This window comes from Amblyomma mixtum, chromosome 6 (assembly GCF_055824585.1).
Source record: "Amblyomma mixtum isolate Tamu chromosome 6, ASM5582458v1, whole genome shotgun sequence".
NCBI classification, from domain to species: Eukaryota; Metazoa; Arthropoda; class Arachnida; order Ixodida; family Ixodidae; genus Amblyomma; species Amblyomma mixtum.
The window spans coordinates 10,862,043-10,934,131 of NC_143017.1; the positions used below are offsets into that span (position 1 = coordinate 10,862,043).

At 47.3% G+C, this 72,089-nt stretch overlaps 1 protein-coding gene, 1 long non-coding RNA gene and 1 pseudogene across 2 annotated transcripts; 1 reads left to right on the top strand and 2 right to left on the bottom strand.

Annotated features, from left to right (window-relative positions):
* Positions 1 to 28,183: 28,183 nt before the first annotated feature.
* On the bottom strand, positions 28,184 to 40,315 carry LOC149338210 (uncharacterized). The gene is made up of 6 exons (XM_089550716.1): positions 40,123 to 40,315; positions 37,886 to 37,956; positions 37,646 to 37,742; positions 37,148 to 37,273; positions 32,681 to 32,731; positions 28,184 to 28,302 (listed from the first exon to the last, which is right to left on the bottom strand). The coding sequence occupies exons 1-6, from the start codon at positions 40,313 to 40,315 to the stop codon at positions 28,184 to 28,186; spliced, it is 657 nt and encodes a 218-aa protein (XP_089406842.1).
* Positions 40,316 to 41,322: 1,007 nt separating this feature from the next.
* Positions 41,323 to 45,831, top strand: LOC149338211 (uncharacterized; annotated as a pseudogene).
* Positions 45,832 to 58,341: 12,510 nt separating this feature from the next.
* LOC149338212 (uncharacterized) lies at positions 58,342 to 59,903 on the bottom strand. Its single transcript, XR_016283715.1, has 2 exons — positions 59,501 to 59,903; positions 58,342 to 58,583 (listed from the first exon to the last, which is right to left on the bottom strand). It is a non-coding gene; the product is annotated as an uncharacterized LOC149338212 (long non-coding RNA).
* Between the last annotated feature and the right edge of the window lie 12,186 nt (positions 59,904 to 72,089).

The window sequence follows — 72,089 nt, forward strand, 5'->3', positions numbered from 1 at the left end:
TAAGCTTACATGAAAATTTAACTGCCTAGATTTAGGTCTAAATACTACAGCTTTCGTCTTATTAACATTTATGCTTAAATGGTTCGCTATTGACCACGTTTTAAGCTTGGTAAGGAGAGAGTTCGCGTCCCTGTGTAAGATGTGGCAATCTGGAGCGGAAAGAAATATGCTAGCGTAGTCGGCATATAAAACATACTTAGGCTCAGTAGAGAGGTTAGTGAGATCATTGATGTAAATGTTAAAAAGAAGCGGACCAAGAATGCTGCCCTGAGGAACACCTTTGATTATGGATTTTAATTCAGAACGATACTGTTCAATTTGGACGAACTGCTGCCGAAGACTGAGATATGATTTAATAAGTTCGAGAAAATGCCCTCGGATTCCATAGATTTCCAGTTTCTTCAGCAAAGTTAAGTGATGAATACAATCGAATGCTTTAGAAAAGTCGACATAAATACCAAGTATAAAGTTCTTTTTTTCAAATTCGGACAAAATAAACTCTTTCTGTTCCAGCAAAGCTAATTCGGTCGATTTATTCTTCCTAAATCCATATTGAGCATCTGAAATTAGTTTGTGTACATCAAAGAACGAGCAGAGCTGATTATGGATAAGCTTCTCCAAGCCTTTCGAAAATATGGGTAAGACGGATATGGGTCGGTAATTATTCATATCATTGGGATCACCCTTTTTAAAGAGCATAGTTACTTTGGCGATTTGCATTCGTTTTGGAAAACATGCACTTGTCAAGCAAAGGTTAAAAATATGAGTTAAATATGGACATAAGACATCCAACACATATTTCACCGGACGTGTCTGAACTCCTTCAGCATCGCAACTTGAACTATTATTTAGAGAAGAAAAAACTGATGTAACTTGATCTTCTGTTACAGGGCTTAGGAAAGCAGAGGAATTATTTCTAACTGGCATAAAATTGTAAATATCTTCAAGTATACCATGATCAGAATAATGAAGTAAATGCTTATTGAAAGATTCTGCTAGGGCGCAACCAGACACTTCACAGTCATTTATTGACAACTTCTCGATCCTAGGTGACAGTTTCGTGCGTTTGAAAATAGTGTTAAACTTTTTCCATACGAGGTCACTTTTCTTTAGGCAACTCTGGAATTCAGAGTGAATGTAACTAGATCTGCTTATTTTAACCTCCTTGTTTAACTTATTTCGGTACGTCTTAAATTTCTTTAAGGTATCAGGATCTTTTGTTTTGATAAACTGGTGGTAAAGCCTATTTTTTTCGTTGATCTTTCGGCGCAGGGTGGGAGTTATCCAAGGCTTTCGGATTTTTTTACCTAGCTTAAAAGTTTTTATTGGAAAATGTCGCTTGTAAATTTCCAGGAATTGGTTCATAAACCTCTCGTACCCTTCATCGGCATTCTTTATCTCCATTACCCATGTAAAATCTGACTTCAGTACTTCAGTTTTGAAGCTGTCTAAATTTGACATAGTGATAGGCTGAAAAAAAAATGGGTGGTCGGCATTTGCACCCTTCTAAATTCTGCTTCTTTACCATAACAAATATCGGAAGATGGTCGCTAAGACTGCATGATATAGCTCCCGCTGTGATGTTTGTGTTGTCAAAATTTGTCACAAAAAGGTCTAGTAGTGTTTTATTGTCTTTCGTAATTCGAGTTGGTAATGTGATTGCATTATCGAAACCGTTTGATGTAATAAGCATTTGCATGTTTTTTTGTTCGTTAGTGTTAGCCAACATATCTATATTAAAGTCGCCGGCCGAGGTGACAAAGTAACTATTTGCAGAAATAAAATCGAGAAACTGCCCGTAAAATGAGAAAAAACTTGACACATTTCCATCTGGGGGCCGATAACAAACAGAAAACACATGCTTATTTACACGAACTGATAATATTTCAAAATCATCACATAGCACACAAAAAGAAAAAAGCAGTTCACAGTTTACATTCGGTTTCATCAACAGCATGACTCCACCACCACGATATACAGAACAAGTTGACCTAAACAGTGCAACTCCAAAGCATCCTTAAATCTGCCTGTGCATTCAAATCTAAGTGGGCACCCAGTATGTACTGCATAAAAGTCCACACATGCCATCCTCATTAATGCGATAATAATGAGATTTGGGAACCGGTAAACTATATTAAAGGTCGAGGAAATGCAAGGAATTATTTGGAAGGTTTACCTAGTGATGGCTCCTGGCTTTAGATGGTAAATAATACTGTGTATCATCGGCAAAACAGGATACGGTTATCTGGTTATCTGGTTATTTCTGGTTATCTCAAGCGAAACCCTATCATTTCAAGCAGAATTTGTAAAATTAGAGTTTTGTTATGAGACCTACAATGTTGTAGAATAAAATGAAATTATATTTTTAGCCATTAAGTGTGCGACAGCCTTACATATCTTGTTATCTGATACAACTTTAAAACAGCATTTAAGAGTTGTTTTCGCTGATCATTAAAACGTAGTACAGTGGTATATCTATGAAACAGTTCCCCTTGATTCAACTTGTTTGTCCACGGTTCACTTCGAGTGAATGTCCAATTCGCCACCTGACGTCAGGCTGGCTGACGGTAAGTTGCAAACCGTTTTGTGGATGTACCCCTAGTTGCCAAAGTAGCTAGCAAAAGTAAGCATTGCTAATTACCTTTAACTGGTGTTTGTACCACTTAATAATGTCACAGATGGGTCCTTAATCAAGAGGGCTAGGCACAGGCCGCAATCAGAGAAGCAGAGTCTCAGCTGCGAGAGCACGTGAGTCCCTCACTTCTTCGTCCTCTAGGCGCCGCCCGGGGACACCTGGCGGCGATATATACGTTAGGTCTTCGTGTTGCTAATTATCAACATCTTCAGCAAAATGCATCTATTTCACAGCTAGTCTCATTTTCAAGGAAAGAAATTAAGTCAGGCATCGATAGGTATGAGAAACTTGGAAAAGACAAAGTTGAAGTTAAGCCAAAGAATGCTGAAAAAAAAGAACAGAAACACAATGATGGTTCGTGCGTTTTACTGGCACCCCTTGCTGCAGATTGAAGTTGGCGAATTTGGGGTTTAAGGTGAACCAACAGCCCATTTAATAGTATCCTGAATTTCACATGCATAAGCCTGCAAGTACCATTCTCAACGAGCCATGTTTGAAAGTCTATGTCTTGCTTAGCAAAAGAGACAAGCACAAAGAAACGACTCACTCAGATAGGCATAATAATGCATTAATTTGTATTTCACCAATTCAGCTAGCTATACCTAGCTTGTGCACAGTGTGAAAATTAGCCTAAATGCAACTATTATGCAAATATGCTACAATATAACTGAACATAGATGTTCAGTTATATGATGGTTTCAGCTATGAGGAAAGATCTGGGTGAACACATTATGCATAGGAGAGCACTGTATCGGTTTGCTGGTGCGGCTGAGTGACTGCGGACTTCATAAGATCAGTTTATTTTAATATCTATTATACCTCACGGTCCTACATGACAACACTTTAGCGGTGAACTTTGCACGGTGTTGCAAATAGGAGATTTGATAAATTCGCTACTCACTAATACGGGAGTAATTACTGCATTAGGATTCAAGCGCAGCTATACAGCCACAAAGGCTAGTTTTTGCAGCTCTTTTTTTCGTAGCCGTATGTCTGCGCATGGGTGGATGCTAAACAGCAATTACTTTCTTATAACAAATAATTTCGACCTTGAAGATTTCCCGAAAAATTGAGCTAACACCGCTCCCACTTTAAGCTCACCCCGTCATATGCTAGCCGCCCTGGTTTCATTGGTCCGTAGCACGACTGCCTCAGTGAGGCACTGCTTGCGGGTTCAAGCCCCAGACCAGGGTGAATTTTCCTTTATCTACATAGTTTCATGTGGAACCTGTGCAGCTTTTCTTTATAGCTATATGACTGTGCTTGGGTGGACGCTTCCACCCAAGCATATTCCCCATTCCACCCATTCCCCACACTAGGTGATTCCCCTAAAACATAACAGCAACATTGGAATTTACTACGTGGATATGTGCAGTGACAAGTTCAAAAGAAAAGAGGCATAGTCTTGTGAGGTGAAAACCAACCCAGCCTTTCGTGACAAAAACAAAATGAATCTCGAAATTCTGTAGCAAGAGCTAACTGCAGAGGCACAGCAGTGCTTGTGCAGATATTGCAGAAGGAACCATGAGTCATAGCTGGTTATATGACAGTAAAGGGTTTACCCTTTACCGTCAAATATCTGCAGTTTCTGCATGAGACGAAGGAGTTTGAAGATTTACCTTTAGTACTGCTACACTGGAGCTTCAAAAATAGTCTAAGAGAATAAAACAAACTGGCCAGGTCTGAATTCATCGCATGATCTTATAAAAGTTAGATTTGTGCTATGTGTAATTAGAGTACCCTTCTGATGCTGCACAGGGGTTTTGAATGCAAGGAACATGTAAAACAGTGAAGCTAAGGGGATATTATGGTGAAAATATACTATATTGGGCAGTATTAATAGGCGAGACCACGTTACATTGTGAGTCATATTAATGGCTGATTATTTGAACCAGTATGCAGTGCATATGCCTTTCTCGGTAAGGCCTTATAAGTAGGCCAAATGTAGTTATCCTGACAGAAAAAAAAATATTAGGGCATTCTTAATAACATTAGCAAACCGGACATTCGAGAGCATCCGAAATTTTGGCCTGGTGGATTTTCGCCTGGCCCCGTCAGGCATGTCTATTCCCTTTTGTCGCGTCCCTCTAGGCATTTTGTCGCGTCCCAATAGGCAGCCATGACAAGCCAGCATGCACATCGCTCGTATCATTCTGCTGTTGCTTCAGGCCACTTGCAACGCAGCTGCACTAAGCGCCGGCGACTATCAAGCTTGAAGCCTGCGTGGCAACGAACGCTAGAAGCAAGCTGACCACCCTGGTGTTCCGGTAGCCGTCAACGTCGGCTCTGCTGTGACCTGCTGCATCGCCATGACGTGACTTCATTGCTTCTATAAAACAAGCATTGGAAACCCTTCGGCACCACTAGGCAGCGGCGACAAGCCAGCGTGCACATCGCCCGTATTTTTCTGCTGTTACTGCAGGTTAGTGAACAGACTGCACTAGCATTTCAAGTTTTCTAGTCGGGTCTGCCAGGTTCGCTGCAGTGTCTTAGTGACGTCCAGTGTTTCATTTTTCTGCTTTTTCGCGTGTGTTCGTTTCCCTATCAACAAAGCACCCACAATTTAGGATGTCAAAGGACTTAGCCAAAGTTAGAGAAGAAATGAAAGCTGAGCTGGCAAAGCTGAAAGATGAAATGAAACTCGAACAGACCACTTTTCGTGAGTCCATAGAAGAGGAAGTAAGAAATGAATTACGTGAGATTAAGACTGAACAGGCTTCCTTGCGGGAAAGCATTGAATTTGCTCATGGTGACATCAAAGACCTGTCAAATAAGGCAGATGGAGGAACTGCGAAAGCCAAAGAGCTTGCAAGTGAACATCAAGTGCTCCAGAAGAAGCACGAAGATCTGGAAACCAGAATTCTGGACGTTGAAAGGCGGCTTCTTCACTCTGAACAGTATTCGAGGCGAAACAATCTTGAAATTAGAGGAGTTCTGAAACATGGCAGTGAGTCTACTGCTGATTTTCTTTCAAAAACTGGTACGGCAATAAGCGAACGTATCCTGGAATCGGACCTCGAGGCATGTCATCGTGTACCGACAAGGAATTCGGACACGCACAACATTGTTTTACAGTTTCGGTCTGGGGCGAAGCGTGACACTGTACTCAGGAAGGCTATGAAAACGCGCCTGACCAACGATGACATCGAACTTAACGACCCAGCCCCTGTGTACCTGTGTATGTAATGAGCATCTCTGCCCCACACAAAAGAAACTACTTTCCATGGCTACCAAGAAAAAGTAAGAGCAAAATTTGAAATCCGCGAGGTCACAGAACGATGAGGCGCACTGAAAAATCTCCTATCGTACCGATAAGATGTGAAGCCGATTTCAGCAAGATTTTGGCAGTCTAAGACTGCTTGCCCTTTTTGGCTGCTACTTTAGCTGGAACAATGGACTATCACGAGTTTGCTTTGGCTCGCGCAATCTATCTAAGAAATCTCTCCTCTGATTCAGCACTTCATATTAACGCTCGCTCCGCTGGCAACAAAGAGGACGACATAGCTTTGTTTCTGAACCAGTTTTCTTTCAAGTTCACCGTCGTAATGTTGTCCGAGACCTGGTACCAAGATGGTTGCAAAATGCTGGAAGTGCCTGAATACGAAAATTTCATCCTAAACCGTACCAATAGGCGTGGTAGTGGCGTCGCTCTCTACATTGCTGCCCAAAAACAATGTGGTATTGTGACAGATTTCAGCATGATAACAGAAGAGTATGAAGTTCTGACGGTGCGAAGCAGAGATGAAATAATATGTGTTCTGTATCGTCCCCCTACTGGTAACTTTTTGCAATTTATGAGTTTTTTTGAAGAGTTATTAGAGTATTGTTCTGTACACAAGTGTCGTCTAATTTGCGGCGGTGATTTCAATATCAGTATTTTAGAACAAAGCGCTCTTGTCAGAGATTTTAATATGCTGCTACTCTCCTCCGGGTACGTCAATTTGATCAACACGCCAACTAGAGTAACATGTACCACCCATACTGCATTGGACTTTTTCATTACTAATGTTGAAGCCGATGTTGACAGTGCCGGCACGTTAGCGTCTGATGTAGGCGACCATTCTCTTATTTTTTTTACCTACCAAGGGGAGGTACAGTCTTTGTCAAAAGTTTAGAGCCCAGGGAGTTCACTTCCAAGCTTTCTACTAGGACTCCAGGAGCATTCATGGAAGTCCTACCTATTGCAGGAGGCAGTACCTGAAATCTTCTCATGTACAGGAAATTTGGAGCGCTAGAGATCCAATAGGAATGACACAGTGTGGCTCAAAAGAAAACCCCCTGGGCTCCTAACTTTTGACAAAGGCTGTACATAAGCAGAGTAATAAAAAAGAGCCTTTCATAGTGCAGCGTATTTCTGAAAGCGCATTAGAAACCTTCAAACGTGACATTTTTAAGCACGATTGGTCATCTGTTATGAGCCTAAAAAGTGCAGACGACTCGTATGATGCTTTTATTCAGCAGTTTTTACATATCTACAAGAAGCATTTTCCTTTTGAAACAGTAAAGCGCTCGAGAAAGATAAGAAAGCCGTGGATTACGCGTGAACATATACACATGATAAAAAATAAAAATCGACATTACCACTTATTTTTCCGCACGCTCTCGGAAGAGACACTAAAATTCTTCAAACAACTGAGGAATGAACTAAACTCTGAGCTTCGTAGGGCTAATGGGGCGTACTATGAACGACAGTTTGACAATGTTACCCGCCAGCACCCTAATATTGCCTGGAGAGTGATAAATGACGTCTTGGGCCGTCATAAGGGCAGCACCGTGCCCAAAGCAATAAACATAAATGATCATGAAATAACAGGTAAAGCTCTTGCGGATCACTTCAATAACCACTTTGCGAACAGCATCACTTCTTGCTTGAATGGAGCCAGTACAGACGTTAACGAGATCAGCCTTACACAAGCTGCTAATAGTGCATTTCTACAACCGACTGATGAAACAGAAGTTTGCAGTACATTCATGAGCTTAAGGAACAGTAAGGCTTTGGATATTGACAATTTACAAACAAAACCAATAAAGCACGTTATAGGCTTACTTTCCCCTGTACTAACGCACATTTTTAATTTGGTAATCGAGTCAGGTACTTGTCCTCTTGCCATGAAAAGAGCCAGCGTATCAGTCATTCATAAAGGAGGTGACCGCAACGTCGCTTCAAACGACAGGCCCATTTCTGTACTTCCAGTTTTTTCAAAGGGATTAGAAAAGTTAATTTTTTCGCGAATATTAAAGTTTTTCGATAAAAACAATGTTCTAACAGAATCACAATTTCGCTTCAGAACCGGAAGGTCTACTGAAAGTGCATCGCTAACACTGAAAGAAAACATTTTGCAGAATATAGAGAAAAATGTCTTTACGCTTGTCGTGTTTCTCTATTTCAGCAAAGCATTTGATTGCTAAGATCTAATCAAAAAGCTATATTCATGCGGCATCCGTGGGAAGCCATTATCAATAATTGAAGGCTATCTTTGCAGCAGAACTCAGTCTGTAGGTATACATAATGAAATTTCTAACTTTCTACCAATCCGCATTGGAGTACCAAAGGGTAGTGTACGGGGGCCCCTACTTTTTAATGTATTCATTAATGACATTGTTAACATAGACAACATCACTCAGTTTATTATATATGCCGATGACACTACTCTGCTTGTCTCTGGCCCTGAGGTTGAGTGTCTCATAGAGAAGTGCAATGTTGCTTTAGAAAAATTATCAACCTGGTGTCGCTTAAATCGACTTCAATTAAATACAGCAAAAACCAAAGCAATAATTTTTCGTGCTAAGAATAAGGATCTACAACACAGTGCAACACTAAAATTTGAAGGACCCGTTATTGATATTGTCAGCAAACACAAAACATTAGGAGTGTATTTTTCATCTCACTTGACTTGGGATGACCATATTGAACATCTTAGCAAAAAACTTTCCTCGGTTACAGGTGCGTTGTCGCGATGCCGTGACACTTTGCCTCTGAAATGTAAAATCAGAATTTATTATGCATTGTTCCAATCCCATTTAAATTATTGCAGTTTAGTATGGGCAACAACTACAAAGACTAACATGAACAAATTGTTCATAATAGAAAAGAGAATTCTGCGTCATGTTGCAAATCTCGAAAAATCGAGTCCAATAAACAACGCCTTCCAAGCAAATTCCATCATCCGCGTAGATAACCTATAATAGTTTCGACTTCTTCAACTAATAGATTTTTCCGCTACCCATGTCAAAAATCATTTATCTACTTTGGCCTGCTTAGAATTACGCCAGGCTTTAATGCACTAGCGAAATCAGGATGTATGGGTCGTACCATTTTTTCGCACCAACTATAAATTACAGTCTTTAGCTCATAACCTTCCATGTACCTTAAACGCATTTCAAAACACCACTGGCTATAAAAGAAAGGAACTACGGAACTACTTTGTAACATTGTAAATACTTGTGTACTATTAATACCATTGTTATTATTATTTGCTGTGTTGTTTAGCTCAGTGTGCTATTTGTGTTTGCTTCGTTGACTGAATATGTGCGATCTTCAGTTGTCTCTTTGTTCTTACGTTTTGTTTTTTTTCTCTGTACAGCTAGGAGTTTCATGACATTTTTACAATACTGCCTCTGTTCTATGCTTTGTGTTTTTACCATTTAATGTTATAATATCATTTATAGTTACTGATGGCTTATAACTAGTTATCACAGGCTGTGCGCTTTGCCTTGTATTGGTTTCCTGGACTTCGTCAAGCTGCGTCAGCAGCTTTTATCCAGGAAACCATCCAGAGATATCTGGTGAATAAAGTGAATTGAATTGAATTTCTGTAACGGAATGTCTTGAATAAAGAAAGAAAGAAAGAAGGAAAGAAAGAAAGGAAGAAAGAAAGAAAGAACGAAAGAAAGAAAGACAGAAAGAAAGAAAGAAAGAAAGAAGGAAAGAAAGAAAGAAAGAAAGAAAGAAAGAAAGAAAGAAAGAAAGAAAGAAAGAAAGAAAGAAAGAAAGATGCTAATATTGATTGCGAATGGCCGACTCTATAGTCACCAGTGAAGGCTTGTCAGGAAGGCCTTTGGTTCGCCCCAGGTTGCAAAAAAACAGCAGGATGCGTAAGACTTAGCATGGGAAATCTGCCGCCGGCTGGTTGTTAAAGCCTGGACCCAGTTATAGAACGAGAAAACCAAGTGAGGGATTTTGTCACATGCTGTTCAATGCCAGGAAAAAAAGCTTCAAGGAAATGTTGCAGTCAAGGTGCAAGTGCGTGTTGGAAACCGTGAGAGCAAGTTGGCTATAGCAGGAATGCTTCCTATAAAGCCTTGCTGGTTTGGATGACACAACCTAATGGGCCAAAATGCTCTAGCAGCGCAAGAATACAAAATGTGTTTTACAATATGGCGCACATATCAACGGCACAAACAGGATCATAGGTGCTGGGTGGTGACTGAGGGACACAAAAAGGGGACAAGATATGATGAGGCAGGCAGCTATCTTCACGGCATACACAACATATATGCATATATGCACTCACAGGTTCCTGTTCTGTTATTCCCTCCTCTTTGTATCACAGAGCTTGAGCTGAGTGTACTGTCGTGTGGTCAAAACGGCAAGTTGAAGCTGTGCTATGGGATGAGAATGACACAGCATGATTTTATTTATTTATTTATTCCATACTGTCAATCCCATCAGGGATCGTAACAGGGAGGGCATTCAAAAGTACTGAGGCACAAAAAATAGGAATGGTAATTAATCGAAGTACATAAAAAATATGACACGAGATTATACATTAGAAGATACGTATAACAAATAAACCAGAATGAGGAGCATGTCACAAGATTTTGGCGGACAAATAATACCACAAGTGAAAACACAAACGGAAAGAATAACTTCGTAATGACATATATGAACTCAATAAATACTGAGATATAAATAGTTGATTTTCCACACATGTGCTGAAGGAATTTAACGGTCGATTACTAACAATGGATGTGTTCAAGTTGTTCCATTCGCGCATAGCACGAGGGAAGTATGAATATTTGAAAGTGTCAGTCAGGAATGAAAACTCGTTCAGAGTGTGTATGTGATTATTACGTGTTTGTCGTGTTTGTGATTTCGATAAGTATCTTGAAGTGTCGACTTTTAATAGATTGTGTACGAGTTGGTACATGATTTTAAGGCGCGCTAGTATTGTTCTGTTTTGAAGGGTTAGTAGTCCTGCGTGTTTGGGTGGTTCTGTTGGTGAGTATGTCAACCTGTGTTTATTAAATACACATCTGACCACCTTCCTCTGCACTGCTTCTATTTGTTTAGTGAGCTTGTTAGTGAAAGGAAAGCAAACAACATTAGCATATTCTAGAATTGGTCTTCCCCGCAGGGGGGGGGGGGGGTGCGTCTGCAGCATGCAGACGTTGGTGAGTGGGGACACCACGGGGTTAACCTGAGCATCCGCAGGGACTTCCCTGCAGGGGGATGATGGTGAGCACTGCGTCACCACGGACCCGAGCATCCGCGCTTAGCCGTGCGTGGCATCGCCGCGTCCGGGGAAGAGGTGATCCTGCTGGTTGAGGCGATGCCGATCGTTTGGACCCTTAAGGCCCCTCAGCGGAGGCAACACACCACTTTGGCCCCAGCTTCCTGTAGACGGCACCTCCGGCCTGACCCGACCGGGGGAAATCGGCAGTCGCCTTTTCCTGTTCTCCTCTCCATCTTTCACTGTCCTATCTCCTTTCTTACAACTTTTCTGTATCATCCTGTCTTCTTGGTTCTCCTTTTTTCCTGGCGGCGAGGGTTAACCTTGTGTGCCCAACTAACCTGAGTTGCGTCATATTTGGTTCTATTTAAGGTGTGCAGCTGGCGTGGGCATGGCTTGCTTTCAAGTTCTTGTCGCGTCCCCTGGTTGGACTCCATGGTGGGTGGCTAGCACCATGACCGAAGAAACTAAATTTTTTATGGCTCCCCCCCTGTCCAAACCTGATCGCTCTCTCAAAAGAGGGCGGAACGATGCAGCAGACTTTTTCGCAAAAAAAGAAACCGTCTTTCACAAAGTTTCACGTAATACACAGCAACTGTGAAAAAAAAACTAGCACTAATCATATCCCCATTCATTGTCACCAAATGTTTAACAGATACCTTAGGGCCTGGCTATAAGGTACCAAAAATGGCCAGCGCCGACCTACTCCTTCAACTACGCGAGAGCATCCAGTGCTCAAAACTCTCGAACATCGATTCCATAGGGCACATTTCTGTCTCCGTGTCTCCCCACCGATCCCTCAGCACAGTCAAAGGCGTGATCTCAGAGGCTGACTTTATCCACCTAACAGAAACTGAAATGCTTCAAGGACTATCCGAACAAAATGTAATTGATGTCCACAGGATCAAAATCCGCAAGGATAACAAGGAAATAGACACCAAACACATGGTCCTCACATTTAACACCAGCAGCTTGCCGTAAACAATCGATGTCGGATACTTGAAAGTCAACGTCAGGCACTACATGCCCAATCCCCGTCGCTGTTTCAATTGTCAGAGGTTTGGTCATGGCTCACAGAGCTGCCGCGGCCGCAAAACCTGCGCGAAATGCGCTTCAAAGGACCACCAGTGAGGAATGTGACACAGCACTACGCTGTGCAAACTGCGAAGGAGACCACGCTGCATACTTCATTGCGTGTCCGTCCTGGAAAAAGGAGGAAGAAATTATTACCATAAAGACCAAACAAAACATTTCATTCAAAGAAGCGAGAGGGCATTTTGCGCATACCAATACATTCTCATTCACAGCAAAACCAAACTTCTCTGATGTGGTGCGCAGGGGCGTAGCTCCACAAAACACTCCGGCACCTGCTGAGGCCACTTCCATCGAGCCTTTGGCAGGGCCATCCACGCCCCAGGCAGGGACAGCGAAGGCTGCTCTGCCAACTCCAAAGCAGGGAATGCCGGCCCACGGGTCAGCATCCCGCAGGACTTCCCCCCGTCGGAGGAGGCCTGACACCCACACACCCGCGGCTTCTCCGTGGTCGTCCAGCATCTCTTGCGAGGTGATGGACGTAACTCCCAGCCCGCCTGCCTTACAGCGGCGCAACAGCTCTCTTGAGCGGAAAAAAGACAGGGTCGTCATAACGGCCCCAGAACATAAGCAAACCCCTTGTCGTTCCTACCCCAAAACATAAACATGGCTTTTATAGTTCAGTAGAACTGTAAAGTGATATTGAGAAATTACGAGGACATAAAAAATATTTTAGGGTCAATGTCACCAGTAGCCTTATGTCTCCAGGAAACCAATCTAGGTCCACAACATATGAACATCCTGAAACACTATAAAACTTTTAGACGCAATCGTGAGCAGGCAAATAGACTCTCTGGAGGCGTCGCGATTATCGTACAAAGCTGCATTCCTGCTCTGGAAATCAAACTCAGAACAAAACTTGAAGCCGTTGCGGTCAGTGTCGTATGCTATAAAACAATTTCTATCTGTTCTGTATACATTGCTCCACATCTTACACTAACAGTCCACGATCTATAAAGCCTCATTGATGAATTTCCAGAACCATATCTAGTAGTCGGGGATTTGAACGCTCACTCCCTTTTTTGGGGAAGTGAGCGCTGTGACTCTAGGGGTCAAATAATCGAAGATTTTATCCTCACAAATCGTGTATGCCTTTTAAATACAGAAAAAGCCACATACTGCTCCCCTGCCTCAGAGAAAATGACCTGTTTAGGTTTGTATTTTAGGTCACCTTCTGTTTTTAACGATTTTAACTGGGACGTCATTGCCAACGCATATGGCAGCGATCACCTCCATATACTAATCACTTTAACATCCCCACCGGAAATAATCCCCACAAGGCCACGGCGCTGGAAGCTTCACCTCGCCGAGCAAAGGCAACTTTAGAAAATGTAGTTTTAGAAAATCTCATCATCGACCAAATAAATGGAAAGTTCACTAATTTTATCACAACTGCCGCACACACAGCTATTCCTCAGTCGTCAGGAGTGATGCGAACAAACCATAGAGTATGGTGGACAAAAGACTGTAAGCAAGCAAAAAAACAACAAAACCGAGCTTGGGGTAAATTCCGAAGGTATCCGACACATGAAAACCTCTTAAATTTTAAAAAGACAAAAGCTAAAGCTCGGTACGTCCGTCGTAGTGTCGAGAAGAAATCATGGCAGACTTACGTCTCTTCTATAAATAGACACATCACATCTAAAAAAAATGTGGGAATATGTGCGAAAATTAAATGGCAACTTTTCACCATTCACAATCCCTTTATTGACAACACCTGGCACACAAACAAGCATAGGGGAACAGGCAGACATATTAGGGAAACATTTCGCTGTAGTTTCAAGTTCATCATAATGTGCGAAGTCTTTTTTAAAACACAAAAACACAGCCGAAAAACAAAGACTTCCAACTAGTGGAGGTGCAAACAGTGCGATTACCCTCTAAGAAATAAAAAATTCAGGGGGCACTTTGACTGTCTAAACTGCGTAGAGGCGAAAGCGTTTTCCGCCCCACTTTGGCTGCTTCTGTGGCACTGGTGGCGTCACATGTAATTGAGTACTAATTACTAAGTGATGACAAATGACTAATTAATGGATAATTACTGACTAATGCATGAATACTAATCAACTGCTAATTAGTGACGCTTAAGCTTCGCCTTTAGGAGTGGAACGCGACAGCGTGTTGTAGCGCTGCCACGGAACGCCACCACCCGTTCGGCGCGATGCCTTGCCGTCTGAACGCAACGCTTTTTGAGGAAAGGAAATGGCGCAGTAATTCTCTGTCATCTCGGTGGACACCTGAACCGCCCCGTAGAGGAAGGGAGATAGTGGGAGTGACAGAAGAAAGACAAAGATGGCCCGTAGTGAAGAAAATGAAAATTGTATTTGAGGAAAGGAAATTAAGCAGTAACTGTCTCACATATCTCGGTGGACACCCGTCAAAATTCTGGAGGGGGGGATGCACTTTTCTGACCTAAAGTGCGGTCACTGATGTGTGGTTAAGAGGTTAAGCTTCGCCGCTAAGAGTGGAACGCGACAGCGTCTTGCAACGCTGCCAGGGAGTCCATAGAACGCCATCGCTCATTCGCTTCTACGCCTCGCTCGTCGGTAAATTGGTTTTTGAGGAAAGGAAATCTATCTATCTCTCATATCTCGGTGGACACCTAAACCTCGCCGGAAGGGAGGAGGATGGCAGTGAGCGAAGACATCGTATTCACTAGACGCGCCTTTGTTCATTTCAAATCATCGAGCTGACATGGCGGAGTGGATACCATGCTCGTCTCGCACTCCGAAGACCGGGGTTCGATTCCCGAGCTCGACCAATTTCCTACTCGGTTTTATTTATTTATATGGCCTGACTAGAAAAGTTAATTAGGCTAATTGGGTAATTGGGCAATTAACTAAGCTCAGTCCCACTTTCTTGGAGCATCACTATATGATCCCTTCAATTGGTTGCATGGTTACTAGGCAAAGTACAATTGGCCCCGTTTGAAATTGGCGCACTGTGACGTCACGACCATTTCGACCAACTGAAAAGCGTGACACTTCTGTCGACAACTGCTGCTTACAACGATGAGACATTAAAAGCTTTCGCCTTAATACAGTGCTGTCTACTGACAAAAAAAAAACTGCTCCAGGACCCGACCAAATACACTATGAAATGCTGGCCCATCTCTCACAACCTGCCGTAGAGGCACTTTTCAGGTTCTTTAACATAGTGTGGATATCAGGCAAAGTACCTGAGGCCTGGAAAAAAGCTATTATTGTACCGTTTCTTAAACCTAGTTGCCTCGCCAAATGCTTCGAAAGTGTCCTAAATATACGACTAACCTTTGTTCTTCAATCCTGTGAACTTCTTGATATCCATCAGTGTGGTTTTAAAAAGGGATGCTCCACTACAGATCACCTAATCCGTCTCGAAAATACAGCCAGAGAAGCTTTTATACACAAACAACACTGTCTTGCAGTCTTTTTCGATTTAGAAAAAGCATATGATACAAGTTAAATAGAATTCAGCGCAAAAAAACAAACAAGGGACTAAAAAAGAGACACAGAGACGTTCACAACTTGGAGATTCGGGATTCTTCAAGACTTAGCTGAACTTGGCATCCGTGGCAGAATGCTGAACTCCATTAAAGACTTTTTATCTAACCGTTCATTTAATGTCCGTCTAGGCTCAAAACGTTCGAGGGGTTTTATTCAGGAAAATGGAGTGCCTCAAGGATGTATTTTAAGCACAACTCTTTTTATTGTAAAAATGAACTCTCTTAACAAAATAATACCAAAGACCGTTATGTATTCACTTTATGTAGACGACCTCCCGGTAGCTTACACATCCTCCAACATATCAACATGTGAAAGAAAAATACAGCTGACAATAAATAAACTGACAACATGGGCAGACAGAAATGGTTTCCGGTTTTCTCCACAGAAAACAGTGGCCATTCCATTTTCACTCAAACGAGGCTTACAGGCAGACCCCACCCTACACCTGAACGAAATAGATTTACCCGTAAAAATGAACATAAATTTTTAGGCTTTACATTTGACAGAAAACTCACTTTCCTGCCTCATATTAACGCGTTAAAAAAGAAACCTTCCCGATCACTGAACATACTCAAAGTCCTTTCGCATAAACACTGGGGTTCTGACAGGGCAGGCCTTCTGAAAATTTATCGCTCTGTGGTACGATCCTCATTAGACTATGGTAGTATAGTTTATGGTTCAGCAAGGCCATCCTACTTGAAGCGACTTGACCCAGTGCACAATTTAGGTTTACGTCTTTCAACTGGTGCTTAGAGGACGTCGCCTATAACCAGTCTTTATGTTGAAAGTAACGAACCATCACTTACAGACAGACAAATCATGCTCACATGCTCATACATTCTACAAATCCGTTCCCTACCGAAACATATCTGTTACAAAATAGTTACAAAGTCTCCATCCAGAACAACCTTTAATAACAAACCACAAGCTACCAGGCCACTCCTCCTGCGTTTTGAAGAGATGTGCCAGAGTTTTGACGTACTGAACACATTACCTATCATTGCGCTCAGAGGAGAGCCACTACCTCCATGGTACAACTTTCCTGCAATATGCAACACTCACTCTTACACAGTTTCACAAAATGCAAAGCCCTCAACAACATATAGTACAAGAATTTCTCGCACTCGAGGTAAAATACAATGGTTTTACGGACTTTTATACGGGCGGTTCAAAAACAGATGCCTACGTAGGAAGAACAGTAGTACGGGGACATGAGAAAGAAATAATCAGACTTCCACAGTGCGCATCAATTTTCACAGCCGAATATTATGCTGTAGGCTTAGCCGTAAAAAATGTATTAAATGAAAACCTCAGAAACAGTGTAATTTACACAAACTCCCTTAGTTTACTTACAGCTCTCCATTCTAGAAATGCAATTACCCCGAGGCTCCATGACATCATACACAACATAGCAAAAGCCATAGCTCAAGGAAAAAACAAAACTTTGTTCGGTGCCGAGTCACGTCGGAATTAAAGGCAACGAGAGAGCAGACCTCTGCGCTGCGCAGGCTCGTGGCAAGCAAATAATGAAACTAGATATTCCCTTTAAAGATTGCATGAACTCGGTACTTTGTGAAATAAAGAAAAAATGGCAGTCTGCCTGGGACAATGAGGCCAACAACAAACTACACTTCGTAAAACCAGTTTTAGGAGCATGGAAATCCTGCACCCACCAAGAACGCTTCAAAGAAGTCATTATTTGTCGTGTTCGTATAGGACACACGCACCTGACACACAATTTCCTACTGACAAAAAAAGAGCAACCTTTCTGCGAAGAATGCGGAGTTAAAGTTACAATTAACCATATTTTATTCTCTTGTATGAAATTGGAAAAACTAAGGAGAAAGTACTTTACTAAATTTTATAACGAATACATCCCTTTTCATCCTACACTGCTTTTAGGAGATAATGCATTTGCTGATATATCACATGTTTTTAGCTTTCTTAAAGAATCAGGATTTCTTAAGTGTCTCTAAATGTGTTTAACCCGCTGGCATGTTTTAACTCTAATACACCTCAGCCACTTTCTCACTCCTGAGAAGACGGCTGAGGTCCCTATTCCATCGGTTGGGCACCTCGAGATCCTTGCACAGCCAAGGATGGCTGCTCAGGTTACCGACCCTCTTTAAAGCTTTTACCATAAGTCACTTCTAAAATTTTTCTCATATTTTTCTAGGTTCCATGAATTAACTTTTTAGGCCCTTTACACTGCCGTTCATTTAGTCTTTTGTATAACATCCTATAAAAAACAATTTTTTATACCTTAACTTGGCGCATGATAGCCTTAGTCGCTTATGCGCCATTAAACGCAACACAACGCAGAATTGGTCTCACATATTTTTTAAACGCAAGGAGCTTTGTTTCTGATGGTGCTAGTTTGAGGTGTCTGTTAATGAAAAATGACTGTTTTAAGGCGGTTGATGTGCCATTGTTAACATGAGAATCCCATCTGAGGTCAGAGGTCAGTAATATGCCTAAATATCTATATTCGGACACTGAATCAAGAGGAATGTTCTTTAATGTGTACTGGAAATTTTATTGGTTTATCTTTCTGGTTACGGATAAAGAAACTGATTTTTTAACATTAATAGTCATCTGCCATTCTTCACACCACTTGGTCACTGCTGTTAAAGCGTTATTTAAAGCTATATGGTCATTGACGCAGTTAATTTCCTGGTAAAGTACACAGTCATCGTCAGAGAGTTTAATATTGTGAGACATACTAGTAGGTAAGTCGTTTATAAAAATTAAATTAATACTGGGCCAAGAACACTTCCTTGTGACACACCGGATGAAACATTAGCTGTTTCGGACTTAGCATTCTTAATTTCGACAAATTGAGGACGGCCAGTAAAATAATCAACGATCCAATCTACTATACCGCCAGCTCCAAGGGTTGCATTAAGTTTCATAATAAGTTTCGAATGTGATACACGGTCGAAAGCTGTCGAAAGTCTAAGAAAATGAGATCGATTTGTTTCTGCTGATCAATAGCGAAGGATATGTCATGCGTAAGTTCGATTAGTTGTGTGACTGTAGAAACTCCTTTCAGAAAGCCGTGCTGAAAAAGTGTTAAAATTTGATTTTCCTCTGAGTAGGTTGTTATGTGCTTTAAGATAATGTGCTCTAGTAACTTGCATACAGTGCTTGTTAGTGAAATTGGTCTGATATTGAGGGATCTGATTTGCTTCCTCTTTTGTGTATAGGTGTCACTTTAGCTATTTTTCATTCGTTAGGAATGCTGTGCGATGACAATGACTTGTTAAAAAGTATTGCGAAATATTTTGCTACCCATTCGGCATATCTACGCAAGAAAATGTTAGAGATTCCATCAGGTCCTGATCCTTCTTTGTGTCCAAGTTGAATAAGAGGTTTAAGACTCCTGCTACTGTTACAGTAAGAGGTTCTAAATTATTTCCTGAGCAGTAACTAATACGATGCTTAATTCCGTTGTCTCTAGTGAAAATAGAAGTAAAGTAGCTATTCAGCGTGGTTGCAATATTTCTGTTTTCCTCTGGAGAAGCTTGGTTTTCTTTTCGTGATTTAGGGTTCAGGTGACGCCAGAACTTTTGGGGAGCGTCTTTTAATAAACGAGTCATCGTATTAGTAAAGTAAAATATTTTAGCGGTTTTTATTTTGGTTTTTAAATCAGGGAGGGCCGAGTTTGATTTTTCAATTGTTTTTGGTGATGGATGCCGTTTCTGCACTTTTTTCAGCCGTCGAATTTTTCGCTTCGCATGAATCAGGTTTGAGTTATCCATGGATTACGTTTGCGTATTCTCTTAGTCTTGGTAGGCACATAATTAGTAACACAATATGCCACAACGTTTTTGAATCTCTGCCACAATGTTTCTATGTCAGTATTTATGTCATCTGAGAGTTGCTGAAACAGCGTTACTTCGTGTGATAAAGTATCAAGTATGGGAGTGTCGTCAGCTCGGTTGTAGTCTGGGTACGTTATTGTAGCTGGAAAACAAGGGGCAGTATAGTGGTGCGGGACAGAACACATTACAAGTTTGTGATCAGACAGGCCATTTAAAATTTCAACCTTTGTTTCTCGACAGGAGAAGTGACTACTCAGGGAAACTAAATCTAAAACGTTAGAGCTGGTTCGTCGCACACGTGTGGATTCTGTTACAATTTGCGAGAGCTCAAAAGAAAGTATTATATTAACAACAACATCAGCGCAAGGTGAAGTATGGTGCAGTGTATTCCAGTTAATATCAGGACGATTGAATCCCCTAAACGTATTAGTTTCGCCCACTTAACATGATGTTGCATGTACGTATACAATGAATGAAGTATGACAGGGTCAGAACAAGGACTAAGATAGACGCAAACCACAACGATTGCAGAATCATAAAAGCAGAGTTTGCAAAAAATTGCTTCTACCCCCTCAACTTCCGGTAAGGTAAGGAAATGTATATCTTTTCTTATCCCTAATGCCATGCCTTCGCCTCGCGTCAGCCTGTCCTTACGTGCTATGGAGTAATTGGGGGGAATTACTTGTTATAGTTTATGTTATAGCCATGAATTCTGGCTTTAAACCTAATAATAAAGATTCCAAGGGACCGAGCTTATTGATAATACTACGCGCATTAATGTTCACGAAAGTTATTTGGGACGTTGTGGACGGTGCCATTGGTGACACTTCACATTTTTCGTTGTCCCAAAAGTACAATTCAACGTTTATCTTTAGTTTGTCGAAAACCAGCGACACTTTTTCACGGCAATCTTTTTTTGGTTTCCCGTATTTCCATAGCATTTTTGTGATTTCGCGGACACGAGGCGAAAAATCTTCACTTATGGTAAACTCCGTGCCCTTTAATTTGTGGCAGTTACGTGATGATGATAGTGAATTTTTATGGCACAATGGCATCTGCGGCCAAAACGCGCCACAACACAAGGTATTTTTCGTTTGCTCAAGGTGGAGTCAAAGACCCATTTCTCAAGCATTTCACCCTGAATAAGCCGAGCACCAAACCAGGGAAGCTTGTACCCAAAATATCACTGGTAGGTATCCGGCGGCAGTGGGCACTGAACCCACGACAGACAAGAAAGGCTACTCTGTGCAGTGGTGTTGTTTGTCCTTTCCTGTTGTCTTTGTTCCCAGCATAGGTTTGTAAGTTCCAAAGGGCTCATTTTTCTATCTGCAGTTTCAAAGTCGCCTCAGGCAAAGCCAACCGTTATTCTTGAACCGCCAAACTGCTGTGCCGTACAACACACTCTTCTGATCAGCTTTCTTAATTTGCAAAGACAGTCACCTCGTTAAATAACCGCATAGTTCGTGATCATAATCAGAATGTAAAATAACCATAATTTCATGTATAAGGTATAGTTAGTATAAGCCCCATTATTATGGATTCAAATTTTGGACAGTATTTCTGAGGACAAAACATTTTCAATTCACTTATGCCTCGTTAACATGGAAACTCGGTTATGAGACCGTGCCCATTGTCGCATGTGTTCTTGTCGCACAAATATGCAGAGTGCAAAGATTGTTAAAAGTTTTTAGATTTGAATACATAAGACAAACACTGCTTGAATCATATATCTTTGTTACACACTGGAATTGCCATCATACTGGTTGTCGCACTGTTTGCACAGAATTTTGTGTTAACCCACGAACTGCCACACACTTGCTGCTTGCAAAGCACTGGTGCCAACATTATTGTCAATGCTTGGCGGCTCACATGGTGGCACAGATTGCTCTTGTACAAAATGAATTAAGCTGCTTAGAATTAAAATGACAGTGTCGCTTGCTTATATTATAGCCTCTATAACCTCACAGGCGCTTTTCTGTAGCCCACAACGCTAAGTTAGCACTTTTTAAACAGAGCACACCATGTTGGCACAACCTAAACTGAAAACTACTCCTCTGGCTCAGGCCACCATCATGCAGAGAAGTTTTTTGTTGTCGCCAATTCCTCACGCATACATTTTTGCAGGCATATGTCCGCATAGGCGGCAGGAAATAGAAAAAAGACGGCGCTCCGAAAGAGGCTGTTGCACTACACATCGATGTTTTCACGCGCTTCTGTTATCGCGGAAGAAAGCAGTCGACGGCCGTGCAGCCAAAATCGTGCCATGTCGCACACACGGCAGTTTTCAATCAACCTACACGAACCGCGATCAATATTTGTGATGTACACACAGCAGAAACAACGTCGTACAAGAACGTTTGTTTCGGTCACAGTCACTGCAGCCAATGGAACCAATGCGGCTAGCTGCACAACGCCGAGTTCATTTCAGCAGTCGGAAAAAACTGCGTGCGTAGTGAGCCTTCACACGTGCGCATATCTCTGCCTTCACGGACAAGCACTTGCTCCGACCGCAATCACTCACTACGCGGACATTTGTCACTGTGCTGTGCAGCTTATGCACGCACAGGAAATTCACTGTAAGCAACTCTTACTCGCAGCTCTCCCTTATGATCCTTGGAGGAATTAAGAACGCTTCCGACGACCACAAACAGCTCCGAATAAACGCTTCGTGACATCGCAACAGCATGGGTTTTTCGACGGTTTGAAGACCGTTGGACCACGCATATCGAGCATCCAACGGCGTGGCTTGCATACGTCCTTGGAATCTACGCAGTTTAAGCATTCACAGGCAATTAGCAGGATCCAACGAAGAAGGCTTGCGTAGACCCCTTGTTCTTGGAACCACTTGTTTACAACGGCGCGAAAAGACCGCGGCCGCCGAGGCCACACACGAAGCAGCCATTTTCGCTGTCGACGGAAGTGATGTTATGTCACGTCATCGCACTTCTGGGAGTCGTCTGCTCGAGTGCGTCTACGGGATATGGTTTGGCAATACGCGTCGCGGAGCCGTACCCCGACGCATTTTTGCTACGGCCGCCTTAAGGTAGTGCAACTCAAAAGGAGCATCGAGCGTTTCATTAGGCCTGCCAGAGTACATGTACTCAGGCCAAGTCGGGTCTTCCGTACGACAGAGATATCTGTCGCACAGAGTGTCCGCAAGTTGCGCCGTCGTACCTTGATACCCATGCAGAGCCCGCCGGAGCTGCTTTTGCGTCTCCTCTCTTATTTGGAGGGGTAGATGAGAGTGCTAAAGAGACGCCACGTACCCTTCGAGCTCATCCGATGAGCTGCGGCGTCCCAGCGAGCTATCCATATTGAATCTGAGAGTTCGGCAACATACGCTGCAGTCTGCTATGCTGAGGTTGGCTATGCGGGCGCGTAGTTTGCGATTAGTTTTCTGCTTTTTCCATTTTTAGTTAAGCTCCGGCGCGGATCCCACAGATGCAGGCGGTGAGTGTCCACTGCGGGGATCTCTTCGGTGGTTTGTAGTGTTGTGCCGTGTTGTTTCTGAATGTTGTGTATGGGGTTACCCCACTCCGCGTAGCCGCCGGAAAATAGTACGGGAAAGATGGCGTGATTTCGGAATTTGTGCCAGTCCGTCAGCTTGGCCTGACCCCATTTTTAGCGCGCTGCCTTTGCCACGAGTGTAATCCGGAGACGGCAGTAATCGCTGCCTGGAGAATCTCCCATGTTCCCCAGACAGCCCCTCTAGCATTTTTAACGAGAGAAAGGTCAGGACACGCGTCGCGGGTTACCGAGTTCCCCACTCGAGGGGGATACGCCGGGTCCGGGAGCAACGTGAGGCGTGGTGTGGAGATGAGCTCCTCCAGCTTACGTCCTCTTACCTTTTCGAATTGATAGCCCCAGTGAGGGCTGGGAGCATTAAAGTCTCCAACCATCACTACCGGCTCTTTGGCTGCTATTTTGATCGCGCGAAGGAAGATTTCACTGAAAGTTCCGCCCGGCTTATGCGGAGGGCAGTATATGTTGAAGATATGTATTGACCGGTCGCGGCCTCTGAGAGGCAGTACCCGGACCATTTGACGGGGTGAGCGGTGGCGCGGTGGAAGAGTCTGCTAGATAGTTCATGCGCGTCGCCTCCCCTTCGGGCGCTTCCGGCTTGCGTCAGTCGTTGTCTTGCAACCGACGAAAGCATGCGTTCATTGCGTATCAGCCGAATAATGCGGTACCGCGTTTTTTGGTTACGTGCGCATTGACGCGTTTGCAGTCATAGACGGCACTTTAGGCGACGAGTGTGGAAGCGGCGTCTGTACTTTCACATTCTCCAATACGTGTCGCCGCAGTGGTCTCTAACGTTTTTATTTTCTGCACTTACTGATGAATATGGTAAGTGAGTTACCTGTCTTTTTTTTTTTTCAAGGAAAAAAGCGAGGAAGCAAGACTCGAAATTGTTAAAACTGAAGAACTGCAGTGTTGCCGTGTCTCTTGCCATGGACGCTGAAGGGACGGCAAAGTGTTTTGAACGAAGCTGGCGCTGTGGTGCATGCGTGCTTGTGTGCTGTTCAACTGACCCAAGTCCTCGATCCTCTCCCAGCAGATTACTTCTGCTCCATACAGCCATTATTTAGCATTTGGTGGAGGTTACCAAATTCGGTCCCAGACCCAAGATGGAATTCCGTAGTTGCCGCCACTACGTCTACCGGATCCGTTACATCTCTGCTAGCAACGCCAGCCATCGTTGTGCCCCCCCGCCCCACCGAGAATCATACATATTGAAGCGGGTAGACGACGACACAGCGGGCACAGCGTGGCGAGTGAGATGCCTTGCGGGAGCGGTTGGATGGATGAACCAAAGTTCAGGACCGGAAGGTACGCTCGGTTGGCCGACATTGTAAATACAATGTGTGGAAGCGCAATGCTGCGCGTCAGGACGACGTCGAGTTTCGGAGTGACTACGTAGTGACCATCAGGTACAGGGGGCACAGATGAGAACGAAATGTAAGTTGCGGCTTGAGGCGGTAGACGGACAAAGTCGACAGCACAAAGACGGTGTATAACTGGGGACGGCGACTCAGCAGAAAGAGGAAGGTCAAGCTGAACAACATTAGTGGCGCAGTCAATGAGGGCTGAATGCTCAGACAGGAAGTCGAGGCCAAGAATGACTTCATGAGGGCACTGGTCCAGAACAGAGAACAGAACGGATGTATGGCGGCCGGATATGGTCACACGGGCTGTGCATAGTCCAACGTCAACAGGGTCAAGATCGAGTAATCGCTTATGCCAGCCGCTTACTTTCAGCCGCAGAGCAAATTTACACCATTACTGAGCGCGAGTGTCTTGCCCTTGTCTGGACAGTAGCTAAATTCAGACCCTACCTGTTCGGCCGTTCCTTCGCTGTTGTCACTGATCACCACGCTCTCTGTTGGCTGTCTTCACTAAAAGAACCCACCGGTCGCCTTGGTCGCTGGGCATTGCGCCTACAAGAATACTCCTACTCCGTCGTGTACAAGTCAGGGTGCCATCACCAGGACGCTGACTGTTTATCCCGATACCCTGTGGAACCACCTGACCTAGAGGACGCTGAGACCCTGCCCTGCCTCTTAGCTATCTCTGATCTTGCCGATATTGCCAACGAACAGCGCCACGACTCATCTTTACGACCTATCTTTGATGACATCCGTTCTGCAAACCGATCTCCGTCTCTGAACCTTTATGTGCTCCAGAACGGCATTTTGTATCGCCGAAACCTACGCTCCGATGGCCCTCCGCTCCTGCTCGTGATACCCCAACGTCTACGCTCTTCTATCCTTGAAGAACTGCACGATCTGCCGACAGCCGGTCACCTTGGCGTGTCCCGCACGTACGCTCGGGTGCGGCATCGCTTCTTTTGGCCTGGTCTCTATCGTTCCGTCAAGCGTTACGTGGCCGCTTGCGCCCTGTGTCAACGTCGGAAAAGGCCCTCCACTTTGCCTGCCGGTCTTCTGCAACCCATCGACATACCGTCGGAACCTTTTCACCGTGTTGGCCTCGACCTTCTTGGCCCTTTTCCGACGTCCCTGTCCGGCAACAAGTGGATCGCTGTCGCAACTGATTATACGACTCGGTACGCCATCACGCGTGCTTTGCCGTCCAGCTGCGCTACCTATGTCGCCGATTTTCTTCTGCAAGACGTCATCCTACACCACGGCGCCCCTCGTCAACTGCTCACCGACCGCGGTCGTTATTTTCTATCCAGAGTAGTTCACGACATTCTTCGTTCGTGTGACACGCAGCACCAGCTCGCGACAGCTTACCACCCGCAAACCGGAAAGGTTCTTACGGAAAGGTTCAACCGCACGCTCACCGACATGTTAGCGATGTACGTATCGCCAGACCACCGAGATTGGGACGCAGCCTTGCCTTATGTGACATTCGCATATAACTCTTCCCTTCATGACAGAACAGGCTATTCTCCTTTCTACCTTTTGTTTGGTAGGCATCCCACCTTGCCTTTGGACACACTCATGCCGCCTTCTTCAGCCCCCACAACTGCTTACGCTCGGGACGCCATCTCCCAGGCCACGCTGGCGCGCCAAATAGCACGTAGTAGGCTCCAAGCCTCTCAAGTTTCCCAAAAGTCAGCTTACGACCGCCGTCACCAGGCCGTCGAATTTACCCCACGATCACTCGTCCTTCTCTGGACGCCCTCTCGCCGCGTCGGTCTTTCCGAGAAGCTCCTTTCGCACTACCGTGGCCCTTACCGTGTCGTGCGCCGTGTTACCGACGTGAACTATGAAATTGCTCCCCTTGAAACCTCGCCATCGTCCTCTGGCGCCACCACCGACATCGTCCACGTCTGTCGCCTTAAACCTTATCACGACGCTCATACGTCGCCGCCCTAACGCCGAGACGGCGTTTCAGCAGCCCGGGGTCCTGAAGCGGGTAGACGACGACGAAGAGCGTGGGAAGAGTAGAAGACGACAACGAAGTTCGGACTGTGTTCTCGGTACCGCTCGCAGCTGTTCTTTTCTATTTGTAAATACTTGTAAATATATTCTTTCCCGCAACAATATTATGCGGGACAGATGACGTTGATGTGGACGACTGGCTCGCCCTTTACGAGCACGTCAACACACATAACAGGGGGGATGCTACACTGATGCTCACAGGTGTGATATTTTTCGTACCAGCACCGCGCGAGTGTACTTCAAATACACGAAGATGTCTTGACCTCATGGGACATCTGTAAGCTGAAACTTCGCGACCACTTCGGGGAACTCGTCGGACGTCACCTGTCCGCAAAAAACGCTCTCGCGTCCTCAAAACCATACATTGCCTACATTCACGACCTGTATCATAAAGTTGAGAAAGACATGTCCGAGCCACATAGAGTTCGCCGCATACTGAAAGGTATTCCAGACAATGCCTTTAACAGGCTGCGCTACAAAGTGTTCTACGGTAGCTTCTGTTCTTGAGGTGTGGTGGTGCTTCGAGCAGGCCAAACACGGCGCATTTTCAACCGTTCTGACTTGCAGCCGAACTCTGCTGCGAGCTTTTCATGTTATGATCTGCCAATACTTAGTCAGCCCACCGGCACGGCTAACTTATTAACCCGCAGCATGCTCCGCAGACTAGAGGCGATTGCAGCCGACGGTTTGACCTTGCAACTGCCGAACAACACCCTGGCATTTATCCAGGCCGTCATTCGTCAAGAGGTCGCGAATATGGCCGTACCTTCTGCTCGCGACGTCAACTACGTTTACGCCAGCCCGGACCCTGCAGCGATCGCTTCTGCTACTTTGTCACAGGTTCTCGCCTCGGTGCGGGTTCCGCAGTCCAGACCAACGGCTACCACTGATGATCGGCTGATCTGTTTCACGTACACACACCTCCCGCCACTGCTGCAGCCGTTCGTACTCGCCACCGCGTCCCTTCTCCTTCGTCGACAGCCGCAGCACAACGTCCCGCAGCGCTGAGCACCTCGCCCCGACCCACTCTGTGACGAGCCCACTCCGCCGCTCCCGTGCTCATCTCACTCGCCGCAACTGCCCTTCATCCAAATCGTGCCACTTCTCGGAAAGCTGACCGATGCTGCCCCGGAGGTAAGGCTGCATCATTCACCCGGCCTGCAAATCCTGTTTTGACCCCGCTGCCCAACGTAATCGCTTGAATGTTCGTGTGGATGGTGTCCCGGATTTCGCCCTCTGCGATACTGGCGTCTGTCTGTCGGTAGCTCTTTGCCGCTTCAAAAAAGTTGAAACGCCCGCCGCCACGTCAACGGTTCACGTCGCCGATGACAGCACCGCTGCCGTGACCATAATGTGCAATGCGAGATTCAAGATTGCCGGATGCCGTATTATCGTCATGTAGAGGTGCCCTCAGGACGCGATCCTTGGCCTTGAATTTTTCACCGCCTATTCAGCTCTTACTGACTTCCTGAGGCCTGATACGATTGTATTTGCCCCTTTCCTATGAAGACTCGACCTGCTCACCTCGAGTCACTCCAGCGAGTTCGGTTGTCTCCCGCCACAAGCTGTCGTCTACAACCCTGTGTCGCCCGCCTTCTCCTATTCCTAATATACTGTCAGAAAATTCGGTGCATTTTTTGAAACAAAGAAACACAACAGCGCCGCGCGCATGACATCTCGCCGGCGCGGTCGAAAAACGGGAGAGAAGGAAACCCCAGCGTGTGGCTGCCCCTTCCACCACCGCTCGCTGGAGGGAACGAGTCATTCATGCAAGTAGTAGGGATCCTTACTCGCCATTTGACTCCTTGGAAGAGCTGTCGCTCTTGGTTCCCATTTTTTGCAACATGGAGCCTAGACTTCTCTTCACTTTTAGGTCTGCGCACCTAAACTTGCAGCATGTGTATTCTGTAAAAGAATGGAAATGAATGTTAGAGACATTATTTAGGGACATATCTGGAGAAATACAACCCCGAAACAATATGAGAAACAATGTCTTGTCATATACTGGCAAAACAAAGAGGTCATGCTGCTTGAACTATTTCCTGAATTTTGGTCAGTCAGCCAAGACGAATTGGAATTGAGATGAACTGGAATCCACTGTGCCATATTGCAGTCAATATAATGCCGGTCAGTGCGGTAAGACTTGCTAGTGCTGCTGACATCAACAGAGGGGTACCTACATGCCGGGATTCTGCACTAAGAACAATGGGTTCACTCCAGTCTGCGGTGGCAACAATGCATGTGAAAGGGCAGCAAGACATTGCAGGTTGCGCCACACACCGCAGCTTTCCTGTTCATGAAAAAATAACCTAGTTGCATCCAGCTAGGTCATTTTTAGTATCCTGTGGCGAGTGCAATGTAATGTTCACCAGAAGCAGGCATGTAAGATATTTACAGCAGCAAGATTTTTTCCTAACTCCTTACCACATTCATTTGTAGCAATGAACAATATCAACGCGAACGTCCAACCACTTAGGAAAACACTGCGTAGACCATAATAAGGCCTATCCACTTGTCTCAAGGTGAAACATTAGGTGAAGAATGCAGCAGTGTAACGGTAACAACAAACCATGAAGAGCCAGTAAGATGCAGTGACATCCAGGCGCATAAAACTATAGAAAGAGTGAGCGAGAGTGTTGACTTTAAATGCAATAATAGAGTTGGTCAGATGATATTTAGCGAGAGAAAGAGCTGTATGCAGCACAGAAAAAAAGCAGCCAGCTAAATGGTGTCTCAATGTGAGCAAAAAGTGGTACAGATGATCCGGGCATGTAATAGCGCTTGGAAGCAAGGCATATAATGCAAGGAAAAAAATAGATACGAAAGGCTGCAAATAGGAAACCTGTAGGCATAGACTGCACTTAAACGGCCATAATTTTCTTTTATTATTTTCAATAAAATTTCTAAAAATCTGCTGTTTCAGATATTAACATACTGCCTCAGCAGTTGAACAACAAAGCCCAACATTATGTATGCAGCAAACCACTGCACAAGATTTGGCAGTTTACAGATGTTTGTTAATTGCTTTGAGGTGCGATGTGGGCACACACGGCCACATCAGAATTATGGTCATTGATATGCAAGACATCTTTATTCAGAGCTGATTCTGTATAGCCAGCACTACATTCAAAATGTGCGGCAGAAAGCATGGTGCACCAATCACTGTCCTCCTCCTACAGAAAATGAGGGGTAACTTGGTCACCAGTGCATTTTGCAGAAGACTAACTACACAACCTCAAAGTTTGTGCTTACTGGGACAGGATCCTGCCGTTCATCACCTACGCCTACAACACCGCCACGCAGACCACCACCGGCTTCTCGCCATTTTTTCTCCTCTACGGACGCAAACCTTCCTCACCACTCGACACAGTACTTCCTTACCGGCCCGACGTGTCCGAGTGCACCACTCTTTCGGAGGCGTCCAAGCATGCCGAGGAGTGCCGTCAGCTCGCTCGGTCGTTAACATTCGGCGAGCAGGGGCGTCAAAAATTCCGTTTCGACACAAGCCACACTGATGACAGTTTTCTACCCGGCTCTCTCGTCTGGCTTCACGTGCCGTCTACCTCACCTGGCCTTTCGTACAAACTTCTCCCCAAGTACCACGGACCTTACCGCATCGTAGAGCGCACTTCCCCGGTCAACTACATTGTCGACCCGGTGACACCCTCCACAGATCAACGCCGACGCAGCCGCGAGACTGTTCATGTGTCACGCCTGAAGCCGAACTATGACCCGTGTGTGTTGTCGTCTCCCTGACTCGCCATTATGGCTTCGCCTTCAGCCCGGGGGTGATTGTAAAGAGGAAGATGAGCAGCGGCGGCCGCCGCTCCGCTAGCGCGCGGCGCGAGATCGCTGGCTGGATGACCGAAGCTCGGACCGGCATTTTGGCTATCTGACGCTAAGTTCCTTTCCCCGGAAATCCTGCTACAACATTAACATTTGCATGACGTTATGCCTCTGTTATCACTCGACATTATTGGACAAAAGAAACTGCTCAAAATTTTTATGTACAGGAAACGCACTTATAATCAACCGAAATACAAATCAAGTAGAAAGAAGATACACAAAGCTATATATATATATGTTCTAATCATGATGTCAAAATGATGCACATTCAAACAAAGGAATACATTCAAACACATTCAAACAAAAGAATAAGTGTTATTATTTATGCCGTGAAGTCTTTTCAAGTATGATGTTGTTCTTGTGCAGAATATTGAGGTAGTGTGGTAGACTATATGTCACTGACTGCTTACCGTATGTAGTGCGGCAGAAAGGTACGGACCATGACATTTTGTTCCGTGCGTTATAAGATGGAATCGAACGAATGAGGTTGAAACTTGATAAGAGGAGATCATTCTTAGTTGAAACAGCATTTTTACACATAGAGATTAACTTGAATGGGAATAACTCTGAGAGTTTCATGACACTGAACCTTGAAAAGTAGGAAGCCGTATGAGTACACCATGGCACATTAGCTATTAATCTAATTGCTCGTTTTTGCGCCATTAGAATTTTCATTTGGTTTTGCTTGGTTGTTGTCCCCCAGACCATGAGACAATAAGTTATATGTGGCAATATAAATGCATTGTAAATTAATAATTTAACTCTAGGCGGAAGTGTGTGCCTCTGGCGGCATAGGATGCCATTAATCTTGTTTATTTTAGCGCAGATATTCTCAGTATGTTTATCCCAATTAAGTGATTCGGTCCAAACAACACCAAGACATTTCACAGCTGGCACGACATCAATTTTTTTGTTTCCTAACCAAAGTTCAAAATTTGCACGCACCCTTCTGTTTTTAGCTCGGAATATTATTGCTTTGGTCTTCGTGATGTTTACCCTTAGGTAGTTCTTAAAGGACCAATGACGCAGGAATTCTAAGAACTTATTGCCGTGTTCTAGCAGGTCTCTTTCTGTGCTACCTGAGGAAAGCATTGTGAGGTCGTCTGCATACGCTATTATGTTGACAGGAAGGGGAGCAGAAAATATATTGTGACGGCCATGAAAGGGCAATACCCATTCTGCGTGGTCGGCGTTGCTGGATAAGCCGAAGATGAGGAGAACGAAGTTGGTGGCGTCTCGTGCTCGGCAAGCGGACCCAGCTGTTGTTTCGATCCTCCGTCCCGGTCTTAATAAACCACTGGGCGTAACATCTTGGTGGAGGTGCGGGGTATTGAGGTTTCTCCGAAGACGGATCCTTATGTTCACATTCGCCGCAATCGTCGCATTGTTGGTCTGCCGCCTTCTGTGCCAATGATGTCCCTCGACGGCGACGCTTCGAGGTCTGTGCCCAGCAGTTCGTGGCAGCATGACCGGGAGCCACGGTCATTCGCGGGTTCCTCTAGCGACGACGTCGATGAATGGCTCACACACTACCTACGGGTGAGTCGCTACAAGTGGAACTCCTCCGCCCGGCTTGCGAACGTCGTGTTTTCACTAACCGACACGGCCCTAACGTGGTTTGACAACCACGAGGATTCCCTCACGACTTGGGACCGCTTTGTAGAGGAGCTGAAGAAGTGCTTCAGTGATTCAGTCGCGAAGAAGAAGCGGGCTGAACAAACACTTGCGCAAAGGGCTCAGCTCCCCGGTGAAACATGCACAAAGTATATTCAGGAAATCGTGAAGCTATGCAAGGTCGTCTCTCCTGCCATGACAGAGGAAGACAAAGTTGGCCATTTGCTCAAAGGATTCGCCGAAGACGTCTACAATTTTTTGATCGGAAAACAAAGTCTCGAGTCTGTGTCTGACGTCATCAAGCACTGCCGGACGTTCGAGACGTTGAAAATGCGTCGCATCACACCGAAATTTGGACGTTTGGCCGGGGTGACGACGGTGGCAGCTGTAGACACACCATCGTCATGCGATCTGGCTTCCACAATCCGCCAGATCGTTCGTGAAGAGTTAACCAGGTCACTAGAACTCACTCGAAATTCATCAGAGCTACCTCCTGTGCATCTCATACGTCCTACGCCGCCAACGGACGTTAACACAGCGGACTTTGAGGATCACCGGGTACCCCGAGGGCTGCGGCCGAACAACACACCGCGATTGCCCCCGGAGCACCAGTCCGGCTTTTACCAGCATGTGCCGGCCACATACGACGAGAACTTTCGGCCCAGTCCTTCGTATGGTGACTACGTGCCGGCGCAGCCTGCTCCCGGTCCCTGTCTGGTGTGTTACCGCTGTGGTCAACACGGACACATCTCCCGATTTTGTCCCCGCCGACAACCGTCCCGTTACGGCTCCTCGACCTATTCTCGGCATCCGGACTACCAACCCAGTCCTTCTCGATACCCGTCCTGCCCGCCTGATTCCGGCAGTTCATGGCCTGCACAAGTGCGGAATCATTCGCCGGCATCTGATAGAAGTGTGACGCCGCCTCCAGCTTTCCGAACACGTCGATCTCCATCACCCCGACGCCGCTCTTCCTCGCCTCCGCCGGAAAACTAGTCGGCGCGACCGATGGGGGTGAGGTCGCTGGAAGTCTGCCGCCGGAAGTGATACCCCTGCCTGTCGTTATGTTACAGAACAAAGTACATGTGCTAGTGGATGATGTACCTGTGATGGCTTTAGTGGATACCGGTGCTACTGTTTCGGTTATGAGTGCTGCGTTTAAGTGCCTCCTCGGAAGAAAAGTTTTGTTTCGATGGGACAAAAATGTCCAGTTTTGTGGCGTGAGTGGTGAACCGTTGCCAGCAGTTGGAGTGTGTAGTGTCAAGGTTTCTTTGGGTGGTGAAGTCTTCAGCACGGAAATGGTGGTGCTACCCCGGTCGACGCACGACGTTATTCTTGGCCTCGACTTTTTGCAGATGTGTGGCGCTAACGTCGACTGTCACACAGGTGAGCTCAACGTCGGCAAATGTTCCACCACTGATCTTCTAGAAGGCTCGTGCAGTGGAGAGAGAGTGTTTTCTGTTGCCCGAGATACTGTCGTGCCTCCTTCTTCGGCTGTGTGCGTACCGGTTTCCTGCTCCGATACCGCTCTCGACGTGTTTGATGCGGCTGTGGAACCGAACCACTTGAATTGCATGAAGAAGAACATCTTGGTTCCTCATGCCATGGTTTCCGTAATCAACGGAAGAACTGAACTGTGGACAGTGAACAGTTCGACGGAATCTGTAGTTCTGCCTGAAGGCCTGAAGCTTGCCTCATGCAGCCAATACATGCCGGTATCCGTTGCCTTGGTTACCGACGACGCCTTGGGCACAGCAGCACCAGAGTTTTACGACGAGTCGCAGTTGCTCCGAATGATCGACAACTCGCTTTCCACGCATGAGCGCCGTGCACTGTTGACCATCCTCAAGCGATACTCCACTGTGTTTGACTTTTCGCAGCCCGGCGGCCCATCTTCCATCCCCTCGTCTCGAACCCTGCACAGGGTTGACACTGGTACCTCACATCCGATCCGCCAAAAGCCCTACCGAGTGTCACCGTCTGAACGCAAGGTTATCAATGACCAAGTGCAGTAGGTGCTAACTAAAGGCGTTATACAAGAGTCCTCAAGTCCCTGGGCTGCTCCAGTAATTCTTGTTCGGAAGAAGGATGGATCATGGCGTTTTTGCGTGGATTACCGTCGTCTGAATGCCGTCACGAGAAAAGATGTATACCCCCTACCTCGAATCGACGATGCCATGGACTGTCTTTTCAGCGTCCTACTTCTCTTCGATTGATCTTCGGTCGGGGTATTGGCAAATACCCATGCATCCTGCGGACAAAGAAAAAACAGCTTTTATTACGCCTGATGGCCTTTATCAGTTTAATGTGATGCCATTTGGCCTTTGCAATGCGCCCGCCACCTTCGAGAGATTTATGGACACTATACTCCGCGGTTTGAAATGGGAAATCTGCATGTGCTACCTCGACGACGTTGTCATTTTCGGAAAGACGTTTAGTGAGCACAACGACCGTTTAGCTCTCGTCCTCGACTGTATGCGCCAAGCTGGCCTTGTGCTTAACTCTAAAAAGTGCCACTTTGGTGCGCGTCAAGCGTTAGTTCTTGGACACCTCGTTGATCAAGACGGCGTCAGGCCTGATCCAGCCAAGACTGCAGCTGTCGAGTCGTTCAAGCCACCACAGTCTGTTAAAGAGCTGCGGAGTTTCTTGGGCTTATGCTCTTACTTTCGCCGTTTTATTCATCGCTTTGCGGATGTAGCTTACCCTCTGACAGGTCTCCTTCAGAAAGATGTTGCTTACGAGTGGACACCTGAGTGCGACTCCGCCTTTCGCCAACTAAAATTCCTTTTGACCTCTCACCCTGTACTTCGCCACTTCGATCCCTCCGCTCCCACAGAAATTCACACCGACGCCAGCGGTGTTGACCTCGGCGCTGTTCTCGTCCAGCGATGCGACAACAAAGAGCACGTTGTTGCGTATGCGAGTCGCTCGCTCAGCAAGCCGGAGCGCAATTATACAGTCACCGAGCAAGAATGCTTAGCCGTCGTCTTCGCCACGCAGCGTTTCCGTTCCTATCTGTACGGACGCCCGTTCACCATCGTCACCGACCATCATGCCCTCTGCTGGCTCGTTAACCTTCGTGACCCGTGCGGACGCCTTGCACGGTGGGCTCTCCGGCTACAAGAGTTCGACTATACAGTCGTCTACAAGAGTGGTCGCCGTCACGCTGACGCGGACTGTCTTTCGAGGCTGCCCCTTCCTGAGTCGGAGTCTAACATCGACACTTTGGACCACTGCGTCGCGTCATTGTCACCTGTTTTTCCTGATGTCGCAACGTTCAAAGCGGAACAGCAGAAAGACTTAACCCTACAGTCTCTCCTTACGGAGGCTGAAGACCCTTCCAACGTCAGCTGCTTGTGTGTGCGAGATGGCCTTTTGTGGAAGAAAAACTATTCTTCTACGGGCCAGCGCTTTGTGCTGGTAGTTCCGAAGAACCTGTACTCCTCTGTCTTGCAAGCCATGCACGATGACCCTACCTCTGGACATCTTGGTTCGGCACGGACGCTGCACCGTACCCAGGCACGCTTCTATTGGCCGAAAATGCGGGCCACGACTGAGCGGTACGTCGCCAGCTGCACTCAGTGTCAACGATACAAGCGACCTACTAGCCTTGCATCTGGTCAGCTTCACCCTGTGACACCGTCTGCAGCACCGTTTGAGCAAGTGGGCATAGATCTGCTGGGCCCGTTTCCAAAGTCCTATCATGGGAACCGCTGGATAGTGGTTTGCGTCGATTACCTTACCCGGTATTGTGAAACGGCAGCTCTACCCTCGGCTACAGCGTATCATGTGTCCTCTTTTCTGCTCCGATTCATAGTTCTCCGTCATGGACCTCCAAAAGTTATCATCAGTGACCGTGGTCGGCAGTTCACCGCTGACGTCGTGGAGCAGCTTCTCCGTTCCTGCGCATTGCATTTTCGCCATTCCTCGCCTTACCACCCCCAGACGAATGGGCTCACTGAGCGCACGAACCGCACGCTCACTAACATGCTTTCAATGTATGTTGATTCAAGGCACAAGAACTGGGATAGCGACCTGCCGTTCATTACGTATGCGTTCAATACCGCGCGCCATGAGACTACTGGCTACAGCCCCTTCTTTTTACTCTATGCTCGCCCCCCACGCTACACCCTGGACACCATACTACCATTTTCTGACGAGCTTGATGAAGATCCCTCTATCGCTGAGACACTCTGTCTCGCCGAAGAAGCCCGGCGCCTTGCTCGCCTTCGTGTTCTCGCCTCCCAAGATCGGTCAAAAGCGCGCTACGATGCCCACCGCCGTCGCGTTACTTACAGCGCCGGTGATTTAGTCTTGTTGTGGCGGCCTATCAGAAAGCGAGGGTTGTCTCAGAAGCTGCTGTGCCACTACGATGGACCCTACGTCATTATTGACCAAATAAGCGAGCTCAATTACCGCATAGCTCGTCTCACGGCAAGCGGCCGTCGTTCAGCGCGAACCGAAGTCACTCACGTTGCCCGGCTGAAGCCCTACCATTCACGCAGCGCTTTTTAACTCGCCCAGCGGGCTTCGGCTGCGTAGGGGGAAGTGTGACGCCCATGAAAGGGCAATACCCATTCTGCGTGGTCGGCGTTGCTGGATAAGCCGAAGATGAGGAGAACGAAGTTGGTGGCGTCTCGTGCTCGGCAAGCGGACCCAGCTGTTGTTTCGATCCTCCATCCCGGTCTTAATAAACCACTGGGCGTAACAATATCATTAATGTAAATATTAAATAATAGGGGGCCCAGAATGCTGCCTTGTGGTACACCAGAGAGGATAGTTTGCGAGGTTGATATAGTGTTATTAAGGGAGACCATTTGTTTACGATATTTCAGATATGATTCAATTAAAGATAAGCTGTTACCTCTAATTCCATAGTTATTGAGTTTATGTACCAGTAAAGCATGATTAAGCAGGTCAAATGCTTTGGAAAAATCAACAAATATTCCTAGTACAAGGAGCTTTTCCTCAAACGCATTTATTATTATTTCTTTTTGCTTAATTAGTGCCGTTTTCGTGGACCTTTGTTTTCTGAAACCAAACTGACTCTCTGATAAAACTGAATGTTTGACTAGAAAAGTACTTATTCTCACATAAATAATCTTTTCCAGACCTTTGGATAATATCGGAAGAATGGAAATAGGCCTGTAGTTAGCCATATCTGAGGTAGCACCACCTTTGTGAATGACATAGCACCACCTTTGTGAATGAAATAGTTTGTGGGTCCCTCTGTTTAAGCATTAATTAAACTGGTGCTGAGAAATTGATAGACAAGTCCTACACGCCATACACTGAGCAATGTTTTGGAGTACAACTCTTACCGTGTTCCCTTCAGGTTCGGAAGGCTTTGCTCCCTCAGCAGCTGATGTCAGCTGATTGACTGCCCTCTGCAGCCTTTTCAGCATTTTGGCAGTGTCTGGAAGAAGACGGTTTAAGAAGCTTAAGAGCGAGCGTTTCTACCACGCAGTAAGATGCACTGGAGCACCAACTAGAAACAGCTTTTATTAATGCCATAATAGGCAGCTTCGAAACTTCTATACAGGTCACGACACCGCACATGACTACGTGCCCAGTCAGCTGTCTGCTTAAGCGGCAGCTACGAACCTTTGCATTTTATATTACTTGCCGCTTCTCAGTGTCCATTAATGTTAATCGTCTGCTTCAGCGGTAGACACTCGGATATTATGAATTTCATTCTGAAACACTTCTATAGAATTAGAATGTGATAAAGAAAGCACAACAAGGTATTTTGGCCACTGGTGATGGTGACTAATCAAAAAGCACGTACCAACTAAATCTTTTTGCTCCTGAAGCTGCTTTTTTATATCTGCACTTTCTTGCTTCAGGGCTTCCACTTCTGATCGGTGGTCACAGCATGGCTTTTTCTGGGAAAAAATTGCTGAATTGTAGGCAATGGCATGCAGCTGTCATTAAAACAGATGCCTGGGGACCTCGCGACAGTTGCTGCTGCCATTAGGCAAGCTGAGGATGTTTGCACTCCATTATCGATTGGATCTTCTGCCCTTACCTTTGCCACAGCGTCAAGTACTGCGCGTGCTGCTTGCTTTGACCTCTTCCGCTCCATTTTGTCTGCCTCACCTGCGGATATAATGCACCTAGGATGCACATTGGATACACATGTCTCTGAGCCCAGCAAATGCAGGCGCTGGGCAACTTGTACTAGTGCCACACTTCCAGACTCCACTTTTGGTTTTGAGACCCTCGAAATGCACCCATAGAAGCCCGGTCATGTCGGCTTTGACTCGCCGACATGACCGTTCACTCGATGCAATCCGACGCATTGTGAGGTGGCTAATTGTTTTACGCAAAGTACAGCACGGCATGGTCGTGCAGACACCGTTACTGGGTATATGAACACTTGACAGCAACGGGTACAGCCTTCCGCATGCAGTGTTACCTTCCGCATGGCTCAAGATTACGAAAGCAGGGTGCTTATGTTTGGTAAAAAGATACATACTGTACACTGGGTACGCACGCACGAGCAGGCGATATAGCGCCGTGCGCAGTATTCGCCCAGCTGGAAGGAGACACATTTCGTAAAGGCTGAACCACACGTCCGCGATTTCAAGCGCGAAAGGCCAAACCACATCGATGAGCGACAAGTTCGGCTGTCACCCGCGCAGATTTATCGCCATCGCGCACATTATCGCTCAGCTCTAGAATTGAAGAGCGCCCGGAAGTTCCCAAAGCGATAAGCGTTTCGTCCCGTCATCGCTCGGTGAATCGCGCTCGTGTGGTTCCCAGTAAAGTTGAGCGAAATAACGAAAGCTCGCGGATGCACACTTAGCATACCTCCATGACAGCAGCGCAGACTCGGAAGGAAGCGCCGATGTATAGCTCAAGTACCGGTCGTCCACTTCTAGTTTGAACACGGCTCCGGGCGGCCGGCGCTCCGCGCAGCGCCTCTCTCGGTCGCCTGGGTAACTAGCGCGCAGGCGCACTGGAATCCATCGGCGTAGCTTTCGCCGCGTCCTCTGCTACAGCGTGCCAGCGTCGCCGGGTTAATCTCGCTTTGCAGTGAAGAGCACTTTCGCACTGAGCGCGCAATGCGCCCGGATGATTACTGTTTTCGACGCAGCAGCTTAGAAGCACAGCACCTGCGCGTGGTCGAGAGCTTCATCCCCGGTGGCTAGGGCTTTTCCTTATCGTTCCTTCTTGCAATCAACACGTATCATTAAGCTGATACGGTGAAAAACATCGTCCAAGTGGGAGTTTAAGCGGTTTACTCTGAGGCCACCACCATTACTTAGCTGCAATATTTTACCATTTGAAGCTATTCGTCCACAGCAGCAAGAATAACCCGGCGGCCCACGGGTGCTTTCATCCACTCAAATTGTCATTCTGCAATGTCAGTACGATATGTATGGCGCACTACCGTGGAGGGATATTAATACAAAACCAGTAGGAACACCAGCACTGCAGGGTAGGAATCGTGAAAAAGAATTAACGAATGAAAAACATGGCCCTAATGTTTTGCTGATATGCCCAGAAGCGGGGTTGCACATGAGCAGCAACCAAGGCCTGTGTAGAGACAGTCATTTCCAGACGAAATGTTCAGGCGTTACTTCCGGAAAATCCCTACCAACTTAGCCCCTTCTGTGTTAAGCTAAAGAACCAAATAAGAAAATTTCCCCTAACCTGCACTTGTATTGCCAGTAAACATAATTTAGCACTGGCAACGTACTGCAGTGCGGCACATGAGTGGATGGAAGCACCCGCGAGCCGCTGGCTTTTTCTGGCTGCTGTGGACGAATAGCTTCAAATGGTAAAATATTGAAGCTAAGTAATGGTGGTGGCCTCAGAGTAAACCGCTTAAACTCCCACTTGGACGATGTCTTTCACCGTATCAGCTTAATGATACGTGTTGATTGCAAGAAGGAACGATTAGGAAAAGCCCTAGCCACCGGGGATGAAGCTCTCGACCACGCGCAGGTGCTGTGCTTCTAAGCTGCTGCGTCGAAAACAGTAATCATCCGGGCGCATTGCGCGCTCAGTGCGAAAGTGCTCTTCACTGCAAGGCGACATTCACCCGGCTACGCTGGCGCGCTGTAGCAGACGACGCGGTGAAAGCCACGCCTATGGATTCCACTGCGCCTGCGCGCTAGTTACCCAGGCGACCGAGAGAGGCGCTGCGCGGAGCGCCGGCCGGCCGGAGCCGTGTTCAAACTAGAAGTGGACGACCGTACCTGCACTGGTAGCAGGACAGATAAAATATAAAGTGCAGTGTTTTTCACCACTACTTGCCGGCAGCCACCACGTATGCGTCACATGGCTCGTCTCCATCTTTCCACGCGATTTTAAAGCTTTTGCCAGCTAAGGCCTCTACCACCGTCGCATCTTTTTTAATCGAGGTGGCAGTGGCCACGTCGACCATGCACCTGGTTGCATATGCATCCCACTGCTCAGTTGACACCCACTTAACTAAAATATGAGACATCGCCGAGAACAAAACAGACCGACACAAAAGCACCTCCAGAAAGGCCGACAACTGGCTTGACTAGGCTACAGCTATGGCTAGTACAACGTACTGAAGTCACAGCCGGGCGTAGCTGAAGGCAACTACTGTCAGTTACCGAACTGAGAGCTGTTGCGCGGCGCCGCCACCACTGGCTCCGTTGATGTAGTTGAGGAGCGCTGCAGTCGTACCAGGCTACAGGGTTGTGCGGCAATGCGTTCGCTAAGCGGTCGCTGCAGTGCAGTGACGTTTTTAATTACACGTCACAAAGAAATAATAATTAATGGGTACAAGTATACGAAAATATTGATAATAAAAATATAATTTGTTATTAGTAGTAGTAGTAGAAGACGTTTATTCGGCCAAAAATTTACAGGCCGAGCATGTCGACCGCCTGGGCGACCAGAAGTCGCTGTTCTTCCTCCCCTTCAGCGCCAAGCCAGTCGAGCCAGGTGGTGATGGATAAAGAAGGTGGGGGGTAGGAACCCGACTGCTGAGCAGCCGGGCAATAGAAGAGGCAATGGGCAAGGTCCGCATAGATACAGGGGCAGTTGGGACAGGAAGGGTCCGATCGATAGCGATAGAGAAAGAGGCGAGACGGGGTGATGACTGCATTGTTATTAATGAGCACTTCTATTTTGTACTTGAACGTTGATGTCAGTTTGTTCGGCACTTGCTTATTGTTGCGCCATCTATGTGCTATATTAAAAACTAAAAACATTAAAAATATAATAAAAATAATAAAAACAGGCGTTTATTTAGAACTTAGACCTCCAGTGGCTGTAGCGACTGCACAGTAAAAGGTGGGAAAACTCTCGCGCTACCGGCTCTCACCACGATGTAAAGCCTGTCGTGGTTTCCGCAACGCAGGGCATGTTACGTCTTTCGTGTAAGCGCACTCTACACGCACTGCAGGTGTACGTCGATTAGGTGACAATTTCTGCTGGAAATTACCAGCTACCGCCTTTTACCGGATTTGTTCTGCAGATATGCCGAAACGATACAGAGAGTGGTTGTTCAAAGACAACGTTCCGAAACCTCGCTCAACAAAATTCAGACACGCGAAGAAAGCTGATCATAGAGATGGCCGTTTGCTTCTTGGAGCTCCCGACAGAACGGAGGATGCAGCGGCTTCAGTGGGCATTCCGGCTGACGCTTTAAATGATGAGGGATCTTCAAGTGACGGCTTCCTCGACGATCTTGACAGCAGTGCTGAAATGAACACTGCAGCAGACTCGTCCCTTGGCTTCATAAGTGATGGGCTTCCTGAAGCAAGCGATGGGCAGCTGAATATCGTACAAAGTGTAAGTGCGAACAAACTACTCTAGCTTTTTTGCATGACCTGTTTTAACTCACAAATCTGGTATTCTGGCATCGTGAACGTTTGCATATATCAATTTATATTTCGTGTGTCGGCACGTAGCGCGGCCGGTGCACAGACAGGTAGAGAACAAGCCGAAGTCCACCATTAAACTGGAACAGTTGATTTGGCAAACTTGTGCCCGCAAAACAAACGAGAAAAAAAAACGGTGGTGGCGAAAGCAACCTGCGTCGACGTTTGTCATCGAGCCGAATTATGCCCCTCTGGCTTGTATTTAATTTCTAACTTTGTTACCGAACTTACGCCTGTGCCACATTATTACAAATTAAGCCATTTAAGTTCCATCCTTTAGTTTCTTAACGTCACTAAATTCTGGTGTCGGTGCCACACGGTCGGGTTTAATGAACTAACAAATGTGCGATGACGATAGTTGTAGTTAGATTTGTGTTGCAAGCTTACCAGAAAATAAATGTCCGTTCATTTGAAAGGATTTTTATAAAGAAACGTATAACAAGTGTTTATAGAAGTAACATGCCTATTAGTGCAGAAATCATTTGGCTGTACGAAAGTATTTGTTTATCGGCCGCTTTCGAGTGGACAGCGATTAGAAAATGGCCCAAGTTTTTCTTTTAATTGTTACAACCTTCTCGCACCTGTTCAGCTGCACACTTTGAATTGTGTCAAGCAACATGCAGTTACTCTTTACAGTTGTGGCATTTGCTTTACATTCTCTGCAGTTATGTGCAATGACACAGCAAGTCTCATTAAGCCTGCATTATTGGTACACGCTTCTTAAAAATACAGAACATGTCTGTTTCCACAGGATTCAGAAGCAGGTTCTGTTACAGAAGAAGATCCTGCTGATGCTCTGCAATATGACCTGCTGGATAATGTATCCTCGTGCTCCAGTGATGACGAGGACTTGTCGCCCCAGCATGAACCTTCAGACAACCAAAGATCAGAACTGGTCAGTCTTTTCAGTAGTCTTACTCATGGGGACTGGAGTCGTAAGGCAAGGACGGGCGGGTCTTTTCTCCTCCTGAAAAATGTTTTAATTGGGACCTAATCTATTATTGAAAGGTAAATTCTTTCATAGTTTTGTTCATAACACTTCTGCTTGTCATGAAGGACTGTTCATTCCACATTTGTTTCCCTTTATGAGCTGTTCATTGCAAGTCACCGCGACTCCCATAACATGCGTCCGTTCGCGGTTGGCTGTCAGTTTTGCAGTTATGTGCGTTAAATTAGTCTAGTTCTGGAAATGCACAGACATGTCTGGCTGCAGCCTTTTTCTTGGTATTCAACTAAAAAAGAGCGCATCTGTCCTCTCATGTCGTGAAGTATTAAATGAGAGATTCTGTCATTACAGAAAATTGTACTGTTCAAGCAGGTGACCGTCCGCCCTTCTTTGTCTTAGCCCTTGTCATCCCCTGCACTCATTTAGGGAAAATAGAACAGGGTCAAAATGAGTGCTCATAACGTAATACTCCTTGTAATGGATCCCTCCACCGTCAGGCCGCAAACGATCACTGAACTGTACTAAGCACTGTTGCCACTAGTTTAGGGTAGCATTACTTCGACATATTTGACTTCTTGACACGGTGCAACTCATGGCGACTTGTGAAAGAACTTGAACATGATTTGGTGCTGCTTTTTCTGAATATACACACATCAAGCATGTTGCGAACTGCGCAGTGAAGGGTGCTGTGCTTACTGAGTGTGAATTTACGGCCATTGAACTGAGGTATCTAGCTGATTAACACAACCCGTGTCTCAATAACCACAGAATAAAACAGCGCAAGCGAAGCAATTGAGTATGGAAGCAGAAGGGAAAGGAACAGGTCAATGAGAATTCTTGTTTTGACATAGCTCGCACCTATGTGCTCCTGTTTTTTTCTTCCTTTTTGCTCACTTTCCTCGCAAGGCTGAGTTTTCTTGTAAACTGACCAACCTGACAACTTTTATGTATTGTAATCCTGTATACAGGCTATGTGATATATGACAGTTCAGTATTCAAAACTGTTTTCCTTATTTCGCAGGATGAGCAACTCTACCCTGGATCACGTTTGACCATTGGTGAAAGCATGGTGCTTATTCTTGGACATTGCCTGCGGCATAACACCACTAAGGAGGCAACTGAGAGCCTTTTAAAGCTCATTGAAGCCCACGTGCCTAAGGAAGCTGCCATACCAACATCAAAGCACATCTTTTTTAAGCAGTTTACAAATGCTAGGGAAAATGCCACACTGCAGTTTTATTGCCCATCTTGCTTACTCTATCTAGGTGAGAGCCAGGCACAGGAACTCCACTGTTCCACCTGCGGTGTTGATTTTGTTGTCGGCACACTAAAAAAAATGAAAGCTATTTTCTTACATTTGACATTGCCAAACAAGTCAAAGACAAGCTTTCGCTCGTTGAGCTAAACTTCAAGTTATTGCCTAGGCAGTTGTCCTATGATGTAGGTGAGCTGACAACTAGCCAAGGTTACCACAACCTGCCAATGTCTACGCATGACTTGTCAGTAACGTGGAATACAGACGGTGTTCCTCTTTATGAGTCATCTGGGTACAGCATCTGGCCGCTGCTACTTCAAATAAATGAATTACCCCAGAAAGTGAGAACGAAACACATGCTTCTAGCTGGGTTGTGGTTTGGTACCACAAAACCTAAAATGTGTTCCTTTCTTAAGCCATTTGTTGAACAAATGAACATTCTTTCCGGCAGTGGTTTCCAGTACACAAACCTGAAATGAAATACTGTGAAAGTGCGAATTTTTCCAGGGCCGTGTTGCGTCGACACAGTGGCCAGAGCCATGGTTATGAACATGAACCAATTTAATGGTTCTTATGGCTGTGCGTGGTGCATGCATGAGGGACAAGTTGTCAGGAAAGGCAGCGGTCATGTTCGCGTGTACCCTGTTGTCTCTTCTCAACCAGCACCTAGAACACACAAGACATTTTTGCGAAACGCTGCTAAGGCAGATACAACACAGCAAGCCAAATGTGGTGTCAAAGGTTCAAACGTGCTGTTTGATTTGGCATTTTTTTCATTTCCGGCAGGTTTTGTCGTCGACTACATGCATGCTGTGTGTGCTGGCTTTGTTAGGCACACAGCATGCATGTGGTTTGACACCTCCATGTTGTTTCCATACAGTCTTGGAGGCAAAATTGATGAGATTGACCAGCAGTTGTGTCTTTTGAAACCTATCTGGGAGATTTCTAGGCTGCCGCGCTCGCTTAAAGTCCGGAAGTACTGGAAGGCATCAGAGTGGCGTAACTGGTTGTTGTTTTATTCTCCAGTAGTGTTGAAGAACATTCTGCCAAGAGTGTATTAAAAGAATTGGTTGAAGCTTGTCAAGGTGATGCACTTTCTTCTTGCTGACACAGTCGCCGTAGAAAAACTGAAAGAAGCTGGCAGGACAATGTACGAGTTTGTGAGGGAGTACCAAGATCTGTACGGAATAGCACATATGACTTATAACACCCACCTTTTATTGCACCTTGTTGCATCAGTGGAAGTATGGGGCCCATTATGGAATTATTCAGCATATGCATTTGAATGTATGAATGGGCACCTCGTTCAACTTGTAAATGGCACACGCTATGCTGGCTGGCAAATGGTTGAGAAGTTTTATTTTCTATCAAACCTTCACATATAATGGGACAGATGTTCCCACTTTGAAGATGCCCATTCAAAGCACCTGCTAATGCAGTACTTTTTAAGGGGGTATAATCTGCGAAAGAACTCTGAGAGCACTTGTGGTGTTGTTGTTTTTTTTGGGAAGGGAGAGACTTCTAACCGTGGCATCTCCTACAAAAAAGTGCTAATTGGCTCTTTCCTCTACTGCACGAAAGGCCTTGACAAGTCACGCCGCCTTAACTCATTTGTGTGCATCAATGCGATATTCGGCCAGATCGAGAATATTTTGGCAACTTGTGTAGAGGGACATCGATCATGTGCATGTGTTCGCCATGTTGTCTTTCATTTGCGCTAACTTCACGTAATAAGAAGATTTGTTGCCGATAACTTGAGTGGAGCCATTATACATGAGGTTTGCATGACGTCAGAAGAAGTGGAGATCGTTTGCGAAAATCCACGAAAATGTATGTTATTGCAGTCTTCTTCAAAGACGTTTGTGTGCTGTGTTGCGAGCAAGTACATTTTTGAAGCAACATAAAGATGTTCTTGCATGAGGGAGAAGGTAGCCAGAAGCAACAAAATTTTTTATACTGAAAGGGGGTTTAATAGTCCAGGTACGACCAGAACCAGGCAGGCGTTGGCTTCTATTTCTGTCTTCATTGCTTTGAAGAACAAAAGTCTCGTTAAGCTGCAAACTAGCACCTTTTAGTTCTTGTCAAAGATTTGTTTTGTAAATGAATGAATGCCAAATAAGGTCGATTGATTGATGTATATATAACTCCCTTTTGTTATCGCAGGCCTGTGTGGCCTGTATTCTGTTCTGGTAAGCGGTTCTGTAAGCTTGTTGGAGTATAAACCTGCATACCTTCTGCAGGTTATACATTTTTGTTTTATGGGAACCCTATGGGTTAGCTGATGGGCATGCAAGAGATGTGCCATGAGCTATAGAAATCTGCCTTAAATTGGACATTCCTCTGGAGTTACCAGGAATGGGCACTCCAGTTTTAGCAAGAATCATGTTCAACCCTAGTTTAACCTTAATTAGTGTTCTGCTGATCAAACAAGTTTTGGTAGATGCAAGCAGGCATGGTTTCTAACTAGCATCTGGCGTGAGACTGAGTGCAGAATAACCGTTATATATGTCTTGAATCCACACTGAATTGACCCATAGTACAACTGCTGCATTTAATACAGATTACATAGCCACTACTTCATTTCAATTAATATTAATTGCTGTCGGTTGCAGGCACTCCCAAACTGTGTATCCGGTGGGAAAGTTGAAAAAGACAAAACTAAGGATAAAATTTGTCTTGGTTCAGTATATACATACATGCATACATACCTAAACACATTAGTCTGCAGAACATCTAGACCTAGTCTGCAGGAAATCTGCAGACTAGATCTACATGAAGGTGTCCGGTGAGTGACTCATAGGTGACTGAAAGGTCAAACCGATTTAATTGAATTATAAAACGTGTCATGGTTCAAAATATATAAATGTACATATATATATATATATATATATATATATATATATATATATATATATATATATATATATATATATATATATATATATATATATATATTGTCACGTGCTTCCATAGAACCTCGACGGAAGAAGCAGAAGATGAAGGACCAGCAGTGAAAAAGGAAGAGAAAGAGCTGAAGGACGCTGGTAGGCTTCCTGAGCTTCCATCCTGCTCCGACCGATCCCCTCTGTGAATAACCCCCCGTGCGTGCTAAGCACTTAACAGTTTCCCTCCTCGCAGACGAAGCCCGTCGGGCGAGTTAAATAGACCGTCTGGGATGGAATCGCTTGAGGCGGATACATGCACCACCTGAGACTGGCGTGACCGTCGACCACTAGCAGTTAGTCGTGATATAACGTAATTAACGTCACTAATGCACTCCAACACAACAAACGGTCCAGTGTAGTGGGATAGCAGTTTCTGACACAGACCACGCTTGCGTAGAGGGGTCCACAACCACACAATGTCACCAGGAGCATAAGAAACTTCTTGGTGTTGGACGTCGTAGCGGTTCTTGGAACGCTCTTGCGAAGATAAAATTCGAACGCGGGCAAGCTGGCGAGCTACTTCAGCTCTGCAGAGTGTGGTCGCAAGAGAAGATTCGTCGTGGATGAAAAATGGTAGAATGGTGTCAAGGCCACAGCGAGGCGAGCGAGCATAGAGCAGGTAAAAGGGGCTGTAGCCAGTTGTCTCATGTTGCGCTGTGTTGTATGCATGAGTAATGAACGGGAGGACGCCATCCCAGTCCTTATGATCTGCAGCGACGTACATAGCAAGCATGGTGGTGAGCGTCCGATTAGTACGTTCTACCACACCGTTCGTTTGGGGATGATATGGCGTGGAGTGGCGAAAACTGCAGCTGCTGAGGCGGAGAAGTTCTTCAACAACGTCCGCTGTAAATTGGCGTCCACGGTCGCTAATGAGAACTGCAGGAGGGCCGTGCCGAAGAATGACGAAACGAAGTAAGAAGTTAGATACTACAGACGCAGTAGCAGCTGGTATCGCGGCTGTCTCACAATAACGGGTTAAGTGGTCTACGCACACAAGAATCCATCGATTTCCTTTCGAGGACCGTGGGAAAGGTCCAAGGAGGTCAATGCCAACTTGCTCAAACGGGGCTGTTGGAGGTGTGATTGGCCGCAGTTTGCCAGGTGGACTTGCAGTCGGCAGCTTAAAGCGCTGGCATTGCACACAGCTGGCTACATAGTGCTGGATGGTTGAACGCATGTTAGGCCAGTAAAATCGTTGCTGTGTGCGGTGGAGTGTGCGTGTCACTCCCAAGTGCCCAGACGGGGCGTCGTCGTGCATCATATCAAGAACTGTGATGCGTAGGTTTTCGGGTACGACAAGAAGCATGCGTGCTCCTCCAGAAGCGAAATTCTTCTTATAAAGCAAACCGTCGCGAATGCAAAAAGTATTCTTTACAGAATCTTGAGCGGCATCAAACAAAGAGGTTAATGTTTGGTCTTTGCGTTGCTCAGTTCGGAAAACTTGAAGATCGGGGAAGGCTTGTGAAAGTGACGCCAAGTATTCATCAAAGTTGTCTGCATCGTCACCAGTCGTTTGAAGCGGCAAACGGGAAAGACAATCGGCATCTGAGTGTTTACGGCCGCTTTTATGCACCACAGTGAAATTAAATTCTTGTAGGCGCAAAGCCCATCGAGCAAGCCGGCCACAGGGGTCACGAAGACTCACTAGCCAGCAAAGCGAGTGGTGGTCGGTCACGACGGTGAAAGCATTCCCGTACAGATAGGAGCGGAAGCGCTGTACAGCGAAAACAACGGCGAGACATTCTTGCTCAGTAACCGTGTAATTTCTTCCGCTCTTACTCAATGACCGGCTGGCATATGCTACCACGTGCTGATCGTGACCATGGCGTTGTATAAGTACAGCGCCGATACCGATACCACTTGCATCAGTATGCACTTCAATTGGTGCAGATGGGCAGAAGTGGCGTAGGATGGGGCCCGAGGTCAAAAGAAATTTCAGATGTCGGAAAGCTGCGTCACATTCGCTGGTCCAATTGAACGGTGCATCTTTATGCAGCAAACACGTCAGTGGGTAAGCGATGTCCGCAAACCTAGCTATAAAGCGTCGAAAGTACGAGCAGAGCCCTAAAAAACTCTGCAGCTCTTTCACTGATTCAGGCACCGTAAAACTATTGACAGCTTCAATTTTCTTTGGATCTGGTCGAACACCTTCTTTATCAACTAAATGACCAAGAACAATTGTTTCACGGTTCCCAAAATGACATTTCTTGGAATTGAGGATAAGGCCAGCTCGTTCCATGCAATCAAGCACAATATCCAGGCGGCTGTTGTGCTCACTAAACGTTTTGCCAAAAATTACAACGTCGTCCAAATAACATAAACAAATTTGCCACTTAAGGCCACGCAGGATTGTATCCATGAACCGCTCGAATGTTGCAGGTGCGTTGCATAATCCGAAAGGCATAACGTTAAACTCGTAAAGTCCGTCTGGTGTTATGAATGCCGTTTTTTCCCTATCTGCAGCGTGCATGGGGATTTGCCAGTAGCCGGATCTCAAATCAATAGAAGAAAAGTATGAAGCGGAGTGCAGACAATCAATTGCGTCGTCTATACGTGGAAGCGGGTAGACGTCCTTCTTCGTGGCCGTATTTAAGCGACGGTAGTCAACACAGAACCTCCATGTGCCATCTTTTTTCTTCACAAGGATAACTGGAGCTGCCCAAGGACTTGAAGACTCTCGAATTATGCCTCGCTTTAGCATCTCTTGAACTTGGTCATCTATTAACTTACGTTCAGTGGCTGAGACTCGATAGGGCTTCTGGCGTATAGGAGGTGCGGAGCCGGTGTTGATCGTGTGATGAATACGACTTGTAGGCGGTGGTGTAGAATCGTCTTTGGCAAAGTCGAACACGAAGACGTGCTTCAGAAGGAGTTCCACTAGAGTGCGACGCTCGGTTGTGGGAAGAGCCTGATTAATCATAGCCTTAACTTGGGTCTCCATATCTCTTTTCACGTGCTGCTCACTGACAGAGTTGGTTAACGTCGCGACGGAACCTGACACACCTTCCTCGAAACGGGCGAGTTTGAGGCCCCGGGGCAACACAGCTGGCTCTTCAGAGTGGTTCACTGTCCACAGCTCAGTACGGCCTCTCACCACGGGAACGACGCAACGAGGCACGACGATACTCTTCTTAGAGCAGGCGAGTGTCGTAGGCTCTACCACAGCTTCAAAAGGTTCGCACTGATTGTGAATAGAGGAAACCCGCACGAATGCTGCGGAGAAAGCTGGTACAATAGTGTCTTCTTCCACCGCAAATGCTCCAAAATCCGGTGTCGAGTTATCCACAAGAGCTGAAAGTAGTGAAGAATTCAAAGCAATTTCTCCCGTACGAAAGTCTAAAGTTGCACCACACTCTTGCAGAAAATCAATTCCAAGAATCACATCATGCGTTGACCGTGGTAGCACTGCGAATTCTGTTCTAAACGTTAGACCACCAATAACAACATCCGAAGCACACACACCAAGTGGAACCAAAGGTTCACCACCGACACCACAGAATAACGCTGCACGGTCACCACTAAACATCACTTTCCTACCTAAACGGTTCTTAAACCTCAAACTCATAACGGATACGGTAGCACCAGTGTCCACAAGAGCCATTGTTTTCACACCATCAATAAACACTTCCAGTTTGTTCTTCAACATAAACACGGGCAGAGGTATATTGGACGTCATCAACTCGCCGGCGGCCTCACCTCCATTGGCCGCGCCTCCTAGTTTCCCGGAGGCGGAGGGGATGCACGACGTCGAGGAGAAGGTGACCGCCGTTGGCGCTGAGGTGGCGGCGTCACACTGCGGTCAGATGCAGGTGATGAACTCCGCAAAGTGCTCGGACGGTATGGGTCCCAAGCGGACGTTGAGGGTCGCTGCTGCGCGGTGTGCACTTGTCCGTAAGTAGGCGCCGGGGGTTGGCAGTCTTGAGAAGTCGGGAAACGACGGCGGCAATATCTAGCGATATGCCCTGCAATGCCACACCGGTAGCACAAAGGTTGAGAGCGCCAGCGACCGGCATAAAAGTCCTGGCGAACAAAGTCGCGACGTTGGCTGGAGCCAGGATCTCGCTGCTGACGAACAACGTCTTCTGGGTAGGTGGGCCTCCTTACCGCCGGCTGGTGGCCATAACGTTGGGCAATATTCCGATCGTCCATGGGCAAAGTGCTGTTAGGTTGAGCCCACGGAGTCGACAGGGCGGCAACATCTTCCTCCGGTGCAGAACTGTGCCGCAGATATTCTGTGCGGCAGAAGGTGTCCCGGGATGTGGACAATTCGTCGCGCACAATCTCTCGAATCATATCAGCCATAGAATTTGGAGGACAGGCTTCAACACTGGCTATAGAGGTTACATTGGCCAATCTTCCGAATTTAGGGGTAATTCGACGCAGCTTAAGAGCTTCAAATGTTCTGCAATGTTTTATAACGTCAGCGGTGGTGCTCAGGCTCTCCTTACTAATCAGGAAATTGTAAACATCTTCCGCAATTCCTTTTAGAAGGTGGCCGACTTTGTCTTCTTCAAGCATACTGGAGTTAACTAGCTTGCATAACTTTAAGATGGCTTCGATGTATGCCGTGCAAGTTTCTCCGGGTACTTGCGCGCGGCGAAGCAATGTCTCTTCCGCACGCTTCTTTGTTGCCGATTCATCCCCAAAATTTTTCTTGATTTCGGTCGTAAAGGTTGCCCATGAACTCAGTGTATCCTCATGATTGTCGAACCAGTCAAGGGCAGTGCCGGCAAGGAAAAACACCACGTTAGCCAGTTTGGTAGCAGCGTTCCAGCGATTGTATTTGCTCACCCGCTCGTAGTGTTTCAGCCACTCGTCAACGTCCTCTTCAGGTTTTCCAAAAAATGTGCGGGGCTCTCGGTAATGTGGCCAGTTGTTCGCTGTGGATGTCCCGGGTTGCTCGGCATTGTCGTCTCCAGGCATGTCCGATGGCAGTGGTGGGAAGCCTGCGAGTCTACGGCTCCTTCGGTAGATGGAATGCTCCGTGGTCGATACCCGCAACCTCTCACCAAACTGTTACGTACTTAGCACGCACGGGGGGTTATTCACAGAGGGGATCGGTCGGAGCAGGATGGAAGCTCAGGAAGCCTACCAGCGTCCTTCAGCTCTTTCTCTTCCTTTTTCACTGCTGGTCCTTCATCTTCTGCTTCTTCCGTCGAGGTTCTATGGAAACACGTGACAATATATATATATATATATATATATATATATATATATATATATATATATATATATGTATATATATGTATATATATGTATATATATATATATATATATATATATATATATATATATATTGTTACGTAAATGTAGGCACACAAGGAGTAGTCACTGAGGAATGCTGACAGTAGCTCACAGCAGCTCAATCGAACCACTGCCGGCCAACGGCGCACAGATCACCCTTCGTCCTCTTCGCGCTCATTGCACGAGCACAGCACTGTCTTCTTCGTTGTCCACTGACACAACTCCTGGGGGCGAAAGCATCGTCCCGATGCTAAGTGGAAGACGGAGCAGGTGTACGGTATAGCTTGAGGCGAACCACGTGAACAACGTCAGTGGTAGGGGGGGTGGATGACGACGGAGGGTCGAAGGGGGCAATCTCATAAGTCACGTCGGTCACCTGACGGAGCACGCGATAAGGGCCCTTATACTGATGTAGGAGTTTCTCTGAAAGGCCGACACGGCGAGAGGGATACCAAACGAGGACGAGTGATCGTGGCGCGTAGTGTTCTGGGAGATGTCGGCAGTCGTAAACTGACTTCTGGTAGGCCTGGGAGGCGGTGAGACGGTCGCGGGCGATTGCGCGGGCCGAGGTTGCTTGAGCGATTGCGTCACGTGCGTACTCCGTGGTCGAGGCCGAAGAAGGCGGCAGGAGTGTATCCAGTGGCAACGCAGGATGCCGGCCATACAAAAGATAGAAAGGCGAATAGCCCGTGGTGTCATGCCGCGATGAATTGTAAGCAAATGTTACATAGGGCAAGGCAATGTCCCAATCACGATGGTCGGGTGCGACGTACAGAGATAGCATGTCAGTGAGGGTCCTATTCAGGCGCTCGGTAGCCCGTTCGTTTGAGGATGGTACGCTGTAGTGAGTTTATGCTGCGTGGAACAGGACTGGAGTATGTCGTCAACTACCCGGGACAAAAAGTAGCGACCGTGGTCCGTCAGCAATTGGCGTGGGGCACCGTGATGAAGGATGACATTTTGCAACAGGAAATCGGCGACATCGGTGGCGCAACTGGTTGGTAAGGCACGTGTGATAGCGTACCGAGTGGCGTAGTCAGTCGCGACGGCGATCCAACGGTTGCCGGAACTGGACTTAGGAAAAGGTCCGAGGAGGTCTAGTCCGACACGATGAAAGGGTTCCAGAGGTACGTCGATAGGCTGCAGAAGGCCGGCAGGCAAAGTGGAGGGCCGCTTCCTGCGTTGACAGAGGTCACAGCTGGCAACGTAACGGCGAACACTACGGTAAAGGCCGGGCCAAAAGAAGCGGCGTCGGACCTGATCGTACGTGCGGGAGACACCGAGGTGTCCCGCGGTGGGCAGGTCGTGTAGTTCCGCGAGGACAGACGAGCGGAGACGTTGAAGAACGACGTGCAGGAGCGGAGGGCCGTCAGGGCGAAGGTTGCGTCGGTAGAGGATGTCATCCTCAAGAACAAAGAGCTGGAGCGAAGGATCGGGGTTGGCACAGGCGAGGCGGTCAATAAGGGGACGCAAGGAGGAATCTTGCCGTTGCTCGGCCGCGATGTTAAGCAGATCAGAGATAGCGAATAAGCACGGGCCGAGATCATTGTCTCCAGGATCTGGCGGCTCCACAGGGTGACGAGACAGGCAGTCAGAGTCTTGATGTAGGCGCCCGGACTTGTAAACAACGGTGTAAGAGTACTCTTGCAGGCACAATGCCCAGCGACCAAGCCTGCCGGTGGGGTCCTTCAGCGAAGAAAGCCAGCAAAGAGCGTGGTGGTCCGTCACAACTGAGAAAAGGCGGCCAAACAGGTAGGGTCGAAATTTAGCGACCGCCCAAACAAGGGCGAGGCACTCGCGCTCCGTTATGGAGAAATTGCGCTCGGCGGTGGAAAGAAGACGGCTGGCGTATGCAATGACACGGTCTTGACCTTGGTGACGTTGGGCGAGCACAGCTCCGATACCATATCCGCTGGCGTCTGTGCGAACTTCAGTTGGTGCCGACGGGTCGAAATGGGCCAATATAGGAGGGGAAGTGAGCAGTTGGATTAAAGAAGAAAAGACCTCTTCTTGGGCAGGGCCCCAGGTAAAAGGGCTGTCTTTCTTAAGGAGGTCAGTGAGGGGACGAGCGATGCCAGCAAAATTTTTGATGAAACGTCGGAAATAAGAGCACAGGCTTACAAAGCTGCGCACGTCCCTGGACGATTGCGGAGGAGGGAAGTCTTTGACAGCTTGAACTTTAGCAGGGTCCGGGCGGATACCCGAGGCATCGACTAGATGTCCAAGGATGGTCAGTTGGCGACGAGCGAATTGGCATTTCGACGAGTTGAGCTGCAGGCCGGGCTTTACGGAAGACGGAAAGAATGCTCGTCAGTCGTTAGAGGTGCGTGGAAAATGAGGGCGAAAAAACCACGACGTCGTCCAGGTAACACAGGCATGTAACCCATTTAAATCCTCGAAGCAAGGAGTCCATCATTCTCTCGAAGGTAGCTGGCGCATTGCAGAGACCGAACGGCATAACTTTGAACTGATATAAGCCGTCTGGTGTGACGAATGCAGTCTTTTCACGGTCTTGGTCATCCACAGAAATTTGCCAATAGCCGGATCGAAGGTCGATGGAAGAGAAAAATTTGGCTCCGTGAAGGCAATCCAAAGCGTCGTCAATTCTGGGGAGAGGATACACGTCCTTTTTCGTAATGCGGTTAAGGTGCCGATAATCAACGCAAAAGCGCCAGCTCCCGTCTTTCTTTTTAAATAGGACAACTGGTGAGGCCCAAGGACTCGATGAGGGCTCTATAATGTCTTTGGTAAGCATTTTGTCCACCTCCTGCTGAATGATGTTCCGTTCTGCACTGGAGACCCTATACGGACGTCTGTGGATAGGAGCGGCGTCACCGGTGTTAATGCGATGCGTAACCACAGAGGTCCGAGCCAAAGGGCGGTTGTCGAAGTCAACGATGTCGTGAAATGAGGAAAGAAGACACCTGAGGTCGTGAGTTTGGGCTGGTAAGAGGTCAGGGGCAATCATTTTTGCGTATTGGTCAGATGGTGGGACGTCGGACTCGGGGCATTTCGGCGAGGGAGGTACACAGCCGGTGACAGCTGATACAACGCAGTCGGAAGCAGGGCACAGCGTGGCGAGCGACATGCCTTGGGGAAGCGGCTGAACGTGCGATGAAAAGTTGAGGATCGGAAGGGACGCTCGATTGGCAAACATAGTGACCACTGTATGTGCGAGGGCAACACTCCGTGTGAGAGGCACATCAAGGGCTGAAGTAACGACGTATTGGCCATCGGGAACTGGTGGGACGGAAGAGAATGATACGTATGTAACGCCTTCGGGGTTCAGGCGGACAAAATCCACGGTACATAGGCGATGGACAACTGGAGCCGGTGGCTCCTCGTTAAAAGGTAGGGTGAGCTGAACGGCACTTGTGGCGCAGTCAATGAGGGCAAAATGTTCGGAAAGAAAGTCAAGGCCAAGGATGAGGTCATGAGGGCAGTGTTCGAGGACAGTGAAGGGAACCGAAGTATGGCGGCCGGCGATTGACACACGGGCTGTGCACATTCCAACGACAGCGGAAGTACCGCCATCGGCGACACGAACAGCGGAGCGGGCAGGAGTGAGCACTTTCCTTAGGCGACGGCGTAGACAGGCATTCATAACGAAGACGTGCGCTCCCGTGTCGATGACAGCGGTAACAGGGACTCCGTCCACGTCGACGCTAAGTATATTCCGTCGGGCATGTAGAGTCAAATGAGGATTTCCAAGGTCGGTCGTCGGAGCAGCATCACCTCCAGACGCTGCAGCCATCAGTTTTCCGAACGGGATCGAGCATACGGGCCAGGAGATGATGGGCGGCGAGTTTGGGGCGATGGAGATCGACGACGGTAACGAGACGACGAGCGGTTAGTTGGAGGGGCCTGAGCGTCGGAGCTTGCGAGCTGTGGTTCATGGAACGACGACGAGCGGCGGAGATAGAAAGAATCAGGATAGCGGCGGTAGGTCGAGGACGGACGGCTTCGGCAGTGTCGGGAGATGTGACCAACTCGGGAGCAGTTAAAACAGATGGGCCTGTCGTCAGGTGTTCTCCACTCATCCGGGTTGCGGCTGCGGCGAGTGTGGTACGGATGTCGGGCACCGAGCACGGGAGACACATTACGAGCATCTGGGCAACTAATGGAGCATACAGGTCGGATCCCGAGATTGGCGAATTCTTGTCGAACAACAGCCTGTATAAGGCATACTGCAGGGGCACTGTCCGGTACCGATAATTGGGAAATTGTGGGAGACGCTGCCTCTAGTTCTCGGCGTACAAGTCGTGTCAGGCTGTCGGATGTTGGCAGGGAGCACGGTTGGGATAAGTCTACGCAGGACGACGTTGCCGCCGTGTTCGGCAACCGCGTGAACTGAGGGGAAATACGGCGGCTTTTCGCTTGTTCAAACCGGCGGCATTCTTTTAAGATGGCGTCAACCGTTCCACAGTCCTTGTACACCAGCAAGTTGAAGGCGTCGTCTGCAATTCCCTTGAGAACGTGACCGACTTTGACACTCTCTGACATGGCGGAATCAACTTTCATGCAGAGGGCTAAAATGTCCTGAATATAAGACACATATGACTCTGTTGACGATTGTGCGCGGCATGCAAGCTCCTTCTTCGCAGCCAGCTGACGTCCGAATGGCTTACCGAACAATTCGGCAAGCTTCTGCTTGCACAGGTCCTAACTGGTCAGTTCTTCCTCGTGTGTCTCGAACCAGACTCTTGCAGTGCCCGTCAAGTAGAAAATGACGTTGGCCAACTTCATCGTGGGGTGCCACCTGTTGTGCGTGCTCACACGCTCGTACAGCGAGAGCCAGTCTTCGACGTCCACGCCATCGGTCCCGCAGAATGTGCCCGGGTCTCGAGGGTGGGCTAGGACGACAGTTGGCGTGGCAGGCGCGTCGGTAGCTATATCGACGGATCGGCTCGTCGACTGGTCGGGTCAGCGGCATGGCGGCTCGAACCCGCGACCTCCACCAAGAGATGTTACGTAAATGTATGCACACAAGGAGTAGTCACTGAGGAATGCTGACAGTAGCTCACAGCAGCTCAATCGAACCACTGCCGGCCAACGGCGCACAGATCACCCTTCGTCCTCTTCGAGCTCATTGCACGAGCACAGCACTGTCTTCTTCGTTGTCCACTGACAATATATATACCTACGCATACACACTCACTAGGCACGCATATTAAAGACTAGTCTACTTGAAATCCGCACGGCGTCTACAGACATTCTGCAGACTAAGTCTACAGGAAGGTCGAGTCTACAGGTAGGTGACAAAGGTGACTCGTGGGTGACTCAAGAGTGACTGAAAGGTCAAACCCATTTTGTAAGGGTATGTGTTTGTACTAGTGATTGTGAAATCCTCTGTGCTGCAGATAACACAATCGGGACCACATGTGCCTCTCCGCGCATGTGTCGATGGTCCTTCTTTCCTTCTTTCTCTCTTTTCTTTTCTCTATATATTTCCGAGCTGGAAATAAAGGGGCGTCTTTTCTGCTCGGCGAATCGGCCTGTTTTCATCACGTTGCTGCCGGCCTTTGGCCGGTAGATCGTAAAAGTGGCGACGAGGATTCTGCTGCAGCAAGGAAGCCAGCATATACGCCCAAGCACGACAAAGAAGATGAAGGGCCCAGGCAGCACAACAACATTGGCCTAAGGTCGGTCAACTGTTGGCAAAAATTGGCACGAACATCGGTCCTACACTGGCATTTGGGCCGAGCGCTACCACTTCACCCATTGGACCTACTTTCATGCCAGTTTTGGGCCAATGTTCGGACGATCAAGCGGCCAACGCAGTACCGATGTTCGTTCTGCAGCATGGGCCAGCAAAGGTCTCACACTGGTATCCAACTTTCAAACATTGGTAGCCAGCTTTCAAACATTGGTAGCCAACTTTCAAACATTGGTAGCCAGCTTTCGAATAATGGTTTCCAGCTTTCGAATAATGGCATCTAGCTTTCGAATAATGGTTTCCAGCTTTCGAATAATGGCATCCAGCTTTCGAACGCTGGCACATGCAATTAACCCACTCGCCAATGACCGGCAATGTGGATGGATGTACATACCATTCTACCTAGCAAATATTCATAATAGAGGGTGCGAAAGAATTCCAGAAAAAAGACCCGTTTATTGCTTTGAGTTACAAGAATCACGCTTTTAGCCCCCACAGGATGGTTTGCGCTACCACCAGCCACCCTGGGGAGTAAAGAAAGGGGGCCCAAGAGCATGGTGGCAGAGGCTGTGGGAAAACAATTTATTTTCAAGTTTGGTGCGTGCCGATCAGGTTGGGCAAAGCATCTGGGCAAGCTGCTGCGGCACGGCTAAGGCATCCATAAAATGCTCAACGGAGCTGTCCTCCAGTGAACTGATCAGTCATATCCGAAGTAATCGTTGCACTCCACTTGCAAGAGGGCTGCTGGACTGCATTCAAACAAATTCCTCGTCCAGCTCTTGCACGATGGCCTCACGAAGCGCCAAGCCTGCAACGATCGAGATGCATGATGTCATGGTAAGTTGAATTATGGCCATCACAGAACAAAAACAAAAATGATTAAATAACACCGAATTTTGTGAAACACAGTCATCGTGAAGACACTAGCAACATATTTTACAGGATAATTTTAAATTTATTCTTAAGAACCAGCACAACATTAGTTGCACAAAGTGGAATTTAATTTACTAAACTTCTCTTATACCAAATGGTTTAATTTAGTCCAATGCGACGTGCCGCCCTCCCAGTAAGTATATTCAATGCGACATAAGCAAATTAATGTGATATTGAAAACAGATTAATGTATTATTTTGTTTTAATATCATAACTCGTATCGCTAAATTGCGAGCTAATTTTTTATTCAAGTAAATATGCACAGGTTGTAGCGTCTCTTCCACATGGACGTCAAAACAACATTTTTTATTAGTTTTTTTTAATAGGGTTAAAAATACGGTTTGCGATTTTTTGCGAAATACGCTGAACGCAATTAAGGAACTCAGGGCACCTTTGTTTTACCTTAGTCGCATCGCATGCATGCTATAATTGGATTCGAAACTGCGACTTGCAAACCACACAAAAATACTAGTCTGATAGTCCAGAGTAATGCCCTTTTTCATTGCGAGAGAACTTGGGCAAAAGCTTTAACCAGAAATTGCGGGTTTTCTATTGAGTCTGCAAGTGTAGAAGGCAAAAAGAAACAGTACGGAAGTATTACACATATTGTTACCAATTGGTCTGCAGTGGAAAATTAATTAAGCGGTTCTGATTTCCGTCGTGCATAAGCGGTAAAGGACATATTCCCGAATGCATCTCATCTCAGGTCATATGAGTTCAAACCCGCTGTTAGCCAAAGTAGTGAATCTTCAGTGAGTTCATCTTACCAAAGACGAAAAATTAAATTCTCACCATTCGGCCACAATTCCACTGCGCACGACGTCAAGCAAGCCATTTCGCAATGAGAGTGGGTACACAGAAGTCGTCCTCGTGCTTTTTGGCTGCTCTGTTTTCCTGCCGAAAAAATAAAGGCGCATGTAGTCAAAGCGACGTTTACTACAAAAACCACTAACTTCCAGACGTGTATCAAGATAAAAGAGTTTTAGTACTTACAAATAAGATCTTGCAGGCGGTACGAACAGCGTCGGAGCTCTCCTAATATATGAGCGTGGCTTTTCGCGTGCACAGACTATGAACGGTGCTAGCTCGAGTGTGCATGCATTTTCGTCGTGTTGGTCGTGCACGTGGTTGGGCTCCGCCGTGGAGTCAAGAATGTCTTATTGTGATGCGTCGCGCGGTTCCAAGACGAGCAGTGGAGACGATGGTGCGGGGGGGGGGGGGGGGGGGTGGAGGGGTTGGCTGGAGGGGATAGTCATTTTCCTTTACACAGGTTTTGTGGTTCCGAGAAAAGTCCTCGAGCTGAAAGGTGGAGACAGGGAGATCGTGGAAGGGTGCACGAACAGCGAAGCGCGTAGCTGCGCGCGAGGGAAAATAGCTTTGAGGAAGTGACAACCAAAAATAAAAAAAGCGCTTCGCGGGGTCGGGGGTTAGCCCGCTACCTAAAAAAAGGACGCGGCCGGGAGAACAGGTGGGGAGATATGGGAAGACTTGAAAGAGAGAGGGAAAGGGGCCAAAACACGTGAAAAGGGTTTGGAATTTTTGGAGAACGAGTCACATGGCCACAGGCAGTACGGAAAGCAATACCTACAAGGAACAAGTGGATGGGAAACACGGAAGCGTCAAAGTATTGCTACAAAGCTGCAGCAAAAGCCCGAAAATTTTGAAGTGAAAAACTTGCAGCTTCAAGATGAATTTCGCCAAAACGACTTCAGACACTCGCGTATTTTGTGGGGCCGCATGATGTGGCTTCTGTTAGTTCAAGATAGCTTAAAATGTTACCACATAATAACAAAAATATAAAGCAAAAAAATATCCAAGCAAAATGCGCGCTCTTTCATAGTTTCATGTACAGTACATACGCCAAACAAGCTAGGTTAACATGCGTCTAACGCCAGTTGTCAGTCCATTTATTCAGTGGTCGTCGAAGAATCCTCAAATTGTTTGTTGGTGTGGAAGTTTCGAGCAAAAAAAAGCAAAAACAAACAAAGGCAGGTTGAATTGTGGTTCGCAACTACTTTCGATGGTTTTCATCAATAAAGTTCATGTTCGAAAGAAAAAAAAAACTTGCGAGTAAATATGCAAGGACGTGAGCAAGAGCTATATTGCCCCCAATGCAAATTACGCAACAGAAGAATAAAATGGTCAAAAAGAACAATTTCCAATACTACGATTTGCAGAAAAGGAAGGAAATAGTAAATCAGAAAACACGGGAAAGGCGCGATCACAGGGCACGAGGTAGGGAAGGGTAAGAATCGCTTAGCACGTGTCCGCGTGCGTTTATGAAGCACCCGCCTAATATTTCACGAGCGCAACGCATAATTCGAAATTACGAGGCGACTGCTTCGTTTCTGGACGTTGCCAAAACTGAGCACAATTTCGGTTTAGCGTATGCACTTGCGCTAATCTATTACGTTTGTATCGCGATCTCCATGAAGCAGACACCAGCTGCGCACTGCGGCAGTGAATTCCTAGAGCGAATAAAAAAAGTGATTTTTTTATTCCAAAAATTTAATCAAATCAAACTTATTTGATTTTTGTTGAAGGCGCCTGTTGACAATTTTTGTTGAAGGCGTCTCGGGTGTAATCAGAACGTTAATTCTGATCAACAGGACTTCGATCGCAATTCTCCTAAACGTATTATTTCTGCTCACTGCGCAACCAGAGTGCAGCTTTTCCAACGGAATCATGGGTAGCTTTGCTCACAAACTGCAAAAGTGTTCGGTTAAAATATAATAATAAATAAAACCAAATCTTTGAACTCGCATGTTTTAGCGCGTTCGAAAATTATGAACTGCCGATATGGTACTCGACAATAAAAATAATTTTGAACCCATTTTAATGGATGACACAATGTTTACCAACGTTTGCCAGTATACTTTGAACACTGGATAAGCGGTGGCAATCCTAGGCCAATATAGCCAGCTCCCGGAAATGGCATAGCCAGTTCTTGCAAAGAGTGGAACAACACTGGCTAACATGGCCCATGATAGCCAGGATTCGATGATGGCACAGCCAGCAATGGCAAACAATGGGGCAATCCTGGCTAACCTGGCCCATGATAGCCAGGATCTAATTACGGCTCAGCCAATACTGGTAAAGCGACGGACAACCAGGGCCATTGTTGGATGTGCTAAGGAGTGGCACAACCAATATCAGATGCTCACTGGCAACTCTGGGCCTAGTTAGGGCCACGCTTTGCCATTGGATTTCCAATATTGGCCCGCTGCCGTGTGCTACCTGGGGAGCCCACCACCAGCCATGACACACAGGCTACCGGAATTTGAAGACGAAAAAGATAAGTGGCAGGCGTACCTAGTCAATGTGGAAGCCTATTTCGAAGCGAATGCTGTGAAGGACGATGCTAAGAAAAGTCCCTTGCTCGTAGCTGCGATTGCAACCAAAACGATAGAAATTTTGAACGGGAAGGTAGCACCGCAAAAGCCTAGCGCCCTGACATACAAAGAAGTTGTGCAGGCCCTAAACAGCTACTACGACCCGGTACCGAATGAAATTTCTGAAAGTTTCAAGTTCTTCCATCGCTGCTAGCAAGAAGGAGAATCTGCACATGCATTCATAGTGGCAATACGGCAGTTGGCACACAATTGCAATTTTGGAACTGCGCTGGACAGAATGATAAGGGACCGTATTGTGTGCGGCGTCCGGTCCAAGAATGTGCAAAAGCAGCTGCTAGCGACGAAAAATCTGACTCTTGAGGAAGCCGAGGCTCTTGTCCTTGCCGCAGAGAGCGGTGAGCGCGATTCGCAGGGTATTGTTACGGACCAAGAACAAGCGAGCTTGCTAGAGCTCTCTGGTCAATACGAGTCGCGTGCGAAGTCGCAGGGCGTGCAACAATGCAAATGTTGCGGTAAGCATGGTCATAAGACCAAGGCTTTTCGACTAATCAAGCGCAAATGTTACAAGTGTGCACGGCCAGGGCATTTAGCTTAAATGTGTCCGGCAAATGAGCGAAGTAGAATGCTAGCAGTAACGGCACAGACGACAGAAACCGATGAGAGTGATAGCAGCGCGTCACAAATTTGGTCCTTGACCACTCCGCGCTCTCTCATACCCCCCATCAGGAAACCGTTAACGTGGAATGGCATCGAAATAATGATGGACATCGATACTTGCTCCCCTGTTAGCGTCATTCCCAAGAGTATCTACAAATTGCACTCTCATCGATGGCCGCAGCTACCTGGGAAAGTTGCTATCTGGGATGCTATCTGGGAAAGTTGCCGCTCTTCGGTGCATTAAAAATGCCAGTTTCATATGAAGGTACAACAGTGCAGTGCAGTCTGACTGTTTTAGACTGCAACTGCCCCAGTCTCTGCGGTCCGGACCTGCTGAAAAAATTAACACACGAACGCATCCAGGTGCTGAGCGTCTATTCAAAGGCACCCGTGGCAAGACAAACCTTGGAGGACGTGCCGACGCTGCTCCAGCAACACTCCGACCTCTTCATGAGGGCGTTGGTCTCATGAAAGGCCCGCCAGCCCGACTGCACATCAAGGCTGGAGCAAACCCAAAGTTCTTCAAGGCAAGGAAAGTTCTTTTTGCGCTGCGTGATAAAGTGTCTAAGGAGCTTGACAGATTAGTCTCAGCAGGAATAATATCGCCAGTCCCTCATTCTGAATGGGCAACGCCATCGTGCCAGTTTTGAAGAAGGACAGAACAGTGCGCATTTGTGGGGACTTCAAGGTGACACTAAACCCTGCGTGCGATGTTGAGCACTACCCCTTGCCTGTCATCGACGACATTTTTGCAAACCTATGTGGAGGAAAAAATTCAGTGTGATAGATCTTCGCGATGCTTACAATCAGGTCGAACTAGATGAAGACTCGCGGAAATTAGAAGTGATAAGCACACAAAGGGGCTCTTTTGCTACAACTGGTTACCGTTTGGCATCGCATCAGCGGCAGCGATATTTATACGGAAAATTGAATCGCTGTTGCAAGGACTAAAAGGGTCTCACGCTTATCTAGACGATGTCCTGATAGCCGAGAGCAGCGAGGCTGAAAACGTAAACCTGCAAGCGGTGCTACAGCGTTTCCGCGAGAACGGTATCAAACTGTTGCGACAAGTGCAAGTTCGGTCAACAATCAGTGACGTATCTTGGCCATCTTATTGATGCTGAAGAATCTCCTACTAAGACCTTAGGAACACCGAATTACGAGGCTCAAGTCCTTCCCGAGGGGACTGTTCCTGAGCTACGTCGGTCCACAAGAACCAGAAAGGCAGTGGAGCGCTACGGCTACTAGGAGAAAGGAATGCTGCAGATAACACAATCGGGACCACATGCGCCTCTCAGCGCATGCGTCGATGGTCCTTCTTTCCTTCTTTCTCTCTTTTCTTTTCTCTATATATTTCCGAGCTGGAAATAAAGGGGCGTCTTTTCTGCTCTGCGAATCGTCCTGTTTTCATCACGTTGCTGCCTGCCTTTGGCCGGTAGAACGTAACACTCTGTATCGTCTCATTGCTGTATAAACTTTGTTTTGTTTGTGAACATTTGGCTACGACAATTCTCTGGCTTGCGACCGGCGAAAGCTGGGCACTAAACGACCGAAAACATCTTGTCACTTGGTAGCTTGTCTCCGCTGAGCTTGCCACGCTAAGTCGAGGGCACCTCCTTTGAGTCCGAGACCGCTATCCTTACACGCTCTAAGGATGTTGGGAACTTTGCGCTGAAAGTGCGCGAGGTTGGGTGACATATATACTGGCGTCCGCGACAGGACGTTTGGTGTTTGTAAGCGCAGTGAACGGAGAAAGAGTCAGAATTAGTTTACGAAAAGGTCGTGACGAGTGTTATCAGCAGAGCGATATCGGGAGGTGCCGCGCTGAAGCTGTTAGTGGGGTTCACCGTGTAGAGGTATCTATTGCCTTGAATGTAGAGTTCGGTCTCCAAATATGTGCTTTAAGGAGCTAAAGGAGCTAATAGAGGCCGTCCTCCAGATGGAGATGACCGGAGCCGAACTGCGAAAATGGGTGGACCAGGAAAGGGAGAGAGCTCGAGAAGAGAGAGAGAATGGCAGAAAAAACAAGAAAGACAGAGCGCTAGAGCAGCCGCTGAGAAAGAGAGGCAAAAGAAACGTGAGGAAGCCGAAAAGGGCTTTTGAAAGAGAGATGGCAATCCTTCAGAGGAAGCTTGCTGAAATTCAGCGTTTAAGGAACGTCAGGGAGCCAGGGTAGCTTACCCCCGGATAGGCCGGATAGAAGACTAACGAGCCTGATTTGTTGGAAACCACGGAAGAGGTTGTAACTAGCTCCACTAGTGAGAGTGAGATTGGAGAACAGCCTGTTCCTGCAATTGAAAGCACAGAGAGAGAAGAACAGCCCACAGTGTCGCTTCCTCAGGAAATTGATTGGGTACCTACTACCGAGATAGTAAGCACAAAGAAGGCCAACTTGATGCTTCAGTCAGAGGGCACCTTAGGGCTGTCGCGTGAAGATGAGCAAAAGAGTTGGAGCTCCAGCTACAAATCACTGTGCTGCATGCCTGAGAGTTGCAGCAGGGACCAAGAGGGAGAGCGATCAAATGTCAAAGAGAATGAATTCCCCGACGTAATCACAGCCAGGGTGTTGAACCGGAATTTTTTCGGGTTCGGTTCAGGTTCGGGTTCACACCTTTCGGGTTTAGTTTCAGGTTCGGCTCCAGAGCAACATTCCGTTCCTGTTCGAACCGGTTCGGACCATACTGAACCGGTTCAAACGGGTTGAAACGGGTTTCAGGACGAAAAAAAATTTAGAAGCACATGGGTTTTAATGAAGCTTGCTATGCTGTTTACTTTGTGCTGGCACATTGATATATAAAATAAAAAATGCAAAAATTTGTGTAATGGCAGATGTTCTCACTTTACCGACTTTGTTTATGGCCCATGGTAAAAGGACGTATTTACGGCAAGAGCCTCAAAATGAAATGAAATTTAAATTAATGTATATCGGCTGTGTACGCTATAATCCGTCTTATTAGGTATAAGGCGAAAAGCCGGTGTCTTTTGCATCTGCAAAACCCTCCATCTTGAGCAGTTTCAGAGACCCCGTCGCGCGAGTAATTAGTCACCCTGACGCTGGAGTCAGTTGGGAATTACTCGTATACTCAGTGCACTTACGCGGGCGCCGGCACGACCGCCGCACGCGGCCTCTACGTTCCCGCGCACTATTGAGAAGCGAAGCAGTCATGTATGAGCACCTGTGTACAGACAGACACATTTCCGTCGCCCTGAAAGAGACATGCACTCACCCCCACCCCCTTTCCTACATGGCCCTAGAATATGCGAGAACCCTTCAACCACCCACCCCCACCCAACGAGAACCTCTTGGAACTACTGGCTCTCCCTATCCAGAGCTTACCAAACATATTTTATTCAAACCACCTCTTCCACACAGTCTTTGTGACTCGCGTTATAGATCTCGACCCCTATAGCTTAGTATCTTCAAAAACAAAGCAAATCGTGGCTCCTCCCTAGTACAGGAACAAATTTCAACTTTACCCCAGTAGCACAAACGGGGCTCTGAATTGCGGGCCCTCGTAGGCCCGAAACGGGCAGCCCATGGGGACCCGATGTGGGATATGTGCGGGGTTCGCAACTCGGCATCGCGCGGGACCACAGGGGCAGCCCAATGGATTTCTACATAGGACCAGCAGGGGACCCGTATGGTCGGCATGCATAAAAACGATGCAGGGGGCTTTCCTCGGTCCTTTGTGGGACCCACAGGGGCAGCAATGGGCTTCTCAGAGGGGACCTCCAGGGGGGCTTAGGCGGCAGTGCAGCGGGGACCCACATGGGCTAACTCATGCTCGGCCGACATTGGCTAGCCCAAGTCCGGCCCAGATGGACTAGCCCAAGTCCGGCCCACGTGGCCTAGCCCAAGTTCGGCCCACAGGCAAACACACATAGACCAAGAAAGAGACAGGACACACACCAGCGCTGAATTCAGCGCTGGTGCGTGTGTCCTCTCTCTTACTTTGTCTTGGAGTGTTTGCGCTGTTGAACCACGATTATGAATATACACTAATTAGCCCAATCTGCACTTGTTCCACAGGCAAAACAGTCCAATTCGCTTGTGGGAATCCTGGCTTTCCGCCGTTGCCTTTGCGCGGCTTGCCGGCTTCCCGCGTTGTTTCTCCTCTTTCCCTTGCTCCCGCCTCAGGCGGTAGAGAGGCGGCTAGGTGACTAATCACTGTCATTTGGCCCCGGCTCCCAAACGGCCTTTGCCATTGGTGCCTTTTGGCGGGATTTCGGGACCCGCTTTGGCGGCCGCGGTCCGCGCGACCGTCCGAGCGGGGCCCAGAGAGGGAGATCCCTCCGAGACAGCGTAAGGTGCGTACGCTACTGTTTGTCCGTGCCGGCCTTTGCCGTTCGGACCAGTGCTTACTCGAGCTCGCCCGCACGTGTCCTCTGACCTGCAGCGGCTCGAGCCTGTCCAGCGGGGTCCAGCGACCTCCGACAGGCGTACCTTCCGTTGATTGCCCACTCTCTCTCGCAACCGGCCCAACGGTCGACACGAGAGGGAGATCACAGCACTGCCGCGGGGACATTCTCCTGCAGCGGCGTGCTAGCGGCGCGCATTGCTCGAGTCGCTTCGTGCGCGCAGCGGAGCCTTGCTCCTCGCGCGCCCCCGGGACGGGGTGACGATTGAGTGTGTGTGTACTGCTGAAGGACGACGTGAATAAACGCCTCCTTGGTGAACTTGGAGGCCTATTTCTTTGCGGCGAATCGCTCTCCTGCCAGCGGAGGTTGAGTGCACTGCATCGGTGTCCCAGTGTGTGTGTGGTGACGTCTGATCGGGGCCCTTGGCTCGCGCGAAGCTCGAACCCGCGGTGGTTGGTGGCCTGTGTCCACTTAGAAACCCACATGCTTCTCAACCGATTTTCCTTGGGACGATCGCTCCCTCGCCTCATTTCTTCTCCTTGTTAGAGAAACCTCGGCGCGTGCTAACTTTTGCCCATCGAACCAAAAACACGAGCTGCGATGCATTCGGGGAAAGTTATATTGGTCTGTCGCAGGTATTAAGAGACAGCGTTAGTAGGTCGTTCATGTGAAATCCCGGCTCCGCCCGTCGTCAGTCGATAAAAAAACCCAATTCCTGTAAATAAAAAAAGAAAATAGCCCCACTGCGTCAGGTGGGCAAGTAACGCGTATGCCACGAAGGTTTTTTGTTGGTTCTTTATTTACCGTAGGCCACGAATGGTAGTTGTTTCAGGTGCCTTTCAGGGACACCCATTGAACGCGTGGTCGGGTGTATGACATAGTAATCTGTGTTTGGGATGTTTTCTGGCCTGACAGTAATGAAAAAAAACAAACATTGGTGCGGTGTATGGGGGCTTAACGCCCCAAAGCGACTCAGTCTATGAGGGACGATGTACTGAAGGGCTTTGGAAATTTCGACCACCTAGGGTTCTTTAACTTGCAAATTCATCGCACAGTACACGGGCCTCTAGAATTTCGCCTTCATCGAAATTCGGCCGCCGCGGCCGGGATCGAATCCGCGTCTTTCTGGTCAGCAGCCGAGCGCCGTAACCGCTGAGCCACCGCGGCGGGGCCAAACAAATATTAATATGCTAATTAGGCGTCCCGAAATTGGACGGAATGAAGAGGGGTGTTATGGTGCTTCACTGTACTGAAACAAATGGTGTGTATGTGAAGAAGTGGCGTAGTATGTCGCGCTCTGTAAGCTAGATAGGGATTGATGATGTGTGTGTAGAAGTGGCGTAGTATTCCGTGCTATGTAAGCTAGATAAGGATTGATGATAGGTAAGTGATAATTGGCATCGTAATCGACGATTGTTATCGTTAAAGCGATTGTGGATTGGTAACCTCTAAGAAATAAGAAAAAGAAGAAAGAGGAAATGGAGCTACCAAGAATCTCACGCAGCGGAAGCTGTATGTCACATTACTTAAAGAGAGAAAATGCGCGCATAAGAAGACAGGACGAAAGAGAAGGCACGGACAAGGAAGGCGTCTCATGACGCCTGGCCCTGAGCATTGGCAATGCTCAGTATTGTGAATGCACCACACGCCTTCCATATTTAAATCAAAATTGTTTTGCAAATGTGCGTCGTAACATTGTTGGTGTGCAAACAGGCTGCTCGGACGATCCCAATGCTTGCTTGGTCATGCTCCTTTATTTACGGCACATTCCGCAGCATCGATGCGATGCGTGATGTTTGTTCAGGGCCTTGAGCCGCTCCCCCTCAGGACGCTCTTCGCTGATTGCGCTCGGACGTATGCACCATATGCCTGTGTAAAAAAGAATACACACCACAAAACTAATTTTAGTCTTGTTACCATGAAGGACAAAAAATTTCGGTATCTAACTGAGAGAAAATTTTGCGGTATTTTTTCCCTCTATGCTGTGCAATCTACAAATGGCTGGTTAAAAAAAGACACTAAACAACTACAAAGTTTCTGTTGACACCGAGCATATAACCGAGACGGCGGCAGTACTTAGACAATAGAGTGATTTCAAATGCTTACTTACGTCCTAGCAGCACGACGTCGCAGACATAAAATCCGCCTTTACCGCCGTGGCCTCCCCCGCTCAAATGTCAGTAAATGTTGCTGTTGACCACTCACGTCTTTCGGAGCGAAGTTATTCAACACTGAGACAAGGACGACAGGGTTCCACCATACTTCCGCTGGACGTACGCATGGAAGGCGATGCCATCTTCGATCGTGGATTGATCAAGCAACACGAGGGAAGGCACAAAAAACTATAACACAAATTCAGCGAGGACTAGCGAATGCCAGCGTGTTTTCCAGCTACCTTCATCGCTTCACACTCAACCCAACCGCAGGAGAGGAAAAAAACCTGTTTCAAACAAACGCAGGAAAGGCGGGGGAGCACTTCTGCATAACGTCACTGCGGAGCCACCCGACACAGTAAAACAAGAAGAATCGGCGCCCCCTCTCCACTTCATGGAAGCGTCGCAGGGAATGTGGTCGGGAGGGCGGCTTAAAATGTTCGGTATTGGGTTGTAGACTGAGCGCCTCCGCGCCGTTTCGGGGAAGGGGCCTAGGAGGGACAGGACAGACACAGAGGAATCCTCGGGGAAGGAACAAAGGCACTCAGAAAACGAGGGTTGAGTAGGTTTTTTGTTGCGAGCGTACCCAGGAAACGCAGGGAAGGTGGGGGCGAGAGGAAAGAAAAAAACTTGAAAAAAAATTTCCGCAACGTCTCGTTACTCGTGTGACTTTTCTACAGGAGTTTTTGTATTTATTTTCTTCTCTCTAGCACTGTACCTTTTCGCTAGCCCGAATCGTCGCCCTTTAGGGAACACCCCAAACTGTCGGCTCCGTTGAGTTAACCTTTTCATGTTCGTCGAAAGAAATGTTCTGGGCGATTTGTGATTAGTATCTCTTCCTGATAGGGTGAAGGGTGGGGCCGCTTGCGATGGCGCTTGGCCAAGCCGCGTTATCAATGTGCGATCACTTGAAGAATAAGGAGCGCATATAATGCCTGCACGAAAACCAAGAATTTTGTGTCTTGATCGATGCATCCTACAGACTGCTGCTAGCGGACATTAAGAAAGCTGCTGCAATGAACGCGACAGTAACAAGCCTCTTGCAGCCTCTGGCGCAGTCGCCGGAGGCCCGCTATATTCATCAACCAGTCGTGAATTCCATGCGCCACATGTTGCAGGGAGACGACGAAAGTGCCTGCAGTGCTGGGGTAATTCAAGTGCATTGAAACAAGCAAGAAACCTTATGCTGGCAGCTTTCTCCGCGGCGACCGTAGCAGACCAGAAAAAAATGCAATGCGATAAACGAAAAAGAAGCACGAACAAATCTCAGAAGCGGGTTATTTTCTAATTACGACGTTCAAAGAGCAGCTCTCCTTCATAGCGAAACGTGCAAGGTCTTGCTATTTGGGCACCCTTTACCCTTCCACCTCTGATGTAGGATATGCAGGCAGACTAAATGTGAGAATGCCAACTCTTCCCGTGTACAACTAATGTACGTGGGACTGTCGATAGGCGTTGCCCGGCAACTCGCTAATGGTGCATGATGTTTCTGCACTGTGAAGCACAGAGTAATCTGCGCAGGATTTACTAAGGCTGCTGGCCGATATATACTAGCCGTTTGACTGCGCACACTGCATGTTTTGTTACTGCGCAGCTCACGCTTAGGCCTTTTCTACCAGATATGTACGATACAGGCGGTGGAGATGTTGGAATCGCAATTGTGTCCATGCCTAGCCCATATATTTTCTATGCAGGGCTAATGTAGGCTACAGGCGGGAATACTGGTGTTAGCTCACACAGCCCGATTGGCTGCTGTCACGGGTTTGGCGACTAGGCGACATCATCACCGAGTCCGGGCAAATAGGGGGTGGCCGTTTGATGCCCGGCGTAGCCGGTAAGCAAACGTAGTGATTGAGACCGAGGCGTATTAAGAGGTAACAACAACAAAAACAACGTTTATAGCTTCGATTGAAGAATGCGGCAGCTTTCACAGACTCGTAATTTACATTCTACAAAACAATTGCGGAAAGCACATAGCAGTAAACACACTGAATTAAGGTATACATTGAATATTTCTACACAGGTCAGAACACAAGTGGGCGGCCAATTAGATACAGTCGATCAAAAGTCAGAAGGTGAACAAACATACAGTCAACCGGGAAGCGCGGCTGCAGTCCATCCACAACACGCAGTCAGTGCGGCCCCCGAAGGCGACGTCCTTCCAGGGCAGCTTGCGGTTTCGAGGATGCGGTGCGGCGGCTCGGAGACCCGGGAGTTCGCGGCGGCAGCGTTTCCACCGGCGAGCGGACTGAAGTTCGTTTCCATACGGCCCCCTTTTACAGCCCTCGGGCGCTAGCGAGCGAGCACTCGCGGCGCCACAGCGTCGGCGTCGAAAAAACAAAACACCAAAAAGCGCAACGAGAGCACGCAGGCACCTATGCTTTGACTCTGCATGGCCGCCATCTTAGAGGAGGAAAAAATTAACGCACAACTAAAAAGAAGCCCTATGCTTCGACTCTCGATTCGGTGACCTTAGAGCCGCAAAAAAGTAAAACACAACCAAAAAGGCAGCCACGCCCACCGCAACTTCTTTCCTGCTAATGATCAGCTCCAGGCTTCGGCAGTATAGACCAGATTTTTTTACCCTCGCACGCAGGCTGCGGACGCGCGCCTACTCTCGACGCCAGTCGCCATCTGTCGGCGCGCGCGGCCCGAGGGACTGCGGGTCGCGCCGGCGCCGCGCATAGTACGCATGTTTACGTGTTCGCTTCTGCCGTTTTGTGCTCCATCAGCTAACGTATGAGGGTGTGTGCTGTGCGTCACTACTCACATTTGCCCTCTTCCAGACAGTGCTGCGGTTATCTTGTGCGCAGTTACTCGTTAACGTGACATCCGAGAGTAGTCGACCAGGTAGTGTAC

What these genes read in the sequence shown, in the direction of transcription:
- LOC149338210 (XM_089550716.1), bottom strand. Translation starts at nt 40,315, where the DNA reads ATGTCTCATATTTTAGTTAAGTGGGTGTCAACTGAGCAGTGGGATGCA. An exon ending in CGCATACGTGGTGGCTGCCG is followed by an intron (nt 37,957 to 40,122) that starts GCAAGTAGTGGT and finishes TTATATCCGCAG; the next exon opens with GTGAGGCAGACAAAATGGAG. An exon ending in ACTCCAAAACATTGCTCAGT is followed by an intron (nt 32,732 to 37,147) that starts GTATGGCGTGTA and finishes GCACTTGTGCAG; the next exon opens with GCCATGAACTGCCGGAATCA.